Source organism: Haliotis rubra, unplaced genomic scaffold (assembly GCF_003918875.1).
Source record: "Haliotis rubra isolate DU_JTF1 unplaced genomic scaffold, ASM391887v1 Scf144, whole genome shotgun sequence".
Lineage (NCBI taxonomy): Eukaryota > Metazoa > Mollusca > Gastropoda > Lepetellida > Haliotidae > Haliotis > Haliotis rubra.
Window position 1 is genome coordinate 245,235 of NW_025765381.1, and position 72,089 is coordinate 317,323.

The window sequence follows — 72,089 nt, forward strand, 5'->3', positions numbered from 1 at the left end:
TTTTAGGCAGCGATCTTAACTCTATGACATCGAAAGTAATATCTAAATCAAGGACCTTGATGGTCCTTTCTATTACTGGATAACGAAATATGTTGCTTGAAAGAAATGGCTTTGGAAAAACATTCGATTCGACACATTCCATTCCCTCCAAGCATTTACTGAAATCACTTTTATTATCTTCTACAAAGCTTTTATTTTAGCACGACTGATTTAGGTTAGGGGGATCAAGAAGACATTGAAGACACAGATTCGTGAAGAACCTTTAGCAGATGACCAAGTCCATCGAAGTTTGTTCAGACAACAAAAGTGTTGAAGCTGTTCAATCACTACATACTGTTTACAACTCTCCCAACCACATTGCTATCGATCTTGACTGATTCGATTGTATCGGCGATAGACATGAACCATTATCTTACCTCACACATAAATGTCGTGTTCTTATTGGCTGGGCGCTCTTCTATTATTTTCAATGTACCCCGCTTAAAAGCGAGTAACATTTTGTATGTTACCCGCTGGGAGCGTCGAACTGTCACAGTGGGAATTAATTTAAGATTTCGTGTTAGTAATTCTTTATCTTGAATGAATGTACGGAAATTCCGATGTTTTGCGAATGCAAATCGATGGAAGTGAGATAACTGTAAATTTGGTTTTCTTGTCACCTCTGAGTTTGCCTAACTCTGATACTCCTTATTATGATCCGATACCCATGCTTCAAACAGTTCAAAATTAACAAAGAGGTGTTCGGTAATATAAATACGTTGTTCACTTGTCCCTCGGGGCCCATGGGTTGTTTATGTTCCCCTCGTCCTGTGGGGAATCAACCCATGGGCCCCGACCAGTGAACAACGTATTTATATTGCGGAACACCTCTTTGTTAATTTTGATGAGAGATGGTAGCTTTTCATGTACCAGCGGCAGCTCTGTGTAATGTCGAAAAGGGATCAGAACTAAACCTCTCTCGTCAGAATTCTTTCAGTCCCAAACGGTCATGTAACTGATATCACGCAGCTCTTCAGCTGACAGATGTGAGTCAACCTTGCACGTCTGTGAGACTTTTTTATTGTTGACATTTCCTGTCCTTGAAAGGTATCTATTAGAGTCCTTGGGCACTTGACATCTGCTTGTCGCTCTTTTGTGCAAGGTGTATGATACTGCTTTTCCTCAGCTATTTTCTGAGCTTTGTTCCACTGATAAGAGTCTTCCTGTCGATTATACGGTTCATTCCGTTGTCAATGATGTAAAAAGATAAATGGGTCTGACATTTGGCGTTTGACACCCTTTCTGGTTTCTTTTCGAGAACTGGGAAAGAGGACCTTATCTGCTTTTATGTCGGAGAACCTTGACGAAGAACTCTTGGAATCATGGTACTTTTTCTGTTATTGTAAGCCTCTGTTGACCCCCAAAAGGATGTTATCATAGTTTATTTTACACCATCTGGTATGAATCCACTTCATTTCCCTTGCCAGTGGGAATGCCTATCTCATCAGGTATCCTATCGCTTTAGGGAAGTGAACATCTCAGTCGTCTTGTGCATAACTTGTGCACTTGACAATGCTGTTGCGGTGTGTTCTGTTGAAACATTCTGTTAATCCTTTAGTCTGTGGATATAATGAATATGGTGTGATTCTTGAAAGTTGTCAAAGTCATCATTCAGTCCCTAGTCACTTATCAGTTTCTGTGGAACGTCCAAACGACACAAGAATCTGATTAGGACAACAGTTCCGGTTTCTGTTGGCTTGTCTTCCACTGCGTCCGCTTCTTCCCTTTTTGTCAGTTAGTCGGTGAATTATAATGGCAATGTATTGTTTTCCTGGAAGCCAAATGATACACTGTTAAGTAATGTTGGAATCTTTCACTCATTGCAATTAAAGTGACACTGTCTCCTAACGAGAAAGTCATGTTTATACAGACGTAAATGTCTTTTTGAATATATATACTATTCACATTTTGCTAAGGATCAAATCATTGATTCAACAGAAAACTATGATGTGGGGTCAAATTTAATTTAAATATCTAAGCCTATTGTAAGCCTGGATCCAAGTTTTCAGTATGTGACTGCATCTTGTGGATCCCCTACTTGCTATTGACAGGTGGTGTGTACTTGTCCATGACCTGTGTCATGATTTGCAAAATGGTTGGTTGGTGCCATGAAAACCATGTTTATGGTTACTCATGTTTCAATTGCATACGGTTAGCTTAAAGTGGCTGTTTTCCTAAAGATGTGTTATTATTTATCCAGTTTTAAATGGATACCGTTTCAAATTATAAATCTACGTTTAAGTAAAGTTGCGAATTTTTGTGATCCTTAGCAAAGTGTGAGTAGTATATATCAATAAAAACGAAGTAATACAACCATATTAAAAGGCACCGGTTACACTTTGTCGTACATTAAACTCATATTATACCAAGTACAATTTGCTGTCATGAAAAGGGCGACAACGTTTAATTTCTATGTCAGAAAGTAAGATAACAGTTTCATATTTCGGAACGGTTTCATGGAGGTAATTACAGTAGTTAATGATTAATACTTCTGAACCAAATTCCACACAGTTATGGTGCAGCTATAACAGGAATTAATTTCCAACTTTATGTTCTTCGCAAAGTTTAATGAAACTTTCTTCTATCAAGTTTGGATTTCATATTGCAAAAGCACATCTACATTTTAACCTAATTTGAACTTGAAATAACTTTACTCATGATAACATGACTTCGCCGTCGCAGTTTGAAATCTGTGTTTAAATGTAGATCATTGGATACGAGTTCCTACTCGTACGAGCATCCACGCACGCACGCACGCACGCACGCACATCTAATACTGGCCCTGTTCGATTTACGGAATTCCACCTCTTGAAGGAAGCACGTTGACACCATCCAATTTTGGACTCGAAATCATCATATGCACCTAAACAGATGAATCGTTGTGCCAGCTTCTCTAACCTAAATGGCAAAATACTGTAATGATTGATTTGGGTAGCAATATTCCAGTTATATCACGATGCCACTGTAATGTGTTGCAAACACACAATAGCAATGGACCTTTAAAGTTGTTTATCCTAGAAGGAAAGCACACAGCTCAAAGTGATCAGATGGTAAAAGTTTCAGATTACTACTTGTAATTCACACCCGCTTAGCCACTAGCAGTCATAAGAATTTCGCAGCCATGTAACACAACAAATACTTTGGATTTTACCAGGCAAGAGATCTATGGTAAACTGGATATTCAGAAATAATGTATTTTCACTGCGTTAATTAAGTTTATTGTTTTTTCAGTTTCGCGCTGACAGAAAGTATGCATTTTAAATTAGTTGGTGTTAATATAGAAGGCTTGTGATTGTTTGCCACTTGTTAAAGTCAGACATTAACATGAATAACAATCCATTTTCGTTGACGCTTATTGGCATGTCTAATAAATTTACCTAAATTAAAGTAATTCGTTGTCCGTAAGTAATGTTCGGTTTGTTCCTTTGCAAAACAAGCTAGGCACTTTAACAACATTATACTCTTGCTTGTTTAGTGCATGATGTTTTATCACTTCGTGCTTGGTGTAAGATACATCCGTTGTTATGAGGCAGGGTAAGACCTTGCGTAACCGTTTTCCAACTGTTTTACATTGTACCTGTAGAATCAGTAAGGGGCTGTGGTGTGCTATATTTAGACTCGCGTTATATTTGGACAGTACTAGAGGCTTAAACAGCGTTGTGACCCACAGAATATTATAGAATGATTTGGAAATGGATTCAGGGACCTAATTCAGGAATCATCTGTGTGAGAGAGGTATATAACGGGCGCTGGCTGTTGCCTCTCATCTCACATTACATCAAGTAACAATTGAGTGTAAGTGAGTTGAGTGAGTTGAGTTTTACGTCGCTTTTAGCAATATTCCAGCAATATCACGGCGGGGGACACCAGAAATGGGCTTCACACATTGTACCCATGTGGGGAATCGAACCCGGGTCTTGGGCGTGACGAGCGAACGCTTTAACCACTAGTCTACCCCACCATCCCCATTAAGTAACAATAAGACCATCATTTTGTGTGATTAATTTAGACATGGATACTCTCTGCGTCGCAATTTTTCCACGTTGGATTGCTGTTTCTGAGAGGTCAATAAAACCACGATTGTCTTTATTAATGTAGTCATTGTTATTGTATTGCACTGTCTTTGAATTTGTACTGTACAATACCTTGTACTGTCTTTGTGATACTTGTATTGTATTGATTTTATAAACTTCATTTTGGATTTTTTTATTACAGCACATTTCTTTGACATTTCACACTTTGTTCTCTTACGGACTGATTCCAGGTAACGCAATCAGTTCCTACTTTGGAATCGACACGTAACACCATATATTTGCTGAAGGTAAACTGAACATTCGTATCTGGTAACGGATAACAAACCAACGATAATGATTCCTCCGCCCGGAGAAGCTAGTTTATCTTAAAGATGGTGTGCGTAAGTATCAAATTGTTACCTTGATCATTTTGTCTTGAAACAGAACATCAATGTGCGTTTATTGGATTCAAAGTGCCTCTAGTCTTAAATTAGTTTTACCTTTTAAGGAAACAAGTTAATAATTCGGCTAAGAAATAGACTGAAATATATAAACTGTACTAATTATTTTCTTTCCAAAACGTTTGAATTATTTGCATATGCTTCAGGGACGCGCTCAGTGTATATACAGAGATTATATTTGCAGCTACCTTCATAAATGCCACATTTACACTGCCTATACAGTGAATAACGGAATCCTTAACAGATAACAAACAAGATGGTCTCTCCCAGAATTGTTCTTTTCTAAAAGTTTGATTTCAGTTCAAAACCAAGAATTTGAAACAATTTCATGTTTGAGTGTAAGAAGTAAACTATAGCAGATAGGTTTGTACTAGGCGAAGCGTTGCAGTCCGTTTCGCATGTGTTTTGTACAGAACGATAAAAATAATAAAAAATCTGGTTAATGAAGAGTTAAGTAACGGAAAGGACGGACGTATACAGAACAATTGTCTTTCCATTTACACAGTGAATATTTGGCAGCTTTTCATAAAGTGAACAAAACGTGGCGCCCCCCAAAAACTTCATTTTAAAAAATGACAGATATTTACGCATACAAACTTGTTTACTTACGTTTTCGTTCACCCAAATGACCTCTGTTGGATAAACATGGAGCGACTTCACGACTTCTTTCTTCTCGTTCTTTTTTTTTATCTGTCAACTATGTCCATGTGTTTGTAACAAACATTGCAAGAAATTTGAGACAAGGTTTTGCTCACCTTTCTAGTTTAGGACTGACTGACTGACTGAGTTTTGGTTTTACGCCGCTTTTAGCAATATTCCAGCAACATCACGGCGGGGGACACCAGAAATGGGCTTCACTCTAGTTTAGGATGAAAACGTTCCTCTAAGGAACAATTCGGAAAGATTCAATGATACCCCACCTTTTTCATTTTATAACAATGAAGGGAATAACACTGTGGTATTTATGTGTACCATGTAGGCCGCGTGAGGTCAGTTTCTGTTAAATGAACATCAAAAGGGCCATATATCCTTTGATGTACATAAATGTACAAGGATATTCCGTCCGTTGCTATTTATATCGCTTTTGAAATGCCTGCTCTTTCAGATGTGTCAATATCGTAAAGAAATTTCAAAGCATTCCCAAAAATATTGTATGACATGAATATACATGTGCAAAACGTGCTTTTCCATGCTGAACTTCAAATACAGGAAACAGGATCAAAACGTTCAAGCCACCAGGTTATGGCACCAAATACAGGAAACAGGATCAAAACGTTCAAGCCACCAGGTTATTGCACCAATCGTTCATATTCATTTATGTAACATGACCACGTCATTGAAGAGATTATTAGATTATTTAATCACAACGATAATTTGAAAAGCACCAATGCTTTAATTCCCCTTGAATGTTCTGGCATGGACTGGGTGATTTGGGTTAAACACTGCTTTATACAGTATTCCAGTTAAACCATGGTTTGTCAGCTTCACGGGGGAGGAAAGTCCGATATGATGCAGGCCTCGGAGGTTACCACTTCGGTGACTTAGTCTACTGTTGGTTTTTAATGAAACGTTTCCAATGTGTGCAGAGGAATACAGTACACACAGATATGCGAGGGGGTCTATTTGTTATAGAGAAGGGTGTGTAATATTTCACTGTTGTGTAATATCGATTCTATCGATATGGAATAAAGACTTGTACATGAACAAGACAGAAAATTTTCGTATTTTCATGTCCATTCTTCATATTTACTGTTTTGTTTACGTTAAAATTTGACAATTCAAGAAAAGGGAACGCGCCCTACCATACATCGTCTTTCACGTTCTGCGACCCGTGAAGGTCCGGGTTAGAATTGGTCTTCAGTAACCCATATTTGTAAGAGGCGACTAACGGGATCGGGTGGTCAGGTTCGTTGACTTGGTTGACACATGTCATTGTATCCCAATCGTGTTAATCGATGCTCATGATGTTGATCTGTGGATTGTCTGGTCCAGACACGATTATTTAAGGAACGCTGCGATATAGCTGAAATATTGCCGAGTTCGGCGTAAAACAACAAACCAACCCACCAAACCAACCGTTCTGCAAAACTGAAAAACTAATTGTTTCATTTAATCCCTTTGGAACATATCTGAAATCTCGCAGTGGTGTTATGGAGCTACGGATTAATTTTAAAAAGAACCCCAAACTTTCCACTCCACTGCCAATAAAAGGAATGAATAAATCTTAGTGACAAATAAAATAACTGTAAAATGTTTTAAAATCTGTATTGTTTCTGTTGAAATATTACTCGTCGACGCCATAATTAGCTGTCGAAACTGATTCCATTCTGCATAAAAGGCAAATTTGCGGTGAACATTACGTGAAGGGCTCACTGAAAAGGTGAATACTTTTCAAAGGTATAATTCTTCAGCATCAATACAATTGGGTTACTTTCATGATGATGTCAATTGAGGAAGCGCAGCATACGTGATTGTTCTTTTCCGTGTGTTTCTGATATTGATCTAAAACAGAGCTAAAAAATAATATCCCAATGACTATAATGTTAAGACATGTTTGACAGAAATGCTTTTTCTGAGAAATCTAAAGTCAACCGTTTCGTCGCCTGTTGGAAAATTTAAAGCTTTAGCGTCACATTTTCTTCTCTACTTTTTGCAATCCTGACACAAATTTGTAAAATGGCACACATAATTGTTTTTACATACCCATATGGATTTTCCCTGAATATCTGACACAGAACTTGGCGTCTGCATTTCTGCCAACACATTCCTGAGGTTCCACATCGCCCGTCTCACAGCCTGCGGTTTTGAGGGACATACACTGTACACACTTCATACTCGAAACTGAAAAACAAAAGTAAGCCAAATTATTGATTGTATCTTTACTTGATGTAGATTATAATGATTTTAGAAATATATGCAGTTCCCTCATAAATATCTAAACTGAGGGGATATACATATAATTTATGATAACCAAATATTGTGCAACAAAGTAGATATTTTGTTTGGAGGTGAAACCAATATCTGGCAATGAGAGTGATTTGTATGGCAAGAATACTTCCATAGAAATCAAGCTCGCAAATACACCATTGTGCCAATCATGCAGCACCTGACCTCAGGCAGCACGCGCTTGGGGTGGTAAGACAGATTTACCATTGTCCCTCAGATACGGTTGCGAGCAGACGCATAGAGCTGTCTTGGAACCAAACGCTCAAAGACACTTTGTTAAACACATTTGATCATCACTAAGGAAGTAACAGTATTGATGATGCGACGCTTGTAACGCGATGAAAATGTATGTGCCATAGGCATGTTGAAGGTTGGCAAACATCTGATACGTTTTTGCTTAAACGCAGCGTGTTTCTAGATATCTCTTCAGCAGCTTTTAGGCCCGGTACCACAGGCAAAAACACCAGACCAGTACAGATTAATCGGAACGATGACAATATTAAGAAGCAGTTGCAAACTGCCTCTGACAACTGTTGTAAGAGTACATGCTCAGATGTCGCGACATCGTCTACACAGATGTCATCTGCGTGCACGATGTCCACCTGTCATCCCACAACTGACTGCACGTCTTTTGAATCAAACGTCTTAGTGTTTGGCGCGTAAGCGTTGACGTTGGGTAACGTGTTTTCTAACGAACTGAAGTTCACTCTCGACTTCCATGACCGAAGGGATCAAGCAAGGAGACTTTCTTTATGAACGTCTTACGGACGTTGCAGGACACAAAGGTCTAACATCAGGGTCATTTTGGGGGTTTGTGCATAATTATATAAACTGGTTTCACAATGACTGGCCGAACTGGCCATATTTCCCATGGCAGTCACAAGTCAAACCTGTGAGGACAATATTATTGCGTCACTGGTTATGTCATTGGCATAACGTGCTGTGCAACGTTTGATCTTTCAAGATGACAATGCACGTGACTTCATCAACCTTTCCCCACAAAATGTACGTGCTGAACACTGGGACATTGTTAGCAGACGTGTACTTCAAAGTCAAAATGCACCAACCACTCTCACTGAACTCCCAGCTACCCTTACTCATGAACCAAGATTTAATTGGTCGACTCATCAGAAACATGCCTCGGCGTATTCGTTCATGCCTGGACACAAGAGGTTGTACCCAATACTACTGACTCAAATTGCAAGTTTAGAAATTGTCCCTGGCATCTTTAACGACATAGTGCGCCACCAACCATTAGAAATCATTAGATCTGATCGCCTACCCCCCAGCGGATGTGGTCGAACCATTTCCATTTCCATTTACCAATACCATATGGATCAGAGGATATGTCTTGGTGATTTACAAGATCTGTATGATTTCCTACTTTTTCTAGTCACCATTTCGCATAGTTTTTGCATGAAACTACTCTCAGACATCTAAGGGATACAGTAGATGATGGTTACCATGATGATGGAAATCGTAAATGTTTTCGGGAAATATTGCAGAAACGAGGTTAAAACTATTCCAAGGTCACAGACATACACATAGTGATTGTCTACTTGTATAACATGAACCCAAGTATCTGGACTATGCTCTGATAACACTGTACATGTACATGTGTACTGTTACATACGAATAACGTGGCGATGTTATATACTGAGTACTTATTAATTATTGCTGCTACAAACGTACTTATGATTTCATGTATTCTGCGACATTCAGATATCTGATTACCTGTTGCTATTATATGCATATGTCTCATTACATGCATACTGTTTCAAACATATCGCTGATACCGTTCGCTGTTCCATAAAGAGCTAGTAACTAAGAGCCAATAACCAGTTGCTACTAGATACAGAGCTCTGATGACAAGTATACTGTTATATAGACATTTCTGACGAGGTTTCGATTCTTAAAAGGTCGTCACGATGATACTTAGATATTGCTGACTGTGCCATGACACAACGCATTACTAAATGCTATGAACAGAGATATCAGTTATCAATAATGCTCCGTATAATTGTCAAGATATTGTGTGTCAATAAGTGTTTCCATCAACGAGGCGTCTTGTTCGCTTTTTACGCTTTTGGGAGTATGTATTAAGACCTATGCGTCTATAGGTTTTGCAACCTATCTCGATGGAGGAAAATAATTTAGGCAATACGTTCCATGTAGCAGATGAACAAAAGCACAACTTTCGGTGGTGTCATTCGTCGCTTAGTCACTGTTAATAGAATCAGTGTCATAATAACGATCGGCTAGTTTACTTGCAGTGTGTTGAGGAGAAGAGAAACCTTTCTGAGTCCATCGCTTAGATGATGTTGGCAGATCCGAAAAGTGAAATAGAAGGTTTTCCATTTACTGCTCAGGACCAGTCAATTCCCTCTCGTAACCGCTTGTGACACCTTGTGTCACTGACACAGTATCTTAAGCGGCATGATGACGTTGCTCGGTCCATCAATTACCATCTTCGCCATGATTGCGGCTTTGACTCCGAGGTCCATTCATGAATCATCATTGAAATTTCTGTCTCTTTTGACAGTAATGTGATTGATAAGATTCAGGAAAAACATGGCAAATATGCGGATCCCTTCTTTAAAATGTCTCGTTTGCATGCAAAGTACACTGTTGTCAGGCTCCCCAGTGTTCTCGGCATAACAGCATGTCATAAAGGACACGATGGCATTTTGTTCTTATTTCCGTCTTCGCCACAATGACGCGTTTAAACTTCTTTAGAATAGGCCCATAAACAGTCTAAGACAACTTCCTGTCAACAAACCTGATGTTGTCCTTTTTTTATCTAAAATAAGTTTATTTATGTTATTGAATTTCTGTCCCTCTTTGCAGTACTATAATTGGCAAGATTCAAGACAGGCATGACAAATATGTGTGTAGAGGGAGCAAGGATACCTGAGCTGCTGATGAGGCAGAATCAGCCTAGGCTATGCTAGGTTCACCCGCCTCCTCTTTGTCGCATTTATACAATTATGTCTGTATACAAAAATATATGAGGAAAGATCAAGTTACTCTGATAAATGTTCTTCATCATAATATGATAATTTGGAAGCACGATTCTCAGCACATTTCAATTTATTTGGCGATAGAAAAATGTATTTATACTGACACAGTTTTGTGTTCATGGCATTATTCTCCATTAGAGATGTACTCCATAAAACAAAGCGGTACACCTCCTGCTCTGTAAGGATTTTATATGCAATTATAAGAAGAATACATTTGTAAAGTAATATATTTATATGTGAATTCTGATATATCTGATATATCAGAACGTTACCTGACCAATCTCGAAATTATTATACGTTGTACCGCTGCTAAGACCGCTTCACAAATAGTCAAATCTGTGTATTGACTGAGACGAACTAACCAGTCAGCCTGACCCCCGACTCTCCCTTCACCCCTACCCAACCATCAACACAAAATTTAACACACACCCTCCTCCGAATACAACCCAAATCTACACCAAAACGAAAAAAAGATACGAAAAAGAAAAAAACCAAACAAACAAATCAAACCAAACAAAACTCAACAACATAAAAAAACAACCCCCGAAAAACAACATAAAAACACCAAACAAACAAAAAACACTACCCCCCAAAAAAACAACAATAAAAACAAACAAAAACAATAATGAGACCTAACTAAAAAACAAACAAACCAAAGACTAAAAATAATGTCGATTGTTATAATTGAAATTAGACCCGTGAAGGTCCGGGTTAGAATGAACCTTCAGTAACCCATACTTGTCGTAAGAGGCGACTAACGGGATCGGGTGGTCAGGCTCGCTGACTTGGTTGACACATGTCATTGGTTCCCAATTGCGCAGATCGATGCTCATGCTGTTGATCACTGGATTGTCTGGCCCAGACTCGATTATTTACAGACCGCCGCCATATAGCTGGAATATTGCTGAGTGCGGCGTAAAGCTATACTCACTCACTATAATTGAAATGATTCAATACAGATTCAATCAAGCGACAGTCGGGAACGTTAGATAACTCTTCGGATCAAGACCGTACCCACAATTATTCGTGTTAAGGCCAGAATACCTTGTTATTTCCATGAAGTATATACGGCGGAGTCTGACGTAACGAGGTTTCACTACTCCATTGCTGACAGGGTTTTCTGTTGGGGAGGATAACGCCGACTTGGCCCAGGGGAACACCACTGAAGGACGTCGGTTAGCTTTAGAGCCATGACATTATCACACCACTTTCAGCCAAATTTGCAACCTATTCAGAAAAAGACTGTGTAACAAATGTTGAATGTCATTGCTAAACAGCTAATACTCTTGATGTTTCTAAAATATGAATACAGAAACCAACTATACGTTGAAGTGGTGCTAATATCAATTTGACAGGAAGGGTTAGATCCATTGGTATCTTCTGCTGTATTCTAGTTGTAATATTGGACCTTGTTGTACTTCATTATGGTGGCAATATAAGCATTACTGATGCATGTGGACTGGCTGTGAATTAATCCAATGCATATTCAGAAGCTAGTAAAGAAGTATTCCAGTCATGACTTAAACCAGGAGACGTTGTTTGTGGATATACAGCGATAACATCATCCAAAAATCGTATTTTCTGAGGAAATGTCACGTTTCCTACATTATATTCGATTAATACTTGGTTGGCGCAATGCCCACATATGACGTTCACGAAAATCGGAGTATCGGTATATGATCACAATGAAGCGATGGGTATTTGCAGCGTCAGCAATTTCAAATTCAGTATGTACACCCATTTGAGTGAAAGTGCAAATACCTCAAACACTAGTCCTTCCATATTTCATGAATATTCCAGGAACATCTCAACAATATCGGGCAAGGGAATCTCTGCAAGAAGTCCAAGAGCATCATCTGAAGTAACCTTTCTAATTTAATGACGAGGAAGCCGTACCCACCGTTGTGCCGTTCGATGTTAAAGTAGTACAAATATAACATGAGTTGGTCAGAGGGACAGTGTGACCCTTTTCTTAGATCCATAAATAATGGATGGCTAAAAAGTGCCATTTTAGCACCATACACAAGACATTGACGACAACCTTAATGTAATAAAAGGCTAACTGTCAGGAAGATATATACTTAGCAGTGAACATTTCTACTCTGCCCAACTTAGCTCGCTTGTAAGGAATCCTGTATTGAAATAAAATCCGAGTTTTTGAAAACATAAAAGTACGAATATGTTTAATGCTACTCTGTAGAATGCAACAACACAGGCAAGGATTGCATACAGATGTAGCTTCAGGGCATATGAGGTCATTATAGTGCACATTTCGCATTTCAGTCCGGAACAGATAAATGTGGACTCGACAGAATAGACACGGTTAGGTATAGGTCATGAGGAAATGGTCTGGAATAGGCCTATTGAAGACCATACTTGAAGTATGATCACTATAAACATATGCTTGGGGGCACTATGGCCACTAGGGACACATGCTTGAAGGCAGTATGGCTACTAATGACACATGATTGGAGGCAGTATGACCCCTATAGACACATGCTTGAAGGCAGTATGACCACTAGGTACACATGCTTGGAGACAGCATGACCACTAGGGACACATGCTTGAAGACAATATGACCACTGTGGACACGTGCTTGAGGATAGCATGGTCACTAGGGACACATGCTTGAAGGCAGTATGGCCACTAGGGACACATGCGTGAAGCCAGTATTGCCACTAGGGACACATACTTGAAGGCAGTATGGCCACTAGGGACAAGTGCTTGAAGACAGTATGACCACTATAGACACATGCTTGAAGTCAGTATGGCCACTAGGGTCATGTGCGTGAAGGCAGTATGGCCATTATGGATACATGCTTGAAGGCAGTATGGCCACTAGGGACACATGCTTGAAGGCAGTATGGCCACTACAGATTCATGCATGAAAATAGTATGGCCACTAGGGACACATGCTTGAAGGTAGTATGGCAACTAGGGACACATGCTTGAGGCAGTATGGCCACTAGGGACACATGGTTGGAGACAGTATGGCCACAAGGGACACATGCTTGAAGGCAGTATGGCCACTAGGGACACATGCTTGAAGGCAGTATGGCCACTAGGGACACGTGCTTGAAGACAGCATGGTCATTAGGGTCATATGTTTGAAGGCCGTATAGCCACTAGGGACACATGCTTGAAGGCAGTATGGCCACTAGGGACACATGCTTGAAGGTAGTATGGCCACTAGGGACACATGCTTGAAGGCAGTATGGCCACTAGGGACACATGCTTGAAGGTAGTATGGCCACTAGGGACACATGCTTGAAGACAGCATGGCCACTAGGGGCACATGCTTGAAGACAGTATAACCAGTATAGACACATGCTTGAAGTCAGTATGGCCACTAGGGTCATGTGCGTGAAGGCAGTATGGCCATTATGGATACATGCTTGAAGGCAGTATGGCCACTAGGGACACATGCTTGAAGGCAGTATGGCCACTAGGGACAAGTGCTTGAAGGTAGTATGGCCACTAGGGACACATGCTTGAAGGCAGTATGGTCACAAGGGACACATGCTTGAAGACAGCATGGCCACAATGGACACATGCTTGAAGACAGCATGGCCACTAGGGGCACATGCTTGAAGACAGTATAACCAGTATAGACACATGCTTGAAGTCAGTATGGCCACTAGGGTCATGTGCGTGAAGGCAGTATGGCCATTATGGATACATGCTTGAAGGCAGTATGGCCACTAGGGACACATGCTTGAAGGCAGTATGGCCACTACAGACACATGCTTGAAAATAGTATGGCCACTAGGGACACATGCGTGAGGCAGTATGGCCACTACAGACACATGCTTGGAGACAGTATGGCCACAAGAGACACATGCTTGAACACAGTATGGTCACTATGGACACATGCTTGAAGGCAGTATGGCCACTAGGGACACATGCTTGAAGGCAGTATGGCCACTACAGACACATGCTTGAAGGCAGTATGGTCACTAGGGATACGTGCTTGAAGTCAGTATGGCCACTAGGGACACATGCTTGAAGACAGCATGGCCACAATGGCCACATGCTTGAAGCTTGGGCACAGTGTTGAATCAGTCAGTATTTACATCAGTCAGGTATAATGAATCTGAAGTTTAGTCTGGAATAGCTCGCAGAACAGATACCTGCTGATTGGTATGCCGGGCATTTTAACTAATTATATTTGCTTTTTTGGCACATTTCGATCTTGGTAGGGGTCGTGTGGCTGCAACTTTCTCACCACGTCATCAATGAAAGAACTGCCCAGTCACAGATTTCTTTTACAAACTGTTTGAGGAGTTAAAGACACATGACCAAATTTAGCGACAGTTTCCAAGTTTCAGTCCGGAAAACAGGTAAACTTTCTTTTCCCCCGCGGTTAAGCAATACCACTTCAAAGACGACAGTCTAGGATCACCTAGTCTAGGCAGCGACACCAATCAGGATGTCAATAATTAATTAACCGTTCTTGTCCCCAGCATTGGCAAGCCTTCCTACCCATGCATAACTGAGATACAAAATTGAAATCAGACATATGGTGTCAATCTTTATCGCATGTGACATTCATACCAATCAGTGACAGTTTTCCTCTATCGAGACTCGCCTCCACAATAGGTCTTTGAGTGACACCGAAATCAATAACAGTCCGTTAACACACACCAAGATAACGCCCTCTATATTTCAATTGTGACAAGCTCAAGATAAAGTTGTCATGCAAGTGTCAAAACTGTTGGAAAATGTATCAAAGCCAGTACTATAAAGAAATAAAATCACAAAATAACTCCTCGAGATTCTCTAAATATTTACTGCAAAGGATACGATCTTAAAATATGCGTTGTAGATGAAAACGGCGAACCCGTAGGGATTATTAGAAATGGATAGTTGAAATGTTTTTCAAGGCATGTATTTGTTTGAGTGTTTAAATAAGAAGGGGAAAAAAAGATCCAAGTACGACACAAAGCCTTAGGCGTTCCTTAAAAGCGGAGTAATGTTTCTGTCTTTGCTTTAAGACACAACTTTTCTCTGGATGTGATAAAAACTACAACTGGGACGCTGAGGCTAAACATGCGGTCATCATAAAAGAGAGTTTGCTTGTACAAGTCTGTGACAGTATCCCCCCTCAGGTGTAGGTAATTCTGCGGATAGATGTCAGTATGGATACTGAACAGCGGGTGCCAACCAAAATCAGTTACAAATGTTCAGTTTAACATTTAATCTTAAAACATTTCTGTTTGCCATGTAACACCGAAGCCATCTAATCTTTCAGCAGCCAAACATGTGTTTTCTGATTTGTCTATTTTAGAAAGGCGCCCATGATAAGCTTACATATGATAATGTAGACGTATTTAACTGTAGAGACTTTGGAGGCTCGGTCTGCAACATGTCGAGGAAACGATCTTTGAATGAAACACCTTTAAGCCTGTCCCAGTGCGGTGACCGAGTTATCAAAACACGTATCTCCTTTCATCCCCGACACAAGATTTGGATTGAGACGGATTCTGGTTTGGAGAATTCAGAAAAAGACGGATGAGATACATTTTGCAATCGCGTTCAGTTGACCTGATTCTTCAATACGTCAGAAAATGTCTTTTTAAAAGTACTTCTCACCCGATATAGGTCGATGACTAAATAATTAATTCCGATGATGAAAGAATATCATGAGTGTGGAACTGTTATCAAATTCTTTCTCGTTGATATGATTAATCATAGAGTTTCTTGTCGCAAGTTTCAGAAAAATGTTATAAATACAGTGTTTTATTGTGAACAACATTATCCTTATATTGATGTAACAATTAAAATCGGTCACTAAATAGTAAAATAGGGGTAACAAAAGAGGAAGATATAAAATATTCATGTGCAAGTATATCTTTATGACAAACTTGATTTCCCCTTTTTCGTTTCCCTTTGGTGATAGACACAGATGGTTAAAACGGTGTAAGTGAGTGAATGAGTTCACTTTTACACCGCATTCAGCAATATTCCAACTATATTGCGGCGGTCTGTAGATAATAGAGTCTGGACAAGGCAATCCAGTGATCAACAGCATGAGCACCGATCTATGCAGTTGGGATACAATGGCATGTGTCACCCAAGTCAACGAACCTGATCACTCGATCCCGTTAGTCGCATTTTACGACAAGCATAAGTTTCTGAAGATCAATTCTAACCCGGATCTTCACTGGTATTAAAACGGATTAAATGTTGATAGTACAGATACCTTGATCGATACCTGATAAGGAAAGACCGAGCTTCTTCAGCTGCCGTGGTATCAATAAACAAGAGATTGTTGTGTGTTTCGGCTGTGATGCGTCTGTATTCTTGTTATGTGTCGGAATCATATGCCTTAGCTGTTTTCAATAAGAAGACATATGAAAATAGATGGACGAATCGTGTTTAAAACACTTGAAGGCTGAACATGATCTACAATGTGCACAAGATCTAATAGCTTCGTATTCCTCAACTTTCAGTGTACAAAACACTCACAATCCGAGCAGACGGAAAACAAATTAAAAAGGAACCACGGGTTTATACCAATTCCGTATACATTTCCCACAATACTGCACATATCTAATCAGGTTTCTCTATTCAATAAACTTTCGACTTATTGCCATAAAATGTTTTATCAAAGGATAGTATCCACCATTGTTAATCAATGTATATCTTTGGAACTGGACATTTACATTACAAAATGCTTCAAAATTTACATAAAGGCCACAATACGAAAAACTTGGCTCTACTTTCACAAATCAATATCTAAGATCGTACGATGGAAATAAGGCGCATTTCTTACATGTCCACAACAATGTATCAACATCCTACATTAGCCGTAGCATTAAGACTCATACATCATCCTTGGGTACAGCACTATCTGTTTTATTTGACACATGTAGTAGATAAAATGTCCAAGTCCACAGACGTTCTGACGCAAAAAGGGCAATGTTTCGGATATACAACAAAATCCTTTTTTTGTGTGTCAGATTAGCGTATTCCGTGTTTGAAGCAAAGTGCCAGTTCCAAAGGGATGAGTAAAATGAATGTTACAAACATGAAATAAACTGTCCTTTGACAAAAGCCAAGGGAACTATTAGACACAGTATGCTTAAAGGTCACATGCAACGTAAAACACAACTTTGCAGATTCTTTGCGACAGCAATATTCAACATAGGTGACGGCACTCAGACACTGGACCAGACAATCCAGTGATTAGCAGTATGACCACCCATAAACGACAGGGATACATTGACATGATCCAAACAAGTCAACGAACCTGACCATTCGTTTCCTACGATAAAAATGAAATCCTGAAAACAAATTTTAATCTGGATCTTCAAATGCGTTGAATGCATTAAGAGTAACCAATGGCAACTGATCACTGTTTATGTGCTTGTCTTCGCTTCGGTTTTGAAGCATGCATTATGTAATGAAAAGAAATCTCCATGGCGCCTCAGAGCTGTATAGATAATACCCTTAATAAAACAAAGGACGGATCTGCATAGAGATTGGTCCATAACTATCTCGCTGAGTGACGAATACCGTTTGTTTAATGCTTTAGGGGAGAGATGTGATAAGGGATATATTCAGTTATGCATTAGAGTTTCATAATTTCCCTTTATTTTCCTACCAAGCATTAGAGTCATTTGACGTTTATTATAATGAATCTCCACCATTACCTCGAGTGATATTTATTCATCATAAAATTATCCTTATCGTTTGACCCGCCCACATCGCAGTTGGTCATTATGTGCCACTTTACAGGCATGAGTATTAGGAACATTTAGATCCATCTCAATATCCCAAATTAGTAAAACAAAACAGTGATGAGCCTATTATAAGTCGTGCCTGACCACACAATATATGGAGCATCATGGCTTTCTGAGATCAATGGGAAGAAACCATGACACAGTGTCAACGTAACGCCGTCAGTCACAATATCTCTCTCTACAGACGGTCAATGAAATACAGTGCACCCTCGCAATTTCCGCCCTGGTTTAAGGGCGGGATCCCAGAGGAAGACAATCAGGCCATCCCTCCTTATCCCTTGTTTATAGAAATAGCTGTAGTTGGCCTTCATTTACCTAAAGTACCGTTTGTTTATTGTGAAAAGTCTACACACCGATGTGAATGGACTTTCGTTGTGTTCAGTTAATACCAAGACCAATTCTGTTTCAAGGGTTTTATTTGTGATCAATATGAAGCATTTGAGGTCTTGGCTTACTGATGATGCGAATAGGCTGGCAACATGCAGGCCTGCATATTATTAGGCTAGTTAGGGATCCACAATGTTCGGGTAGCGTGGCCGAAGGGGCCGGGTGGGTAGGTGGTTGCTAGGAGTTTGTGAGAGATATGATATTTTTTAGGCCCTTGCTAATCAAGATTGCATGAGAAATAGAGTAACTGAATGTATTTTCTTTAGCAACACATTATATTTCAGTTTGTTTCTGGAATTGATTATTTTACCAACCTACAGTCCACCTTCCAGTTATCACAATGAGAAACATGTATGCCAAAGTCCGTTCCGGCTATTCAGAAAGACCTTCAATGAATCATATGAGAATTTAAAGGAATAATCAAATAAATGTCCATATTTAGATCAATACAAGAAAAAACAGGAACTTAACCGACAGCTTAATTGATGAATAGCTGTGTAGCCTAATGGCCATAACCAAAGTAAGATTTTTACTCAATTGATTGTTGTGTCGCCATATTTATAATTGGAACCTCTTGAAGACATTCAGTTGAGAAAACTGTGGACGCATGCATTTGGTCATTGTACAAAGGTCAAATGAGGCCAGCATTCAAACACTTGTGTTCAGCACTACTAAGTATACTGACCACATTCATTTTCATAAAAGTTTGAAACAAAATGGTAAGTAATGATAATTAGTACTTTTAGCTGTTCAATATGGTCAGCTTCGAAAAATGTCATGACAGTGTAAAACCTTTGAACATTGCAAAGGTCGGAACATATATATATTAATCAAACCTCCTTTGCTACGTATTAAGTTTTACCTTTTGAATAAAAAATCACAGAGTAATTTAATGTATACTGAACCACAAAAGAAACGTCGACTTTCAATATCAAATGCAAAATTTTGTTCTTACAAGCTGGTGTTTGTCAGTATGTTTTCTGATGAAAAAGCATATCGGCCAAATGCACCGAAAAAGGCAGATATGGTAAAAGGTTTCGTATGACATTCGTGAAAATGAAAATGCACGTGCATGTCGTGACAACCCTACCAATGAAAGCTAGTCCCAAACTCGCCTGAAATCATTTTTGTTTTGACACAATAACCATGCCACGACCCAATCAGTGCTGATACAGTGCGTCGTCGATTACGCGGAAGAAACAACTGCTGCCGCAGATCATATCGTAGTCCTGTCCTCACTGCTCATCACCGCCCAAACCGACTGCAATGGGCAACTCAGCATCGAAATTGGCGTTATCGAAAACGGAGAACAGTGCTTTTATCTCATGAAAGCCGAAATTGTGTTTCGACAGTCGATGGCAGAGTGAAAGTATGGTGAAGGCGTGGGGAACGGTTTCCAATGAGTGTATTGTTGAAAGAGACTCGTGGGGTGGTCCAAGCATCATTGTGTGGGGTGCAATCGGTCTGAACCAGTTTGTTGACACCGTGGTGTTCCAGAATCTTGGTCAAGGATGAGGAAATGACGTGACAGCTGCTCGCTATATTGAACAAGTCATAAGACCCCACGTTGTACCACATTTTGGACGTTACAGATATTACATCTTCCAGCAAGACAACGCTCGTGCCCACACTGCCAGAGCAACATTGGACTTCCCAAGACAACATGGCATCCAAACCCTGGATTTAAGTCCAATAGAACACCTTTTGGACGAAATTCAAAGAAAACTGAATGACCTCCAACCAAGGCCGACAGCTCCGGCTGGACTCTCAGGCATTTCGCAGAGTATGGACCCAAGTGCCTATGGCCTTCATCAACCGGCTTATCCATTCCATGTACCGACGATGCAACGCTTTCACCTATGTCCACACACAATACTGACTTTGGGGTATCTTTATGGTACCATATTTGGTGATTTTGTTTGTGTGAACTCTAAATGTGATTCCCGAAAATGTGTTAACCATAATTGTCAAGTTTTAACTCAATCTTCCGTTTTGATTATTAATTAGAGTGAATTAAAGTGTGTGCTTTAAGAAACCGCTATCGGTGCGACATTTGTTTTGTGGTTCAGTATAGATCTTTTTCAATATGGCTGCGGTCATGACTTGATGACACAGGTCGTGTCATTCTTAAAGTCTTGGATCGTATTGGGTATTAAGTTGAGGAGGCACCAGAATAGGAATATTGTTTAAGGAGACTTTGAAGAGAATGTTGACAGGAAACAAGTCTCTTGTCGGCTGATGCGCAGATCGCCTAAGCTGATTGCCGTAAAGCAAATAGGGCTGGATATTGCCCTGATTCTCATATTGCGATATATTGCAATAACTTAGGAGATATTGCAATACATATTGTGATATATGGACTGGAAGGTTTCTGCCCAAGTGCGTATATAATATATTCATTATAGCTCTCTGTGTGTGCGACATTACCTTCACAGTTGCTGTTACACCATACTTTCAGGTTCCCAGTCCCCACTGTGTATGGCTGTATGACAATGGTTTACAGATAAATAAAATGATATAGAACTTTAATGTGGAATATTTAATTGAAATATTGCAACAAAGTTTTGCGAACATAATGATAAAGGTAATAGTATAACATGATGGGGTCTCCTCATAGTGCAGGCACCTTTTTTTCATAACTACTGAAGCAATCAGGCATGTCAAACAACAAAACAAAAGGATTACATGACACATGTATCAGTATAAACATGTGACACAAAGTTATAACTTTTATTTTTCAATACAATAAGATACTCAATAGTACTTATTTCATAAAATATACAATTTATATTAACTATATATACACACACACTCATACAAAAATATCAAAACTTTACAAGAAAAAATAAGCATTGGTCTTCATAGCACTGCATGATCTACATTTTATGTTAGCACTGAAAAACATTACTAAAACATCCAACTAAATGTGACATAGAATCAGCAAATTCCATCGAAGTTTTCACACCGTTTGCAAGTAGAGTCTTCTGACGCAGGATTTCATCATCGATGTGTCGATACTTCTTTTTGGGGGGGCCTGCTTAGCACTATGTAGAATCTGAACCATTGTTATCTCAGTGTGGCTCTGCTCTTTCCGGCTAAGATCAATGAATCTATATATATTGGGATGGTTCTGGCCAATTTGGTCTTGCATGCCAGCCTTCGACATGATTTGTGGTCGTGGTACCCGGTTGATGGTTGCATTACAGCCTGCCTTGCAACATCTCCAATGTACACTGGTGTTGCGTCTCTTCCGTATTCTGAACTTCTAACCTTGATAGACAAGATTACGACCACCTTGCGTATTAGGAATGAACCCTAGAACTCATGAACTCATTTTCCTGTGTAATATATAGCTGCTAACAACATGAGTTTTATTCAGTGACATTAATTGAACATGGATAATTGGTTAGTTGATATCAGTCTGACAATCTATCCGTTTGGAATCTGTCCCTGGGCCATGAGTTTAGTTCATGAGACGATTTCTTTCCGTATAACATCACTAATCCTCTACAGGCTGCCTGTACAGTGAGGATAAACCAACATGATTTTCATGGTCAGTGTTGTTTGCTTCAACAGAGTGCTCTTCAATACAGGATGTAATTATTGTTACTGTATGTCAGTGATTTTTTCAGATTTAACTCCAATATAACTGACTGACTGACTGACTGAGTTTGGTTTTACGCCGCTTTTAGCAATATTCCAGCGGGGGACACCAGAAATGGGCTTCACACATTATACCCATGTGGGGATTCGAACCCGGGTCTTCGGCGTGACGAGCCAACGCTTTAACCATTAGGCTACCCCACCGCCCCAACTCCAATATAAAACATGTGTTAACATGAATTAGGTGAAGTACTTGAGCTTACAAACTCATGTGACCTCCAAAGACTAAGATCCTTGACTAGAATATCATTATACAGTCCTACAAAATTTATAAGACTTAGAACTTTATGCTAAATTGATAACATATGTCCCATTATGAAACAAACAAAAATTAATAAAATAATTTGAATTGTGAAATGGTCACTACTAATAAATCCAAATAAGACATTGACCCATTTGAGGACACTGAATGCCTCCAAAATGTCACATATGAAGCTTTTAAACACACAAAACGTGGTAGAATATTTGGCTCTTTTGGAGCTACTTACAAAGACACTTCTGCTTGTAAAATGTTACATGAAACCAGTGTGCGTAATAGCCACTGGCCCGCTAGCACGTGGCTAGTAAAAATCCAGTCGGGCCAGGAAATCTCCACAGTCACTGGCACTTTCATTGGCACGTTTAGAAGACATATTGTTGCCATGGAAGTCAAGGGCATATAATTCAAAGGGGGCTTGGATGACCCAATATATTGCAGAATCTGAACCATATCGCGATAATCGTATCGCGAGATACTGTACCGGTATATACCGGTTTACCGGTAATATTGCACAGCCCTAAAAGCAAAGCATTATGTTTTCTCATTTGTATGTCAACAGGCTTGCATATGAGCAGATCATATTTCATTCCTTGTGTATTACGTGTGGCTCCTTCCGTGAACTGCAGGATTTGATTCTGTTCGTCAAAGTGAGCTCAAGTGCTGTGTCTACATGCGGCGTGCGTGGACATTACGCCAGGTATTCATGGCGTGGTATTTGCGTACGACGGTGTAAGAAGATCACATCCGTTTCTTGTGTGAGTATAGATGTCGAGGATGTGGTTTGTCAGCTTTGTTTTCGTGTGTGATGGCAAGAGCGTTTGCCATATTTATGCAGTAATCTGAAGACGACAGGCGATCTTGTACCAGAACCTGGAATTGAACAGGCGCGAAGAACATTTCAGGAATATCTCGTTAGGTAAATGTGGGACGAGCTATCATTGCGCTCGTAGATAACCTATGGTGTACTATTGGGATCACCACTGGAGACAGGCCATGAGGGATCAACAAGAATTTAGAAAACACATGGGGCATCGGGCTCAGGAAGACCACATGGGGCATCGGGGTCAGGGAGAACACATGGGACATCGGGGTCAGGGAGAACAGAAGGGACATCGGGGACAGGGAGAGCAGAAGGGACATCGGGGTCAGGGAAAACAGATGGGACATCGGGGACAGGGAGAACAGATGGGACATCAGGGTCAGGAAGAACACATGGGACATCGGGGTCAGGGAGAACAGAAGGGACATCGGGGACAGGGAGATCAGAAGGGACATCGGGGACAGGAGAGGGACATCGGGGTCAGGGACATCGACAGGGAGAACAGATGGGACATCAGGGTCAGGAAGAACACATGGGACATCGGGGACAGGGAGAACATATGGGACATCAGGGGAAGGGAGAACAGAGACAGGAGAACAGATGGGACATCGGGGACAGGGAGAACAGATGGGACATCGGGGACAGGGGTCAGGGGACAGAAACAGATGGGACATCACAGGGAGAGAACATGGGACATGGGACATCGGGGACAGGGGTCAGGAAAACAGATGGGACATCATCAGGGAGAACAGATGGGACATCGGGGTCAGGAAAGAACAGGGGACATCGTGGACAGGGAGAACAGATGGGACATCGGGGACAGGGAGAACACATCGGGGACAGGGAGAACAGATGGGACATCGGGGACAGGGAGAACAGGGGGGACAGGGAAACAGATGGGACATCGGGGAGATGGGTCAGGGGAACACATGGGACATCACATGGGACATCAGGGGTCAGGAAGAAACACATGGGACATGGGGACAGGGAGAACATGGGACATCGGGGACAGGGAGAACACATGGGACATGGGGTCAGGGGAGAACACACAGGGCACATCTGGGACAGGAGAAACACCTAGGACATCAGGGTCAGGAGGAACAGGTGCATCAGGGGACAGGAGAACATGGTGACATCGGGGACAGGGAGAACAGATGGGACATCAGGGTCAGGAAAAACAGATGGGACATCGGGGACAGGGAGAACAGATGGGACATCGGGGTCAGGGAGAACAGATGGGACATCGGGGACAGGGAGAACAGATGGGACATCGGGGACAGGGAGAACAGATGGGACATCGGGGACAGGGAGAACAGATGGGACATCGGGGACAGGGAGAACAGATGGGACATCAGGGAGAACAGATCAGGGGAAAACAGATGGGACATCGGGGACAGGAATAGATGGGTCATCGGGGAGAACAGATGGGACATCGGGGACAGGGGGAGAGAGAACACATGGGACATCGGGGACAGGAGAACAGATGGGACATCGGGGACAGGAAGAATGGGACATCGGGGACAGGGAGAACAGACGGGACATCGGGGACAGGGAGAACAGATGGGACATCGGGGACAGGGAGAACAGATGGGACATCGGGGACAGGGAGAACAGATGGGACATCGGGGACAGGGGAGAACACATGGGACATCGGGGTCAGGGAGAACATATGGGACATCGGGGTCAGGAAGAACACATGGGACATAGGGGACAGGGAGAACAGATGGGACATCGGGGACAGGGAGAACACATGGGGAATTGGGGTCAGGGAGAACACACAGGGCACATCTGGGTCAGGAAGAACACCTAGGACATCAGGCTAAGGAAGAACACATGGTGCATCGGGGTCAGGGAAAACACATAGGGCACATCTGGGTCAGGAAAAAACACATGGGATATCAGGCTCAGAAGAACACATGGGACGTCAGGCTCAGGAAGTACACATGGGACATCAGGCTTAATAAGAACACATGCGCCGTCAGGCTCAGGAAGAGCACATGGGACATCAGGCTCAGGGAGAACACATAGGGCACACCAGGGTCAGTGAAAACAGATGGGACATCGGGGTCAGTGTGAGCACATAGGACATCGGGGTCAGGGAGTACACATGGGACATTGGGGGTGGGGGGTAGGTCAGGGTGAGCACAAAAGACATCGGGGTCAGGGAGAACACACGGGACGTGGGGGTGTCAGGGAAAAAGCATTGGGCATCGGGAGTCAGGGAGAACACATAGGACATCTGGGTGAGGGAGAACACATAGGACATCGGGGTCAGGGAGAACACAGGGGACACCGGGATCAGGGAGAATACATGGCGCACATCGGGGGTCAGAGACAACAAGAAGCACACCGCTGATCAACAAGAAAAGCATGGCGTACCAGCGATATGCAACAGCAAATGTCAGTGAGAACACGAAACACCGGCAGTCAGTCGGAACACATTGGACATTGGTATAACATTGAGCTCACAAGTGGTGAACTGGAGCAGAATAACCTCGGAGGTCAACGAGAACACATTGACCCCAGTGGTCAAAACAGAGCAAAGGACACACCAGTAGAGAACACCGGTGAGCAACAGGACAACGAGGAACATCGGTGGTCAACAAGAGCACATGGGGAAACAAGAAAGGGGTCGTCAAAAATGTTGTATCACTAATGAGTCACATGATGTCTTGGTCTTGCCCTATTTCATAGCAGTCTATATACACACAGCGCTTTCAAGTTGTACAGTACAACCAGAAATTATTTAGAATTTAAAGATTGTAATTTTTTTTTCACTCATTACTCACGTATTAAATGTGAATATTAGCAGAACATAACTCCAGATTCAAAGACAGGTGAACAGTTAGTATTTTGTCAAGTCACCATGGGCAGCAATGCAGGCTTCAATGCGGCGGGGCATACTACTGATCAAAGAAGTTAGAAAGTCGTGGTCCATACTGTCCCAATATCGGACCACCTCTTCTTTCATTTCAGAAATATTTGTCAGCAATATTTGTCCCCAAACATTTTCTATTGGATTTAGGTCAGGGCTATAGCTTGGCAAATCTAATAATGTCATATTTTGGGTCCGAAACCAGGCCTGTGAATGCTTTGAACGATGTTTTGGGTCGTTGTCCTGCTGGAAAATCCTAAAAGTTCCATAGAACACATGAGCAGATGGAATTAAATGTCCCACGAGAATATCTGTGTACCGCTCACTGTTCATATTCCCTTCAAATACACAGAGGGACGTTGCCCCTAACACAGATATGCCACCCCACACGTTAACTTTCGGACTGTACTTTGGGTGCTGATACAAAGGTGTTTCAGTTTGTTTGGTCCAGAATTTCAGTGTATTAGGAAATAGCCACACAGAACTTTCATCTGAGAAAATCTCATTGTCCCAGTTACAATTTCTATGCTGTAAGCACCAGTTCAACCTTCGCTCCTTTTGTTCAGGCTTCATGATCGGTATTGGAATTCCTCGACTTTTCTGCCAACCCATTGCATGCAGCTCAGTCTCCTTACAGACAGCCACAGTTCCTCTATCAATCATATACAGCCTTAAGTTTTCTAAACTCCTTTGTTTATTTTTAGAAACAAGAATACCAAGCCGCCTCCTGTCACCGACAGTCAATTTTTTGGGCCTTCCTGCGCCTCCCTGGTGCTCAATGCCATATCCCTTTGCAATATTTTTCAAAACACGATAAACAGTGGACAAAGGGATGCCTGTTCTACTTGAAATCACTTTAGCTGATCTGATGTCCTTGTTATAATACTCTAAAATCAACTTCCTCTTCTCTAAATCAGCCATACTGAGGATCACTGAAAATGTCGCCTGCTAGCAAGTAAACAAAGGGGGATAACTCTTCACAAACTAATGAAAAAGGATTAACGGAGCTGTCTCTCTTGAATGAAACCAAGCACTTGATAGCTGGTCAAGGTTGCTTATACTACAAATCCAATTAAACATATTCCTAAAATTCTCAATAATTTCTGGTCATACTATATATTGTTCAAATACGTGAAGCCAAACATATTTGTCAAAACTGCTGCATTTACAATCACAAATATAACTTTTGAACGTTGCATGGAGTTCAATTTGAATAGGAAAACCCTTTCGACATTTAGAAGAAATCTCTGCTTAAAGCAGAGTCGAATTTACAATTGTGACAATATCATGAGTATTTACTTATCGTCTTATAAAGTAAGAAATTGGATAAAGCATAGAGCATATACGTCTTTCCGTGCCTACCTGATACACCTTCGCCAAGATAAATGAAATGTATACAGCTGGGCAATTGTGTAGTATAGAGTTATGAAGCAATAAGGCATGATCTATCTTGTTACCCTCCCTCCTGTAAAGTAAACCTCTATGTACCATATCCTTTGGAGTCATGATGACTGGTAGTCGTTTTTCTACTCAGTAACCAAAATATGGTTCGCGTTGGGGATCAAAGTGCTGGCACAGAAAGCAGGAAGCCAGAAAAAACTACACAGTTTCAATTACGTAAGTGGCAGTTTGCCGATTACAGACGCATTAACCTCAATTCAGGTTAAAACTTCTGGTGAGAAACAAGCTAGCGGGTGTATTTGATTGCTTTGATCTACTACTACCACTACTACTACTACTACTACTACCACTACTACCACTACTACCCATATCACCACCACTACTACTAGTCTACTACTCCTACTCTGCTACAACTGAAACTACCACCACCACCACAACCACAACCACCACTACTACTACCACTACTACCACCACCACAACCACAACCACTACTACTACTACCACCACCTCCTCCACCCGCCACAACCACCACTACTACTACTACAACCACCACCACCACCACTACTACTACTACTACCACTACCTCCTCCACCGCCACCACAACCACAACCACTACTACTACTACGACCACCACCACCACCACCACCACCACCACAACCACCACTACTACTACTACCACCATCACCATTGTACGTATTATGGCCTACTTTACGTCGCATATGAATTAGCCTCTGACATTTAATGGTAATATCGTCGGATGCGCAAATATGTCAATAAAGATGAGACACGAAATGCCGACAAATGTACGAAAGAACCAATGTAAAACTTGTAAAAGGTAATCTCTAATTTTAATGTATCATTACACATTGGTCATATCTCAGATTCAATGGCCATGCCCTGTCATGCCAGAATTAAATCGATTGCTATAGAACCCCCGTTTAACGGTTAATACTGACACAAGCTTGTGATTGGTAAAGAGAGCAAAATTTTAATGGATGATCAGGACGAATTTATAATCTTGTTTGTTCAACACTGACACCGGAAGCATCCATACAGGCAATCCGATGACCGACGTCCTCATCGCTGGCGCCAATTCGACTGATCAGGTTTAACAGCTTAGTCAACATTGATCAATGTTGATCCTCGTTGCATCAGTTGGGAAAACTGTAAAACACCATATTTTCTGTCAGGTATATCCTCACCAGTTTAAGTATAAAACCAAAACAGCGGTCGATCATGATCTGAGTGAGTATGGTTTTACGCGGCTTTTCGAAATATTCCGGCAAAATATCGGCGGGGACACCAGAAATGTGCCTCACACATGGAACCCATTTAAGGAATCGTACCGGGTACGACGAGCAAATCCTTCAGCCACAAGGCTACAGAACCACCCTAATTATCGTTTAACAGACAATTAAATGGGAGTTCAAGTCGGACTAATTAAAGGTCGAGGCAAGTCAGACAAACCTTTCTATGTCCATACACATACACTTTACATCATGAGCCCTATCACCTGGTAAATGATTCAAAGGTTTCTGGAAAAGGTTAAGCGTAACAATCCTGAGTGAGTGAGTGAGTGAGTGAGTGAGTGTGAGTGAGTTAGTGAGATGGGTTTTACGCCGCTTTTAGCAATATTCCAGCAATATCAGTCAGACACCAGAAAAGGGCTTCACACAATGTGTCCATGTGGGGAATCGAACCCGGGCCTTCAGCGTAACCATTGGGCTACCCCACCGCCTAGTAACCATCCAGCGTCACCAGAGGTATTCATCGCAAGTACAACAAAGGGTACAATTCAAAATAGGGAATTGCATCGGAAATGTCCTCCGGAAGTCAACCATAAATAGTTCTGAAAGCGTTGTTGGGGCCTTGAATCTTGTGACCTTGATCAAACATCAAAGTCCCTTAATATCGTCACTAGGGTTTTCTGATTGCACAAATTTTATGATGTTTATCAATTTGAAAGGTTTATACCTGCCGTAATTACACAGATGGATTCTCTCAGTTACTCACGATTATAGTACTAAATACAATCTATCACCTATTTGGTACGCTGTACATATGTTAAATACTCAGCAACATTTTCAGTCTGTCTCTCCTTTACACAATGTTAACATCCGTAATGATAACAGAAACTATCGTAAAGTTTCACCTGCAAAATATTCGTGGAAAGGTCGAAAGCTAAATTAATAACAGACGTCAGGTGGACGGATAGCGCGTTTTTCATTAGCGTACCTTCTTTATTAATGGGCTGAAATAAAATTCCATCTTCATACAAAATGTCCTGTTATGTTATACAATTACTCAGTTTATTTTGTGAAAACAAATTAGCTGATAAAGTGTTAAGGTAAATATGGAAGAAAAACACCAGACCTTAAGGCAGATCGGGCCAGAAGACGTTATAAATATTATGTAAATCGATGACTGCACATACAACATGATATGACGTTTATTGCTCGCAGAATGATATCAAAATTACATAGTCACACACATATGTCTTTAATGACCCACTATACCAGGAGACTATTCATAGTGGTTTCTGTTACCTTAGAATCGGAAGTTTTCATTCGATTCTAAGTACCGAGTCCAAGACTTTCTTTATTTGTACTGCTTCTCTTGGGTACTTAGGAACAAGCAAGATCGTTCTACTAATCCATTTCGACATATTTATGTATAAATGCCAAACGTTTAATAGAAATGGAAGTGATTGTTTTGTACGGAAACTCTCTCGTTGATCCATCCTAATGAACTATTCCACATGTGACCGGGGCGCCATTAATAATAATAATAATAATGGCATGGCTCGTTGCTTTTAATACCGTCTCCGCCATGCCTGTGGCTTTGACTCCGAGGTCCATCCATGGTACGACCCTGAACATGTCCAGGGCGTCATGGAAAATGATACTTTCAAACTTCTCTGGAATAGGCCCATATACAGCCTGAGGAGAATTCCTGCCAACAAACCTGATCTTTTCTTTTTTGATAAAGCCAATGAATTTATTTATATCATTGAATTTTCTGTCCCTTTTGACACCAATGTGATTGGCAAGATTCAGGAAAAGCATGATAAATATGCGGACCTCGCCTTTGAAATGTCTCGCTTGCATCCCAAGTACACTGTCGTCAGGCTCCCCATTGTTCTCGGTGCCCTTGGTTTTGTACCTCCTGATCTCTTGGCGCAGATCAGGAGAGTGCCCGGGTTCTCCACCGGGAGTACAGCTCTTCTGACACTCTGGGTAATGCAGAAGGCTGCAATGTTGGAGAGCCTTCATATTCTCCGGAATGTTCTTGGTGGGTTCGACTACGCAGCGTTTCCTGGGAGAAGTCCCATTCGCTGTCTGGGCTGCGTGTAGAGGGGGCAAGGGCCCTGAGCTGATGATGAGCCTTACCAGCCTGACTGTGCCAGGATCACCCGAACCCTCGAGCTCTCTGCTGCATACTATCTTTAATCTGTAAAACATAATAATATAGATCATTTGTAATGCGCTTGACTCCACAACACTTGGCCATGCTCTAAGCGCAAACACAAGACAGTCAATAGCGAAGAAAAATAAATGTCTTTAGACGAGATTTATAACTTGAGAGAGTTGGAGCAGATTTAATGTCTGTAGGGAGAGACTTCCACAAGAAAGCAGCTGAATGTTTGAAGGATCTATGTCCGAAAGTTTTGAGTTTATATGCAGGCACAACAAGAAGTGATTGATCGGCAGATCTGAGATTCCTCGGTGGGACGTAGGGTGAGCCAAGGGCTTGGAGATAAAGTGGAACAGTTCCATTTAGTGCTTGATAAGTTAGAGTTAAAATCTTAAACTCTATTCTTTCTCTGATTCTCGACCAGTGGAGGGACTTCAATGCACGCTGGACATGACTTGATAGTTTTGTGCGCGTGATAATCCTGGCGGCGGTGTTCTGCAGCTTCTGCAGTCTGTGAAGTTGGTCATTGGTAATACCAATCAAGTTGGTCAAGGTAATCACCTATTGCCATTAACGAACCATTTACGTCTGCTGGAAGAAACAGGCTTCAAGTTCTATATCATAGGACCGATTCTTGCTTCGCGCCGTGTATCAACTGTCTGCCCTTATTGCATGTTATAGATGTAATTAGATCATTCTTCTTACGCGTAACAGAATTATGGCAAAATAACTTCCCGGTATTGTTGAGGGATAAGATTCAAATCTGGTTACATACATTGATGTGATTTATTGGCCGCTGTAGATTTGATTTGATTTCTGCTCCATGAAATGCGAAAAACGACTGGTCACAAGAACTCTTGTCTAAAAGCAAAACCTGCTGGGCATTCCGATTATATCATAAATATGTGTTTATGAGTCTCCAGCGAAAATACACTCTAACTGGAGTTACTTCATGAAGAAAATATGGATCTTCCAAACTACCGTCGTAACGTTACACCTTGCAGCAACACAACCCATGCACTGATGTCTTGTTTGAAAATAGCCTTAAGCTGTTTCAGCGCAAGTGAAATATGTGAAAGCTTGCAAATTGGTTTTCATTTTTACGTCATACCCACAATATTGCAGGCGTATAACTGTACTTTCAACATTACTCCACGAGGCAGTGAAACTTTAACTGTCCTAGTTGAGAGGTACGCTATTGATTACGCATTGCTAAAACAACTTCTGATAAAACTGTGCGAAACGTCGCCAAGAGCAGATGACAAGATAATTATTCGCAGAAATGCGTTGAAATGAAGGTACGACGATATGGACCACCCCATAACCAATGCATATCAATTGAATAGCTAGATGAGGTCCAATAGCACAAAAGAAATTCATCAAATACTAACACCTACATCCGCCATCAATCTCAAAATGCTTCTCTTGATCCGAACATTACCGCGAGATGAACCAAAGGGCAAGAATCACACACGTACTTCAATATCTGGAAGAGTACTCTAACAAACAGTCTCGGTTATAAAACCAGATCATGCATTTGATAAAACAACCATCCCAATTCCATTCCTTCCCTCATCTCTTTCTCAACTATATATTCTAATCCCATCTCATCTAGCTCATTGTTATGTAGAACATAAGCTTCAAATGCATTTAATAGAGGAATGTTGTGGAATAGGCCGAAAAATGTAAACCGATGCCAAAGATAAGAACTCATCAAACTGAAAGACTCGTTAGGATCAAATACGCTACGGAAACCTTATTTTCGATACTGAAATTCGTTTTACTACCCTCCTTATTCAAATACATGTTCTTTGTTCAGGAAGACCTAGAATTATACACCAAGATATTTACGAAACCACACTAAATCATCAACTTTGAAATATTAGCCAAGCACAAAGTGCACGTTAAGTACATTGGCTACATATTTTCAGCTGATGCCAATAACTGCAGCCCACACTGTCTCCTTGGGAAACGCAGGGCAATGTTTCATGCTGTATCGGTTCGGTATGATCACCAAGAACTTCCTAGTGGACTTGACGCCTCTGTTGGAGATTACCCCAGAGACGGAACACGTGGAAGTAATTCTTTGCAGGAGACTTCAAGATCCTGGCGAATACGAGTAAAGGATCACCTTGTGTGTCTTACATCTCCAATCAGCAAGCAGCGCTTGATGCTGACATGACTCCTGGTCCACGTGAACGTGTTAATTTGAAGGTTTATTATCTCTCATGCAGAGACGTATCGAATGTTTATCTAGGAGGATCACAATGCCACCTAATTCATCCATAATGGACGCGGTAATGAAACTGTTTGAACAGGAACAGCATAGAGAGGGTTCAATCTGTTTGTGATAATGGCTTGAAGGGTGTTTGTGAGTACTCTGAGCCATTATGGAACAAACGTTATGGCCATAATCTCGGAGAACCGTACATAAAGGGTTCTCGGATGGATTGAGTGTACACGAACTAAGGTGAAATAAAACATCAGTATTTGATGAAAAAAAGAAAATAAGTTCATGTGTGATTGTAACTAAAAGTTAACAAACAAGAAACGGTTATTCGATGGTGATGCATGGGTATCACATGGCTTCATACAAACGTCAGGAGTTTGCTCCACGCAGTTTTCGTTTTTCTGACATTGACGACGGGGTTTCTTGATGCTCATCTTTCACGTCATATGTGACATGGATGGGTGTCGTCACGTTTTTCCACCCCCAGAACCGCCCTGAGGCAAGTCCCAAACAAGTGGTGGACACCAATGGAACACAGATTTGATAACAAACAGGTTTTATCAATGCATACCGTTTGCCCCAGTTGTCTCGGCACGGGAAATGCGTCGCATACACGCGTATCACATATTAAAATGTGGCATGCACTACTTGGTGATTGCCACAGGGTGAACGTAGGACACGTTTTTGAACGTCCACGCCCAAGTGCTATAGACATTTCTACAAATTTCTTTCACCAATGATAGAGACAGTTATTGTGAACATTGTTTCCATACCTTCTCTGTCAGACAAAACAATGTCAAAACCTTACACATTCAGGCGCTGTCATAGGGGATATTACATGTATCATATCACTTTCATCCTTCAACACGACGCCCCAAGGTACACGTTGGTTGCTATTATACTACAGTATTGAATAGAGGTGGGAAATATTAATTGTAGCCTCATTTGCCCAATGGTTCTATTTGCTCATACCAATGGACCCACTTGTAATCATTGTAATAAGTTACATTCACGCAGATCTTACAGACCATCATTTACACTTCTGCCAGCTAATTGCAGAGATTGTTTGAGGTTCAGTACATGTGAAAACCACATCGATAGATAATGGATTTGCTTTACGCCGCGTCAACATTTGTGCAGACGTTCACAAGGAACGAAATTTCTGAAGTGAGAGAAACTGACAAAATGACCAATCATATTGATGGAAGTAATACGAAATGAACTGCATTCGAAAAACACTGTCGAATCATTGGATGTCATTTAAACACATGTTCAGCTCTGGGTATAACGAACAATCGCCTATACCGAATAGTTGGCCACTCTGACATATAGAGAAGTCGAATACACGGAAGCGTAATTTACGACGGATTAATCGAATACATCAAACAATCGTGAATAGCCGAGCATACCTATGTCGGATATACCTAATAATCGGATAATCGAAATATATGACATAACCAACACTTGCATACACCAAACATGAGGATATACTGAACATTCTCAGAGTGCTATTAAATGTTTCTGATCACCTGAACCAACAAAAAACAAAACGGAACAAAACCCAAAGGAAACAAAACAAAACCCCGATGGATACATCGAACTGATGTTGTAGTCAAGAGGTGTCCGTTATGTCCAAGTTTGTATTTTATGGTCAGTGCAATCACTGATAAGTGCTTTTTCTGCCTCTGTCAGCTTACTACGAATTCACTGTAATGAGTCCAAGTCTGTCAGCTACAATTGTGGGTTCACAAATTTGCGTTCAGTGAGGTGGATGTGGCCAGTTGTAACGAGTAACCCAACAAGTTGGTGATAAGCTACTGAAGTTTACACGTTTGACTGAGTGTGCAAATTGATCTGATCAGTCGGAGGCTGTTGCAAACTTCTGGACACTATCGATTGTCGGGGTTCAAAAGAAATCGCCTTAGAAGTTTCGGAAATCGTATTTGATGGAGTTGATAGAGTAATCTTGGTGCCCGTAAATATGTTCGGCCAGCGAATGATATGAAAGTTGTCCAAGCCTTGATGTTGATCATCACGTCAACTTACCATTTCACGTTTGCAAGACAAACAACAGAAGTCCGTCTATTTACGAAGAGATATGAATGATTTCATTGGCGAATAGTGACGGAATGAGTGAAGTTCAGCTCCTGATTTGCTCCAATTTTATTTTCAGTTCAATGGACAGGGAATACAACACAGATCATGGGTCACATGATACACACTGGCTTGAAAACGTTTTTGCACACCGCACTCAGTTCACGCGAAAGAAAAACAATGTCATATTTTTCAGCCACAAGCAAAACATTGAAAGACAAACGAGGTAGAGTTAGCATTAAATGATTCAAGTGACAGAGCACGACTGAGATAAAGATATAACACCCCCTCAGAAAAGAAGGTTGAATCACTTCAATCGGACATTATTCAGCTGTGTTCATTATAGAGTTCCCGTGTGTCCTTGACACAGACATACAGCACCAGGTTCAGGACTTCCTAAGTCGAACCTATTTCGTGATTTAGAGAACGAGATAAAGAGACACCATCTCGTCAATGTTAACCTATTGGACATTATAAAAAGTGAAGAAACCCTGTAAGAAACACGTTCATGTTATTTAATACTAAATACCATAATGCATGGTGCGTGGGGTATGGGGATACATTTACGGATGGGGATAAAAAAAGAACACAATACGCTTGGGTCCGAATGGATTGACTGACTGAGTTTGGTTTTACGCCGCTTTTAGCAATATTCCAGCAACATCACGGCGGGGGACACCAGAAATGGGCTTCACACATTGTACCCATGTGTGGATTCGAACCAGGGTCTTCGGCGTGCCGAGCCAACGCTTTAACCATTAGGCTACCCCACCGCCCCTGGGTCCGAATGGAACACATATTTGTTGTAAATGTGTACATGTATATTATTGAAACAAGTCTTCACTCCGTATTACTCTGACTTTCCGATTTCATTGTCAAATTGACTCGCCTTGGTATAAATAATACAAAACCAGCTTACACCGAACTCATTTGCTGTCTCATTCTTTCCATTTGATGGTTGACAGAGGCCATGCTACATAAAACTTATTTGCATCCCACCTATCATTTTTTTCTAAATATGTTCCAGAGGGCAGGTGTCCCTAATTCATCGGGGTCAGAACATGTATCTCTGATTAACCCACCAGTATTTCATACGTCATTCATTGTCTGAGACCCCTGGACATGCAGGTGTCAGTTCCCGTTGTGTGTCACTCCAAGGAAGCAATGCCTTTTACCCACAGATATTACAGTCGGCACGATGGGATATATCGCTCAGATTGCTGATTATATACGCGAGGTCACCACCCATGCTATTAGCAGCCAGCTTGACTCGACACATGGTTATTTACAGTCCGCAGTGGTATAACTAACAAGGCTGACTGGAAACGAACTTTCATTACTCATCACAGTGTCTACTGGTGTGGCTTATATCACAGTCGCTATCATTGTCCACATATTAACAGCTTTTCCATTATCAGCCTATGCAACGGTCTTCCACTCCTCATCTTCCAATCACCGCTATATCTAATCAGCAGCAGGTGTCTTGTACAAGGGTGTCCACATATTACCGCTGCATGTGTGTATCTATGATTGTTCAGCAAATACTGTTAATGTTTCTGGGTGTTCAACATGCATTAGCAATGTCGTTAGAGCTTAGGGGATGATAGTATTCATTTGAGGTATTGTAGTTTGCTGAAGTTCTTTACAATTTTTATGGCACATTCTGTAGCTGACGCTATTGACTGAGAGACAAAAGGGCGTATTTGTTTGAGGTATGGAACAAGAACACATCATTTGTGACATCTACAACAAAGGAATATACTTCCTGAAGTATGGACATATAATTCTATCTTTGTGCAAAGCTGTTTACAAGTACATATACAGAGAGAGAGAGTGAGAGAGATAAAGAGAGAGAGAGAGAGAGAGAGAGAGAGAGAGAGAGAGAGAGAGAGAGAGAGAGAGAGAGAGAGAGAGGAGGAGAGAGAGAGAGAGGGAGGCAGGGCACGCGCGCAGAGAGGAGACAGAGAGAGAGAGAGAGAGAGAGAGAGAGAGAGAGAGAGAGAGAGAGAGAGAGAGAGAGAGAGAGACGCACGCACGCACGCGCGCAGTGGTTGTGTATATGCATATATGTACAGTGTAACCCTAATAATCCGTACGATTGCTTCTCAGTGAAGTCTTCCGGATTGACACATTAAAGGATTACGGTTGGTTGGTTTCTTTGTTTAACGCCGCAGCAGTCAGCAATATTCCAGCTATATGGCGGCGCCCGGTGAGCGGAAGGTTGCAGGTTCGTTCCCCGGCCGCGTCCTACCCAAAACACGTTAAAATATGGTACTGGTTGGTCCCTGCCTGGCGCTCGGCATAACTGGGTGCAACAAGGACTGGTTGGCTCGGAGTCAGTATGGTGTGTCTGAGTGGGGTATTCATGCTTCACTGCGGCATGGTATCTCAGTGAGCAAGCACTATAAAACCAGCTTAAGTCTGGGCAAGTACAATCAGCCACACATACACACGCATACACGTCGTCATACGAGCGAAATATTCTTAAGTACGACGTTAAATCCCATTTCACCTCACCTATATGGCGGCGGTATGTAGATACTTGAGTCTGGACCAGACAATCCACTGATCAACAGCATGAGCATCAATCTAGGCAATTGGGATCGATGACATGTGTCAACCAAGTCAGTGAGCCTGTCCATAACATCCCATTAGTCACCTCTTATGACAATCATGGGTTACTGAAGACCAGTTCTAACCCGGAACTTTCCAGGTCTAACGGATTACGGAGAGATGATTCACTTTGCATGTTAGCAGACCATGGTTGTCTAGAACACCGAGGACTGGACTAAAGCAGGCTCAGTATTAAACTACCATGCACACCTACATATCCCTGGCAAATGTTGGCCTATTTTCAGCTAAACAGTATTTGATTTTTTGTTGGAAGAATAAAATATGAAGTGAAACCTGACAAACACGATGGCTTGGCACCGTCGAATTTGTCGAGTTTAAGACAAGGGAATATCATTGTCATCACAATTTGCGTTAATCTTGATGGATGACATCATATCGTCTTTTAATAGAAATATATCGAGTCGCTCTGCCACCGTAACTAGTTCAGTAAACAATCTTCTTCACTTTCATTTTACTTCCCCAAAAGTATTTGATTTAAACACTCCAACCAAATATAATTTGTCACAAAAGGCACATTCAAATCTGTTTACAGGATTATGTTATATTATGAACTCAATTTCAGAATAACCAGTGTCAAACATCAGCAACACAAGACGTATATATGATGAATCGACGAGATCTGGAAGACTTCAGTAGCTGAACTTGCCTTTAACCCTTTCAACACCGCAGGCCGCTTAAGCGGCCACAACGTTATGAGTCCCCAGACACCGGAGGCCGATTAAGCGGCCAGGCAGTAGTCACGTCAAAATGAGACATAATTTTAGGAACCTACCTGACTTATGATTCATATATTAAATCTATCACATTTCACAATGTCTGAAAACACTTATTAAATTTCAATTTATCATATATTATCAGCAGAATTAAAATTATAAACTATTTTTCGCAATGTTATTGAAAACAACGATTCTCGGACACATGCTTCGGCAGCGGGTCTACAATAACATTGTGAAAGAGCAAAGTAACGATGTTTCGAGGAATTCATTAAATAAATTGAATAAACTAATGAATAAAATCAACAACAACATTCATAAAAGTTGTCAAACGTACATATAAAATTACTATTTCCATCTTTTTGTGCGATCATGTAATGCAAGTCAAGTCACTGACGAGTGACATCTCGGCTCTCGCCGCCTCAATCTTCACGCTCGGACACGATGTTTAATGCGAAAATATATACATGAAGCATTTTTGTCACAGGTCATAACCTAGCACGATACGTCCAATAAGTTTCATAATTTACGTACAGGTAGCGATTTCTTGCTTAATATGTTCAGAATAGCATTATTTGTCTAAATCTGAAGGTTTTCGTTTACGAGGACGGTATCCATTGCCGTAATATGATTGGCTGCCTTAGGTCACGTGTCTGATTTTGACTAATCACGACCCTTATAGCAGACTGTGGCGAAAAAGCGTCATTAGAAACCAATCTTTATCCAATAAAATCGCTTCTTACAACTGTGAAAATACTCTTGGCAAGGGTACAGTGATATTGTTGATGTTCAGAGCTTTCGAACGATGCCCGGCATCAAACGATTCGCCTCGCATGTTATGCATACGAAGCTTCGAAAACGGAGGTATTTTCCGTTGTTATGTCATGTTACCGAGCCACAGATATCGGGAAATAGGCGACCATACATATTATTTAAGAAATCTTTTTATAATAATTTTCTGATGACGTAAAAATGAAAATATAAAAGAAAAAAGGCACGGGCATGTTATCACATGTCACAAATGGAAAAAAATCGCCATAGTTTTTGCTTCTTTCGTGGTTTATCTGGACGTTATAAATGTAAGCTTGCATTTTCATTCAAAAATACATTTATTTAAGTTGTAGTTGTATTATTTGAATAATATTATAAAAATAAACTTCATATTTATCAACAGTAGGATTAGATCTTTTAAATTGTGTATGGGATGTAGTAGCAATAACGTTTTACAAGCTGATAATTTCCTTCACAAACATAGGCTTCATCTATGACCTCAGGGTCTCTGGGAACTCGGTGTCACGGCAGTAAATGCCTCTGGTTGACTGGTTTTGAAAGAGTTAAACACATTCCTCCAGTGTCATAACCATTACTCCAATAACACGTGTTACGTAATTCAAAGTTCAATTGGGCAGTTACACACAGAAAAAAACCCAGCGCTAGCTCGAAACTATTCTGTTGACATTTAAGCAAGCATTAAAAATGAATATGTATAATGGTTCTCCCTATCCTGCCTAACAAACGTATAAATCATAAACATGAAAATGACATACAAATGATGGAACATCAGAAAAAACGCATACCGGTAAAGTAAGCAGACCCCAGTTTATTGTTACGTTGTGTTGATATCAGGTCCATAAATAATTCAGACTTCCATTGGAATGATTGATTCGCCGACCATGCAGATACGTTACATAAAACCTGTATTATTAATAAAGCCCTGATGGTTTGTATGATGGAGTCGTGTAAGCACAACTGTACGACAGGTGAGACTCGTTTGCACCTTGGGTACAGATGGCTCAATGGTCTAGGGAGGCGCAGTGTGTAGAGTGCTAAACCTGTGACCGTGGGTTTGAATCCTGGATCGTATAGGCTATTATACTATTACCCGTGGTCATGTGTTTCGCGAAACCTGTAAACGTTTAAGAGCCACATTATATCCTGTCTTCCCTCTATCATCCAAACTACTACGTCGTGACAACTGAAATACTGTTCAAAGCGACATTAAACATAAACCCCACGCGCTCCTAAATGAATTAAAAGCGAACTCTTATGAGCGATGATGAATATATGGCACACATGACATTGCATTCATTCATTTGATTTTGGAAATTAATTACATAGTTGTCTAGAACATATATTGTGTTTGTTGTCAAGTCTGGATTAAATTTTTGACTAAAATCAAACCAAACCAGTGATTGATATTATGAAGAACGGTCCAGTCGATAAGAGAGGATTCTGAGGGAGATGTTTCCAGAGAGCCTTCATGAATGCAAGATATGTGTTCCTCCAAGCATTGTTGAAACCGGTAACCTTGAAGAAATCATCTGTTAGTGAACATTACAAACACCCTTATAAAGCACCTCTATTACTTGTCGAGTAATGTTCAACACTTATATCACGGTCATTATGTTTTTGATAGTCATCATCACCATCATCCTTCTGCTTCTTCTTCTTGAACTTGGCAAAGCGTTGGCCAATGGCATTTTGTTAGTAGGTCTGGAGCATCTGACCTCACAAGGTCTTGTCTGGAAATCGTGGTTCCGGACAACCACGATCAGGGCTGAAGGGGTTTCTAAAGTCTAGTAATTAGTAGTAAACTAATTATCTTCCTGTTTCTTTGAAAATATGTGATGAAACAGACAATGTCCAGTCCTTATTTATACAATGTTCCGTTTTAAACACAGGAAACATCTGTGATATAGATCTCCAGGAACAATAGGTCAAGGGTCATTTTGGCTATAACGGTTGCCAATTATTCTGCTCGAATGGAATGAACAATGGGACATACAGACTACGAACCCCTTGTATATTGCAGGTTTCCACATATTCATAAGCTGTGCTGCTCTCTACACAATAACGTTATTGACTGCTGTCTCCTGGAGTATGTTCAGTGCGATGTATTAGGGACAACAGTTCTTGGCTTCTGTCCGCGATCATAGATTAATCGTGACCATCGGAAGAATTGAAGATGGTACCGTTCAACCATGCTTTCTGAGATGGATAATGCTGCGTCTATATTTACTTTCATTCACAATACAGAACGCCCATACTAGTTGGCGTATAAAGGAAAACGATGACATATTGAACCCTAAAACGTAAACTGTTTCTACTTAATGCAGACTGATGCCGAGAATAGAAATAATTACCCTCAGGGGAAGCTGAATACTGACCGTCTGGTGTAAAACAAAGCAGCCAAAGACCAACCAGTCTCAATCACCCACCAAGAAAGATTCCTTTGGGTGGAGAGTGAGTGACTCTAGTTTTACGCCGCTTTTAGCAATATTCCAGCAATATCACGGCGGGGGACACCAGAAATGGGCACACATTGTACCCATGTAGGGAATCGAACCCGGGTCTTCGGCGTGACGAGCGAACGCTTTAACCACTAGGCTACCCCACCGCCCCTTTGGGTGGAGAAGGCAAGAAAGCAGATTTACAAAAGGATCACTGAAAGTCAGTGACTACATCAAACATTTGGAGAGGGTTAAACTGCACGTTAATGTGAATCTTTATTGCCTTAGGTAACAGTAATATACATATACATGTACATATTTACTAAAATTAGCTATTTAGATTGTGTCCCAAGCTGTCTTGACTGACAAACATAAACTTTCCAAATTTGAAGAATAGTGGTGCAAACTTTATAATTTTTTATGTGAGAAAAATTATACTTACACCTTTGATTTTTGTGCAAAACCAAGAAATGAGTATTTAAATACGAAAGTTTGTCAGCATAAGGGAACCAAACTGTATGAATCTGATTCTATTTCATTGACAGCATATATTTAGACAAATTCCAGAACAAGTACGTACGTGTCCTGATTATTTAAATAAATAAGTCGACTGACATAAACGCGTATAGGTCTGACTGACCATGAAACCTGACCTTGGCGAGTCTTGGATTCAAACCCACGATTACATTGCTGAAACGAAAACTTGACAACATTAAAATGACATAATCCAACTGAAAAAATAATTTGACTATCAATAAATTGCAATTTAGTTGTATGATGCTCAGGGAAATGCGAAGGCGAAAACAGCAATTATACGTGGAGATCGTCAGTTAACTTCGGTGACTCTAGATGCCCTTGACAACACGAAACCATATACATAAAGGTGCCGGGAAAACAAAGCATACACTTGTTAATAGGATGTCGTAAGAAATAGGAACGTTATGAAAACGTCATTAATCCGAAACTGCAAGCTTTAGGTTTTACTATAATAACTGCATCAAATACATCACCACGGAATACCATTTCTTGTTTCAGTTTCTTTTAGCCACAATCATTAGCTGTAATTCAGATCAACTCAACGCTCGCCTATACAGGTAATACAATCTGTCCTTGAGACTGGATATATAAAAACATATACTGTGTATATCTCCAGTGGATAATGATTGGTGATAAATATTGTATACTGGAACAGAAATCCTTTGTCGCTAAATCCGATGATAGATTTTCGAGATAAAACAGAATAGTTTATGTATACCACAAACAAATACGTTTCAGTTGACAGAGACAAATATCTACACAAGTTCAGGACACTCCGGTACTTGTCAATGTATATACGTTTGCAAAGAATTATGTTTGATCCCTTGAGATGTTTGATCCTCCGAGAACAAATGCGACTTGATGCAGAGCCTATAGCTCTGAATCATCTGTGTCTACATCCCTCCTCGGAATTCATGCATCATGAACGTTAGCGTTCTGTGACATGAAAGAACAACAAAGATCTTTGCTCTAAGATGAAAAAACCCATAAAAACGTCTGACTTCATATTCAGAGAATTATTTTCAGCTCAGATTTCGGAAAGATTGAATTTGAGGTAGCGCAAGAGTAATGCCCTTGACGTCTATTTGCGATGATCTGTTATTATTTTTGCTTTGTGTATCCACTTACTGAACTAACGGGTTTTAAACAATTAAACTTCTGTTACATCAAAGGCAGTATGATCGAGCTGTATTTCCTTTGTTGATTTTCGATTTCAAAACTAATTTGCATCGATATTACTACCAAGTAAAGTATTATTTGCCTGTTGACTACAGTTACAGGTCCTAAATTTTACTGACTTCCCACCTACTCCTACGTGTCCGAGGGTTGAAGATGGGGGAGGTTTGATCCTTGGTTTTATAAGTGTAGATGCCCAGACCCCGTTTCAGAAAGCGATGCCCATACTTTAACAGAGACTTACAACAGTCGTAGCGGTACGATCGCTTTGTGAAACGGGCCCCTGTTACAGCTTAAATACCGTTACTTCATTAAAGAAAACGTTTTTATATCTTAACCATGTACAATACTGTTAAACAAACGAGGGAGTATCAAAGCTGGTATTACAATTACGTCCACCAACAAACGTTATATGCTCGCTTACGTTGTGAAAACCTGAAGCGTTTCTTTTAAGGATAATGTACGAACACTACAAGAAAAGAGGTTTTCTGTAACACAAGAGTCCATAAAGATTATGCCAGTATGTAAAAAAATTGACAATTTTACTAAAGGCCCCAGACATGAAAGGTGGTAATTTGAAAACAGTTACGCCAGCCATCTTTACAGAGGTAGGTGACTACATATATCCTGTATTTGTGTGACAGATCCGTGAAGGTTATATGACTTTCTTTGAACTCATCTAGACACGAGTTGTCTTAGATAGAGAAGTAACGGTTGAATTGCCAGGTGACGTTACCGTGTTTCTTTCTGTGAGGAGATATCATCAGAAATGTTCACGGGGCGGTGGGGTAGCCTAGTTGTTAAAACGTCCGCTCGGGTTCAATTCCCCACATGGGTACAATGTGTGCAGCCCATTTCTGGTGTCCCCCGCCGCGATATTGCTGGAATATTGCTAAAAGCGGCGTAAAACCCAACTCGCTCGCTCGCTCAATATTGTTCACCTCTCAAGTCATGAGCCGCTTCAATTGGTGTTCAGACAACTGAGGATCAAAGCATGATTCTGTTTTCATTATTTACACAGAAACATTACACGTACACATGATCATTACGTGTACACTGTGCTAAAGTGAGCATCGGGATGAAACAAACTGCCACGCGCATTTAGCAGGCCTAAGATATTTGACAAAATTAATGAAATTTTGATTTTTTTAAATTGTGATTATTTCAAATTTCAGTATCTGATTTACTTAAAGAAAATGAAATATTAGCGATAATTAGATCATCTCTCCGGTTAAAGGCCAGCAGGGAGTCTTAAATTTATGATGAAGACCTTTAAGAGACAAGTTAATCATAGTAGTCTGTGCTAAATTAGAAGGGAGGAGCATGTTAAAAATAACTCTTTAACTGTTATAGTGAACCTATATGTATCCTATTACCAGTCATCTGAAAATTCGGTAGAAATATGAATATAAAAAAACCCTACATAGACACAAAGTAAAGTTATATAAAACCCCCCAAAAATTTCGATCGTCCGGCGGAACAGAATCCTTTTGGCGGATTAGGTAAAAGACTTGGAATTTCGAATTAGCAGATCACTAAATATCAGTGATGACACCAGGTGTTTGCGAAAGGGCAAGCAGATAATATCTCTGTTATTTAAATTGCTATTGGGTATAACGAAGATTGTAAAAGAACAAGAATCTTCTTTCTTCCAGGGATATTGTCAGAGACGGCGGAGAAATGCGACAACACACTGAAAAGCTCTATCATCTGTTGAATACATACCACGCAGCAAAAAAAACCATCCTAAAATCGTGGTATGGGCGACCGGGGATGTTTTAGAGGCAGACAATTTCAATATATATTCTTTCTATTCTGAAAGGAGGCCAACATTATTGTTTTCAAAAGATCTGCAGCACATCAAGGTAGAAACTCATCAGGAAATCACAAGAACCGACAGCATTCGTTGAATTCACCTTGTCTTTTCTTTGAAAATGTAATGATCACTCCAGCTAGAATAACACAAGGGAGTCATTGATAACATGTTAACTGTTTTATAGTATTGCATGGCACGACGTTCTGTGGAAATAAAGGACAAACGTCCTTATAGTCTGTGTCAAGTATACTGGACATGATATTCCTTGTACAAACGTATGCCTCCTGAATATTTAATACACCATTTTGTTGAGTCAGCAGAACCGCATAGGGTGTCTTTAAGAACATGTTTTATATTTAAGAACACCGATAAATGGTTTGAAAGAAACTAAGTCGCTTCATATATTGAACACTTTTCAGGTTAATACATTGTTTGTTCATATTAGAGTGTGCTGCACAGCTACCTCGTAAGCAAACATGAGGACATCCTGAAAGTGTGTGGGTGAGTTAAGATTTATAGTCACATTGGTACCGCCTCCGCGGTGTAGTGGTTAGAGCGTCCGCCTGGAGTGCGGAAGGTCGCGGGTTCGATCCCCGACCGCGTCATACCAAAGACGTTAAAATATGGTACTTGTTGGTCCCATCGTGGCGCTCGGTATTAATGGGTACAACAAGGACTGGTCGGCTCGGAGTCAGTATAATGTGTCTGAGTTGGGTATTCATGTTTCACTGCGGCATGGTATCTCAGTGAGCTAGCACTATAAAACCAGCTTAAGTCTGGGCTAGTACAAGCAGCCGCACATACACACACACGCGCATGTACGTCGTCATATGAGCGAAATATTCTCAAGCATGACGTTAAATCCAATTTCACCTCACCTCACATAGTCACATGGCAATATGTCAGCCATATCGTGACATTAAAAAGTTATGATCACATAATAAACGAAACAAATTTATAAAAACCTGTCAACGAAGGGCAGTAAAATAACTAGATTGTCACAGATAGAGAATTAAAACTAGCATGTAACTGTAAAATTAAACAAATTTTCATGGACAATATAATATAAACGGACTGGAGGTCACCAGCAACTGAAGGTAGTTCACCATGCTAGGGACCATGGGGACTTATAGTACCTTTGCTACCTGCATGGACCCTAGATGCATTTACACCATCACTTCACCCACTGGTGATTGGAGACAAATAAAGCCATAAATTAAAAGCACACTTATTCTACGATTAAAAAAGTTGTAAGTTTAAATTTACTTTGAATGTATTGGGACTTACGTCCCCTTTCAGGAGGACAATAATTTTACATCCTGAAAGAATATGAAATGGAGCTTTCAGGATGACGTCACTTTGACCACACTATATTCGTTATCATATTTCGTCATCTGCCAAAAATGTATTTGCGGGCTGCCAACCCAAATGTGTATATCATGACTTCAAAATGACTACATAAAATGATTGAGAATGTCTACGAGGTGATGCGGTTTCAAATAAACAATTTCAGTGTGGGATTGTTACTGTGATTTGAAACCGCTGATTGACCAATTATATATTTTCCAAAGTATTTCTTATTTGTCTTAACGGCATTTCCATGTGTTTGATTAACCATCGATTATAAACCTAATTTCATTATACACCTTGTTTTCCTATATCCACATATTCATCAATATGCACGGATGTTTGGCAAAACCTTTAACTCCTTACAGCAATGCAAATCGATTGGTTGTGGAATGTCTATTTTAAAAACGGCAATTGAAAGGATTTTAGAGCTAACACGCCGGTCGATTTCTATTAGGCAGGTAATGTGATAAGAGACACGCATCTCAAACATACTCAAACCGCACGCCATTATCTGTCTTTGTTTAGTTGCATTAATTTTGGCCATCCCTTGTATTCCCTAATGGATATGACACACATATTTTAAACAAAGCATTTCTTCTTTTGTAAAACATGGCCTTTAATCTTCTTCTGAGGGATTATTATCAGCATTCTTCCCAGCACACTCGTCTTCATTCATGATAGACGACACCATAATGAGAAAGTGCTTTTTGATCTGTGCGAAACATGCACTGCTCCAGATTTCAGGGGTGTGAGTGTGTGAGTGTGTGTAATTATTTAATTGTAACGTAGAAATGATGTAACGTATCTTTACAGCAACTACTACTACTACCACCGATACCACCACTACTACTACTACTACTACTACTACTACTAGTACTACTGCCTCTGCTGTTGCTGTTGCTGTTGCTGTTGCTACTGCAATGTGCCTCGATCCGATGTCCATTTTGAGTCTTGGTCTAAGATTTCAAGTTTGGGGCAATTCTGAGGCTGTATCTCAAAATGTCATCGCGTTTGCTGAGACTTTACAATGACACGCCTAATTTGAGCCTAAGAGTTCCATTCGGGTGCAGTATCTAAACTTGACATCGCTCCAGACTTTTAGATTAGCAAAGTAAAACACTGGGATTTGGTCAGGAAATGTAACTTTACCAGCCTAACTGAGACTAGTGTATCCGCCCAATCTGTTATCATATCGTTATATATAAATAAGTTTTATATGCACATTATTTGGCCTTAATGACGTATGTTCCAATGAATGTGGACACTTGACTTGCCTTTGCGTGTGTTTGTCAGCCTTCAGGTAACACGTTATATCATTACTTTTAAAAAATGATTCATGAAAACATGATTCTGACAGACACCGAATCATACCGTGCAGTCTAGGGGAGTGATTATTATAGAAATGATTTTATGGCTTTAGTTTCTTAGAGTTGGCAAGCCAACTTAGAACCATACACTTTCAGATGCAGATTCTCCAATTAAGACAGCCGTTTGTATCCTTCACTAACAAACTATACCATGTCTGTATACCAAAGACAGTGTTTGTAAACCATTTGTACCTTCTTTGATAATATCTGGTTATAACAATCTAACAATGATTTAATTTTCTTGTTGTCCATTGCAATTCTTGTATTCTGATTGGCTGGACTGATCGCGTGTTATTGATCACGTTAATTAAAGCGGACTACTTTCTACACTACGGATTGTTGGAGATCACCTGATACACATCACGCCACAGTATGTATTCCTTCGCCTGGAACGTGTATTAATCTCGTATTGTCTGCCTGCTTTAATTTACATAATTGTGTTTGATGAGACCATTGTAGATGTCATATTGTTTTCGTTGTCCAAGTTAAATAAAAGGATTGACTGTGTATGTTTTTTGGTTCAGTGAGTTATGAATCGTGAAATCGACGTGTAAACTGTCCGAATCCGCGTAGCGGATTCTTACAAAAGTTGGCTTATCGGTTTTTCGATTCAGGTCCCAGTGAACCGAAAAAAATACGCAGTCTATTCTTGATAACGGTGTTAGAACCTACACTGAAACGTCGCTCTCACTGTAGCAATGAAGTTGTCCATCCATATATTGTTACCTTTCCTTACCGCTCCAACTTCTAAATAAATGCCTTTCACAGAAGTTAGAAGGACTGTGGTCGTTCACCATTTCCAATATTATACACAATGATTAATTTTCACTGTGATATTTTAGAATCCACGACGGGCATCCAACTACAAATGCATTATGAAAACATAAAACTTGACAAAGATTCCAAGCTTACATGGAATTACCAATCATATCATGTTTAGAAATAAGACCAGGGTAATAATGAAAGCTTGAAAACTCTTGTCAGATTATGTTTACCATGAGATGCTTTTGTGAAGCTTGATCAAAGTATTTGCCCTCAATATATAACAATAGGTGTTAATCTACATAACACAATACAGATGGATCGAAGTCCATGTCGTCATGTTTGATCTGATTGGAAGGCCAGGGTTTCCAGAACACATTGATAAGATGAGATTGATTTCGTGTTTGTTGAGGAAGAACACATGATCGCTGTATGCAAATAACTGTATAATAAAAGTCACATGCAACACAATCCAAACGGCCTTGACATAAACGACAGAACAAGTACTGACAATGAATATCCCTGAGAACGGTAACGCCTTCAGCTGAACGAGTAAATGCGTCCACGTTCATATTGGATGTAAGACAGTTTTTCTTTTTGTGTCCGTTAGGACGACCTTTAGCACTAGGTGTGCTAAAGGTGCTGTAAGGCCTCGATTTGGGGAATTAGCTATAGGGAGCGAGCCTTGAAACAAGAAAGGTGGCAGAGCTGTGAGTTCCTTGGGTTTATTCAAGCAGGTGTCTTGCATGACATTCAAATTGCATCAATTCATACATAATAATGACATACAATCATAGAAATAATAATCAGTGATATCCTAATACAGTTTATATCTAAGTCAGGTAATATAAGCAATGTGTGGTACAACAGGGTATGTACGGTGCTTACAGAAACATAATACAAATAACACAACCTATCCTTGAGTAACTACGGTACTGATAAATAACATAACCTGACGGATAAATTAATCATCAACGATAATTGCAAAGAACAAGTACTGAGTGGAACGCCCAACAGTTTAATTACAGCATGTAGTGCCTATAGTTCATTAACTGCTGTGCGGAACGGAACGTTTAATACAAAATTATTCAAATACTTATGTTGGTGAAATATCAAAATACAATGTTGGCTGTTGTAACCTATTCTGTGAGCGCGTATATTATTTGATCGGCGGACTATTGTAAAATACAGAGTAACTGACCTACATATAAATTCATCTTTGCTGGAAATGATTGTATAAACTCGCGGAACTGTTTTTGTGACTAAGCTACTAGAATCTAGGCTACTGAACGGGAATCTAACCTGCATATACAGATCTAACACGCAAACATGAATGAAACTAGACAAGGACTGGGAATACACACGTGTGTGTCGAAACATAGAAAAGAAATATTCGTTTGTACATGATAAACATAAAACTTGAGGAGCCCACGACGCAATGTGCATAAATAAATATCCCTGGATAGTGCCTAAGAATTATCGGTTATCTAGAACTAGCATTTACAATGATAGGTATTTAAAAAGTGCTACAATATCGTAGGAATATTTCAAACTTAACTCTAAAGGAGGCAGAGCTGTGAGTTCCTGAGTTTATTCAAGCAAGTGTGCCTGAGATGGAAGAACCCAGGATTTTATACCCCACAGCTCTACTTGTTTGTCATTATCAAGTTTCTATAAAGTTGAAGTTTCCATATGCGTTATCTACCCTATGCTGACAAAGTATAGTACACGAGGTAGGTGGTAAGAAGATGATTACCTAACAAGGTTTGATTTTCTTTATGGTGTAGCCACAGTCAGTTTGCGCCAGCTGCTTAACAAAATATCTGACCATGGCATTTACGACAGGACAAAGAGGATGGCAAGAAATATATGCACTGTAATAGATGGAACACACACACAATTCGATATGATTCGCCCATAAGAATGCTAAAAATGTTTTCATGAAGTCAGGCGTTTTTAGGTGTTAAAATGGCGACAGTACAACACACTTACATTAGTATAGATACCAGGAAAAGATAATGGTTTGAGTTCCAAGTTCTAAGACTGTTCCTCTTCATAAAAGTAAAGGAGAAATGTTTTATTTGAAAATATATATTATTTCGTGCTTAACTGTAAATTGAACGTGTTTTCACTCTCTTTAGAAGATTTCGATTTCAAACTGAAATACTATAGCAATCTACCACGATATAATGTAGGTTTCCAGTATCTTAATGCCATTATCTCGACAGACACGTAATCTCAGGGTTCGGATGTCAAATAAAGTGTCTGTTTCATCGTGCGTCATAACATTTCTCACATACTGATGAATTACCACAGTTCTCATTGTCGGTATTTACTGCAATACACGTTAGTTCTATTCGGCGGTTAGTTGTTACATTTTGTACGTGTATTGACAGGGATTTGTCGCTGTCATCTAATACACAGCTTTAATAACTATCGTCTCATTAACAAGTCAGTTCTCAAACACTCAACGCCTCATGCTCTAGTATGTGAACCAAGTGATTAGTCGGAAGAATAGCACCCGATGAAGTTTGGAGGAAGATAAACTGCTGATATATTCCATTTGATTCTGACTTCTATTATATGACAATTGATCGTAAATACGTATGAGTGCCTCGGGAAAGTTAACCTGCTTTTATCCAATCATTTATCTCGACTGGAATAATGCCATTTGTGGCATAGATGTACAACAATGTATTGCAACCTGCAGCCGTATGACATACACGCTACTCAGAAAGAAGTCTGACGTTCTTGAAATAGGATTGAGAGATCTGATATCCAGAGTGGGTGGATACGATAATAATAGAACTTGCTTTCTTGAAAAGAACACTAGAATCAGACTCAGAAAATCAACACAAAAAGTCACATCCCCAGAGTTACTCTCAACTCAGCAACATAAACACGTCCTTGTGACAATTAAAACATCAGAGATCTCGGCGACACCCCTCCAAAGCCATGAACGTAACTGTGGTAACGGTAGACTATTTTGATCGAAGTATGTGAATTATATAAACTGTTGTGGTCGGTTGCTATAGGTTTATACGCCTCTCTTACATCATGGCGTGCAGGCTTAATAACACACTTACTGTAACGTCTTTAAGGTTTACCACTTTGATGAAACCCACGAACACATGCGTGGTGCGTATGAGCCTAGAAACATCAAGATGAATCTGGATTCAAACCCAACACCTGTTTTTTAACTCCTAAGGGAGGAATTTGGGTGCATTAGACGACAGGGTCACCTGTGCTGCAACCAGAATAAGTGCATGGCATCGTGGGTGTCATGAGACGGGCTTGCACGTTACAACTGGAAAGGTCAGACTTTCTATCAATGCAGAACAGAAAGGAGACTAATATACAGCAGTAGACAACCATAAATGAACTAAATTGATTAGTATGCAACTACCCATACGTTGACCACGTGGGTAATAAATGACTCTCTTTACACGTGTATAGCTCTGTCTACAGGGATATGACTCTCTTTACATGTGTAAAGCTCTGTCTATAGAGACATGACTCTGTTTACATGTGTATAACTCTGTCTACAGGGATATGACTCTGTTTACATGTGTATAACCCTGCCTACAGGGATATGACTCTCTTTACATGTGTATAACTCTGTCTAAAGGGACATGACTGTTTACATGTGTATATCTCTGTCTATAGAGATATGACTGTTTACATGTATATAGCTCTGTCTACAGGGATATGACTGTTTACATGTGTATATCTCTGTCCATAGAGATATGACTGTTTACATGTGTATATCTCTGTCTACAGATATATGACTGTTTACATGTGTATATCTCTGTCTACAGGGATATGACTGTTTACATGTGTATATCTCTGTCTACAGATATATGACTGTTTACATGTGTATATCTCTGTCTACAGGGATATGACTGTTTACATGTGTATATCTCTGTCTACAGGGATATGACTGTTTACATGTCTATATCTCTGTCTATAGAGATATGACTGTTTACATGTGTATATCTCTGTCCATAGAGATATGACTGTTTACATGTGTATAACTCTGTCTACAGGGATATGACTGTTACATGTGTATAGATCTGTCTATAGAGATATGACTGTTTACATGTGTATAACTCTGTCTACAGGGATATGACTGTTACATGTGTATAGATCTGTCTATAGAGATATGACTGTTACATGTGTATATCTCTGTCCATAGAGATATGACTGTTTACATGTGTATAACTCTGTATACAGGGATATGACTGTTTACATGGGTATATCTCTGTCCATAGAGATATGTTTACATGTGTATAGCTCTGTATGCAGGGATATGACTGTTTACATGTGTATAACTCTGTATACAGGGATATGACTGTTTACATGTGTATATCTCTGTCCATAGAGATATGACTGTTTACATGTGTATAGCTCTGTATACAGGGATATGACTGTTTACATGTGTATAGCTCTGTCTATAGAGATATGACTGTTTACATGTGTATAGCTCTGTCTACAGAGATATGACTGTTTATGTGTATATACAAGACATTGGTTACATAATTTACATTACAATGTCAACAGAGAAACAATGTTGTCTACATCGATTTAGCACCGTCTGGAGAGTTATAACACTGTCTTCAGAACGATATATTGGGCGGAGATATATCCCTGTCTCAAAGGATACATAACTGTTGAAAAAGGTAATATACTGTCTACGTAATAATAGCACCGACTGACGGCATATATCTTGCTCTGCTGGTCTGGAACTGTCTTTTAAAGACCTGCCTATGCCAATATAGATATGCATCCAAAGTATGGAATGGACGTACCATCACACCATTAACTGTCTTCCGAATTAAACCAACCAACCACTTACAGGTTAACTTAAATAAGGCATAAAAAGATATAAAGATGTGGGCTTAAATAACTGGGATGCTGACTTCATCCTCTGAGACGATATCTAGACGAAAGGAAAAATGTCCATTAGGATAGGAAGGGTTATCTTTTTGACAAACACGGATGCAAGGAAATAATATCTCTTGGAAACATAATTCGTTGATAAACTCGCGATTCTGGGTTTTGTCATTATGGTATGATAACAGCTCATGTCGGGGCTCTGCTGTGTTCTAGGGCCTCTGCTCTGATGAGGAATTATGTCTTAATTGTGGATTGTGTTTTTCTGGTTGTTCATTCATTCCAGTATTAAATGCAAAAAAAATGGAATTTTCTATGAAATTGTAAAGAAACATGCAAATGATATTTCGGTTTTGACATATCAATAAATTGAAAATGTTTGTTAATTAAGTCCTTCATATAATGTGCAAAACGTTGATAGCCTCCAAAACATGATTTGTAGTGTGAGATCTCAAAATACATTTTCGCATGTTTGTAATAGGCATAGGGCGTCCCTTGCTGCTTTAATCGTGTACAGCCATTCTGTCAATTTGTTATCACCCAATTCCACCAGAGATGATGTTCATGCATGAAAATGATCAAAAAATATATTTCAAAAGAGACACTGGGAAATATAATTGATATTAAGTTTGAAAATGTAAAGCACTACCAAGAGAACTGCAGCGGGCTGTTTAAAGTAACCCAATTGAGAAAAGCTCTAGGCTTCTTTCAAAGAACCTTTTTATGGAGTCTCAATCTGTCTCTAAAGAGAAGATTTCAGGTCACTGCATGTGACAATCCAGGGTTAACCCATTAACCTACTTCGTACAAGAATCATAGTCTACAGGGGCCTATACGTTTGCCCAGAATACCCAGGGGAACTGCTGCTGCTGCTACTACCACAGCTACAACTACTACTGCTGCTACTACTACTACTACTACTACTTCTTCTGTTCGCGTGACATAGACTTATGTATATTCTGTACACTGGACAACATTTCAGTGTGAATACTATTTACATTATCAACTCCTTGGGGAGAATATAATAACACTAACCAGTTTAGATTCTCATCACATCCTACTGATCTAAATTTCGTATTTGAGATGGAGGCAAGAAAGTATGCCCTTGTATGTGGACATGCATATTGTTGTATGGAATGACTGAATGTATGGATGAAATGAGTTATAAATAATAAAGTCATACTATTCGGTTAGTGGAATGTGTCCCGTTTCAAAGTTGTCAATTGTAATAGAACGTAGTTTTACACTTCAATATAAGCTGATAATACACAGTTGGTGTAAAACACATTGGGTAATTAAGTTTGTTTTTCGAACGTCTTTGATATGAACGTCGGGATTTCCAGTTATATATATGTGGTGGCTATTAGACATAGATATATAGAGTAACAATAAGCGCGGTTAGCAAATTTCACGGATAATAAAAGAAAGGAAACATTGTGTCCAATAGATGCTTTTTATATGAACATCAAACACAATATGTACAAGTTGCCACAACTATGACAAGACGAAAATAAATAGTTGCACCTTACCTGAGCCCGATGATGCGATGAGAATAAGGCCAATGTAAAAAGCATCAACAAATGTCTTTGAGCATACCCAATGATACATTGTGATCACGACACTCTAAATCACTGCCACTGTGTTTACATCGGCTCAGTCGCTGCCGTGGACGTCGGAGCCGTCATGCCATCGTCCGGTCAACGTTCACACTACACGTGATAGTGAGAAGGGAATGAGCACGTCGTGAAAATCGACTTGACAAGAGAGTGGCCAATCAGAGCAACGTGATTAGAACCGCGGGGACAACTATCGCGGCGATATCTCGCGAGGGCTTCATTGGACATAGGAACGCACATTCTAGTGATATCGCTTGGCTCTCCCTTCCGCTCTAACGAAGTTAAGAGTAAGATTCTAATGCCGTATTTAATAAGGTACATCAATTGTGCAATGCCCACCCTTGTCCTCTTCCTGTCAGCATTTCATCTGTATGATAACAAGCCCGGTAAGCATTGCAAGGCGTCATTCCTATGTATTGGGAATTACCTTGTTCTAAATTACTTTGATCGATCTGGGTTCATTTGTTGACAGTTATTGGAACAGACAGAAAAAAAATGCCAGGGAAGTTTGTGAAAGCAGACATTTGGATGCAGAAATACATGGGCTACTTCATGCTCGAGTGTAGTTTTAAATCGCATCCTTGAACATCGGAAATTTCTCTCAATACGAAACTGTCGAATGTTTCTTAGGGCGAAAACAGTCTTGTTACCGGAATAGACGATGTCATTGATTCTTATTGGCGCTAATAGCAGGGACAATACAATTCTGCTCCTTCTTTGAAGACCACTTGAAGGCAGATTGGAAAATACTGCGTTTTCTATATTGAGATGCCAGCGTGGTATACGATAAAAACTAACCCTGAGGCAGTGTAGGTTTTCATTGTGTAGTGGTATAGGAGTCTCGCCATAGCAGGCCAGTATAGTTGCTTTCAAATATAAAGTGACAGTTATCGATGGCATTATTATTTTACTATATTGGAGGCTCATCCAGCATTCCATGTGTGCAATTTGAGGACGTATCCAATCATGAGAGTTGAGTGGTATTCGTATAATACATTGTTGTGTGTGTAAACGGTCATTCTGTTGGTGCTTACTAAATTTCAGTTAATGGACACTGACGTGTATTAATGTCTTTGTGTAACATGCATATAGTTAGCATATGTTGTTAGGCCGCAGTAGTTTTACAGCCGTATTACAAGGACAACGATCCACCAATTCAGATCTGTACAGTGAAAGGTGCTTTTGAGTTCACTGATTGGACGCAGTGGGTCGTCCGTAGTTGCATTGGTCCCCAGTATCCCATATTTATTGGAAGCGATCCAGTGGTCAGATGCTATGACCTGACTGACCTGGCTGATTCCGCACCGTTGTGTCCAGATGACATAGACCGTTGCTCATGTTTTAAGTCACTTGATTGTTGAGCTAAGCAGAAATTATTTACTGTCAGCCGTGATGTAACTGGGACAGTGTTGACTGCGACGTTAATCAACAGCCCATACTCCATGGGCAGACAATTATACTAATGTTCTCTTTCATGGTTCCTCAAAGGGTAGATAGGGGTAGGGATACCTGGGAATTTCTGAACATTTTCACACAGCCATACTACGTTATCGTCCACGAGTGCTAAGGATAAATCTTCTTATACTTCAAACAACACTAAAGGAAAATATATCTTGAAGCTTGTCATAAACTCAGCTATTTTAGGTTAAGCATACTCACAAATGTATTTACTCATTACAGTCAAAAAGCCATTGCTTTTTGAAACAATGTCTATGTCTATGAAACGAGATATTTTTCTAATTGCTAGAAATGATGTGCTCTCATCGCATCAACTGGAACCATCAATCGATATGTGTAATGCCGAGAGATGGTGTGTTATGGGCTAGGCTGACAGATCCCTGATGACTTGGAGTTTTATTAACACCCATATTAACATACCTTGGTTATTGTGTAGAGGCTAAATATAAATGACATAGATATGTCCAACTGTCGCCCCGTAGACACATAACTAATATGTACGCAACATGCACAAGAACTCACAAAGGAGTAGCTGAAACGTTCTGAGTCAAAACTACGATGGCTGTACCGTAAGCTCCTAATAGGTTCCATGTATGAATACAATGGTTTACATGCTGCATTGGAACTAAATTTCCTTCTGGCATCAAAGTAACCATGATTTCTCTCATGATGGAAATGGTCAAAATTGGTAAGCTAATATTGTTTATTTGTTTCAGCAATATTCCCACTATATGACGGCGGTCTGTAAATAATCGAGTCTGGGTCAGATAACCCAGTGGTTGACACCATGATCATCTATCTGTACAATTAGCATACAGTGACATGCATTAACCAAGTCAGGGAGTCTGACAAACAGATTCCGTTAGTTGGTTGGGTTGTTGAAGATCAAGCCTAACCCGGATATTCATGTACCAAATTAGCAGCCGAACTGCCATTGCGTATTATTAACGGAAAGGGCTCAGTCCAACAACCATCCAGGAGACAATGGTGTCAACTTTATTGGATGGTTCTCCTTCCTTGTCCACCCTCAAGGTGTGCTCAGCGGAGGTCAAGAGAGAACGAGAGAGCCTCGAATATGATCCAAGCTCAAGAAGACCTTCACCTGCCAACGCTAAGGATATGCTAATCAAATACATGATATGATTATAGATAATCGGCAACTTACAATGCACCGAATTCACAAAGCCACAGCAGGAAACATCTCCCAAGAATAATGAACTCAGCCTGATAATGGTTTCAGCTTGCTGTGCTCCTAGGATTCTTATTCCTGATCAAATTTGTTTATTAACGCCTCATTCCAGCTACACCAGCAACGAAGTCTGTAACTAAAATTAGTCTAGACCAGACAATCCAGTTGTTGTCATCCTGAGCATCGATCTATGCAATTTGGATACGATGACATGCATCAACCAAGTCAGCGAACCTGACCACCCGATCCACTTAGTAGCCTAATTTGATCTGCATGAGTTGCTGAAGATCGATTCTGAACAGAATCATCCTGATGAAAAACGCTCACGAGAATTAGCGTTGTTTTGAAGAATAACCCAGCTAACTTTGTTGAACATTTTGTAACCATCAACCACAGACAAGACAACAGTGAAAGCAGCGAAAACATCTAATAGCTCATCTGAAAAAGGCAGTTCTGTGCACCATTAGCTGGATAGGTGACGCCTTCAGTTATGTTTGATTTCAGAGGAATCCTACTCCTCCACATCATCTCGAAAGGTCAAGCCGATATCCTACTTAAGCAATCTGCGTAGGCAAGTGCTTGAGAATATTTATATCTATATGTACTTTCCATATCGCATAAATTTTGACATTAGCCGTATATCCTTGTCTTAGATACATATATACTGACCCACAAAAGAAACGTCTCCTTTCAAAACCAAATGCAAAATTTTGTTCTTACAAGATGGTGTTTTTTATGATTGTACCGTTTTGTTGACACGTTTTTCAATCCAAATTGACAGTTAATGCCAACATCAGAGTGTTTTCTGATGAAAAAGCATATAGACCAAACGCACCGAAAAAGGCAGATGGATTGAATATGTTCATGCATCAGTGTGATCATTTTTCGCTCGTATCGCATAATTAAATAACGAGCCACTCCCTTTTTACTTTTATTTGGATTGAACTTCCGGTAACGGAATGCTCCCAAGTTTCGACCGCATGGTGGAACGAAAAGTTATCGACTGTGGTGTTATTGAGTATATTGCCAAACATATCTGCCGTGAGATGAAACCTTCAGGTATATATCATGTTTACATGTTTCTGACTAATGCTGTAATGATCACGAACTTACCTGTCACTCCTGTTTGTGAAGTAGAATCGCCTTCCAAGAATTGGCGGACAAGCTAGGGTTGTCCACATGTGATGGCAGTGACTTTAACAGTTGTTTTATCATGTTTGAGATTACTTTAAAGCAGGACAATACTGTTAATGTCCAGAGTAAAGCGTATAAATATTTGTAGAGTTGAAGAGTATAAATCTAGGTCATTGTGTAAAAAGTTTAAATATAGGGATTATTGTAATGGCAGCGATTAATTTATATTTACGTACGGTTCAGTTAGTGTTGAGAGTTGCATTGTTGGATGATGTGCAGGGGTTCAAAAATCCCATCGCCCGACGCCCGGGACAAGTCAGTTTTCATTTCGGGCAATCAAATAATGGTATCTTACTTGTCCGTGGGCTACTAGAAAATTCCACTTATGGATTCAAACTGCAAATAAACTTGGATTTAATTTCATATCTGCTCAAAATGTAGCTATTAAATTTCGCAATGATAATAAAGTAGAGTTATCTTTCTTTGCTATTTATCACTTTTCAATAAATAGTCCAGTAAACATTAACATCAAATACCATGTTGATTTCTTCTTTCATAATTACATCATCAGTATTATGTCATAAAATCAGGGCAAGTGGAAAATTAGTCGGGACAAGTTACTTTCTTAAAGTCACTTGCCCTGTGGCAAGTGGCTTTTAAAAGCAATTTTGAACCCCTGAATGTGACTCAAAATATCTTTCTTTCTGTTTCAGAATATGTATTGCATTTCTGTATTGTAACATCAAACACCCTATACAACGTAAAACAATACAGGACATATTAGAGGAGTTCATGGCTCGGTTGTCTGTTGTATTGAAACCAGCAGACATGCTGAAAGGTTCCGTTAAGACATTCGTGAAAATGAAAATGCACGTGCATGTCGTGACATCCCTACCAATGAAAGCGAGTCCCAAACTCATTTGAAATCTTTTTGTTTTGACACAATCACCATGCCACGACTTACGAGAGATAAGAGGAACCAAGTCTTTGGACGATTGCAAGTTGTCCAGGCTGCACGGAGGGTAGCCAATCATTTTATTGTTCATGTTAGGACAATCTACGAACTGTTACAGATCATATCGTAGTCCTGTCCTTACCGCCCATCACCGTCCAAACCGACTGCAATGGGCAACTCGGTGTCGAAATTGGCGTTATCGACAGTGGAGAACTGTGCTTTTATCTCATGAAAGCCGATATTGTGTTTCGACAGTCGATGGCAGAGTGAGAGTATGGTGAAGGCGTGGGGAACTGTTTTCCAATGAGAGTATTCTTGAAACAGACTCGTGGGGTGGTCCAAGCATCGTGGTCGGTGTGAACCAGTTAGTTGTCACCGTGGTGTTCCAAAATCTTTGTCTAGGATAGTGAAATCATGTGACAGCTGCTCGCTATATTGGCCAAGTCATAAGACCCCCATGTTGTACCACATTTTGGACTTACAGAAACCACATCTTCCAGCAAGACAACGCTCGTGCCTACACTGTCACAGCAACATTGGACTTCCTAAGACAACATCGCATCCAAACCCTATAATAGCCTGTACTCAGTCTGGATTTAAGTCCAATAGAACACGGTTGGGACGAAATTCAAGGAAGAAGGCTCGATTAGGCATTTCACAGAGTATGGACCCAAGTGCCTACGCCCTGCATCAACCGGCTAATTCATTCCATGTACAGACGATGCAACGCTTTCATCGATGCCCATTGAGGCCACAGACAATACTGACTTTGGGGTATCTTAATGGTACTATTTTTGGTGATTTTGTTTGTGTGAACTCTAAATGTGATTACCGAAAATGTGTTAACCATAATTGTCAAGTTTGAACTCAATGCTCCGTTTTGATAATTAATTAGAGTGAATTAAGGTGTGTGCTTTAAGAAACCGCTATCGGTGCGACATTTCGTTAGTGGTTCAGTATATTACAGTAGCCATATAGCTTAGGATTCGATACACACGTACATTAGCCGTATTACCTTGGCTTGGATACATATGTTATATTAGCCATATCACCAAGGCATAAGCACAGCTATTAAATCAGCCATATCCCCGAGGCAAAGATCCATATCTTACATTAGCCATATAACCTTGGCGTGGAAACACGTCTTACATTAGCCGTATCACCTAGGCATAAATACATAACGTACAGTAACCATGTCAGCTACGATACATATCTTACTTTAGCCGTATCACCTAGGATTGGATACACATCTTGCACTAGCCATGTGAGCTACGATATATATCTTACTTTAGGAGTATCACCTAGGAATGGATACAAATCTTGCACTAGCCATGTGAGCTACGATGTATATCATACTTTAGCCGTATCACCTAGGCATAAATACATAACGTACAGTAGCCATGTGAGCTACGATATATATCTTACTTTAGCCGTATCACCTAGGCATACATGCATAACGTACATTAGCCATGTGAGCTACGATATATATCTTACTTTAGGCGTATCACCTAGGAATGGATACTAATCTTGCACTAGCCATGTGAGCTACGATGTATATCATACTTTAGCCGTATCACCTAGACATAAATACATAACGTACATTAGCCATGTGGGCTACGATATATATCTTACTTTAGCCGTATCACCTAGGCAAAAATACATAACGTACATTAGCCATGTCAGCTACGATATATATCTTACTTTAGCCGTATCACCTAGGCATACATACATAACGTACATTAGCCATGTCAGCTACGATATATATCTTACTTTAGCCGTATCACCTAGGCATACATGCATAACGTACATTAGCCATGTCAGCTACGATATATACCTTAGTTTAGCCGTATCACCTAGGCATACATGCATAACGTACATTAGCCATGTCAGCTACGATATATATCTTACTTTAGCCGTATTACCAATGTATAAATACATAACGTACATTAGCCATGTCAGCTACGATATATATCTTACTTTAACCGTATCACCTAGGCATACATGCATAACGTACATTAGCCATGTGAGCTACGATATATATCTTACTTTAGCCGTATTACCAATGTATAAATACATAACGTACATTACGAGACACGTTTTTTTAAGGATAATGACTTCTTTTCATTCTTTATACGGCGTTTCAGAGCTAATTCGTGCTCCTTCCTCAGGTGAGTGCCTTTAAAGAACATGTCAACTATCGATATATGATTTACTCACTGCAGAAAAAAGAAAAAAACATAAATCGAACTTTCGTAGACCTCTCATCCGATGCATGCATTAGATTCACACAATCTACTTGCCCAATACACTTCAAAAGAGTATCCAATTCACATCGTCCATGTTGAGATAAACCAGTCTCAAGGGAGAGTTAGGCTGCGCCTGTAGTCAGTGTGCTTGGTTTAATGTCGCTTTGAAAAGTGTATCAGTGCTGGCACGGCGTATCAAGTTAACGTGAGAGGAAAGCCCGAAGTGTGTGGATATGGGGTAGTGGGGTGGCGTATAGGTGAAAGCCACAGGTTCGGGTTCCCCACATATGTACAGTCTGTGAAGCCAATTTCTGGTGTCCAGGACGTGATATTGCTGGAATAATGCAGACAGCATCGACCAAACTCCAATACTCACTCGTTTGCTGTATGTATACAACCCAAAGTGATTTTGACATCAATAGCGAGGTGATAAACGATCACAATGAGGGGCATATGAAGTTCATCAGTTTCTCCTGTTATGAAAGTTACTGTATATGAGGAAGATTATTGCTTCATTCATATTATAGCATGCTTTGTATTCCTAACATGAAATGTATGACACATACACCTGTAAACACATCAGGGTATTAATCTTCTTATCATATAATGTCGTACTTGAATAAAACGAATCTGAGACCTTTTTACATTAACTAAAGATAAAACGTCAACGATAGAAGAAAATCTGTCTCGAGTACCCGCTGATTCATATCAACGTAAACCAAAAGAGTAGTGAACATGTATATGAACGGATCCCTGAAAATCATTGATGACTCCAGGTGTTCGCGGAAATGCTAAGCACATTGCCCTAGTGGCACCATGCTCAACTCATACATTTTGTATAAAAAGTTTATTGTGTTTGTTGCCCGAGCCACAAAGGAACTTTCAAATACCTGTAGGAATACATTTCCTGGGTGAATTCTCCTTTGTTTTAAAACATGCCAAATAAGTTCCAACTATGTCTGCACAAGCACTCACATATGTAGAAACCTCAATTAACGTTCCTCTAAGTGCATTTAATGCCGACCAAGTGCATTTATAATTTCTCAAGTTTTTGTGGCTATACCTCTGTGACATCAACTCAAAACAATATTGCACTATTCCATATTCTTCTGTTTGAGGCGCACAACTTATCAGCCAACCCATGTTCGTATTCAAATTGTCATAATCAAACGCAGCAAACAAATTTGTCTAAGTTAACAATCGTTCTTCAGTATCAGGAAATGGAACAATTTAGTTTCCCGTACATGTACATGTGTTGATATACGCAGTTCGTTGGATTAGGAGACAAAGTATAAGTCGAATAATGGCTTCTCCAGTAATTGCTATGGTGGTTAAAAGATAAGCCTTGACGAAGACCCATGCATCTCCAGCTGGAACTGGAATCAAGGGTTTAAGAATCAAAGTTATCGAAGGCTGGATTCAGAACTCTATAATCTGAGTCGCATAATTCAAGTGGTCAGAGGAGGCAGCTGGGAGATGATCAAAAGTGCTTGTTCGTGACAAAAAAATCTTCTTGTTGCAGTTTTCAGTCTGATTAGATACATAAGTGTCTTCCGGGTCCACTTCTAATCTGTGTCAAGATCCTCTTCCTAATCTTGATTGAAATGGTCAAGACCTACAAATACAACATTTCAAAGCATCTCTTTGAGGAAAATGTAAATAATAAAGCTCAATCTTCCATTTTTGTGTATAGATAGAGACATGGCATGTTACATTGTAAGTCATGCTCTTGTTTCAGATACCTGGATCGGTACTGTAACACAAAGGCTTAGGAAATAAGATGAAAATAGTTGCAGTCATTATTTCCATGCCAGTGCTCTGAACAGCTTGTCAGTCATATCATGACACATCAGGCTCATGTTTGGGGAAGCCTAATCTCACATTTTAGTTTTAAAATTGGTCTTCATCACTCCATGCTTGTTGTAAGAGGTGACCTACGAGCTTGTTGAAGCTCGGGGACTGTGTTAACACATATCCAAAGAACCAAAATCAAAGAAAAAGTTTCTGGGTAAATTAAGGTGAATTAGTGAACGAGAGCCATTTTGGAATGATGTAACGTTGCAGGACATTTGTTGGTGATAGTGAAACGCCTGACTACGTCGCATCACCTTTCATGTCATGTAACAGCGAGAGAGTCGGCTGGTTTTACGCTGCATTGAACAGTTAATCAGTTACATTACGGCGTGGCAGTTTATTGTGTAAGGGCACCATTGTTTTTATTGTGTTTCACGTAGCCACTGTGATCTCAAATTGGGTCGGTCGGTTTATAATAAACAAAAAAGAGATAATAAAATCTTGATTTGTTCATATCTGCATCAGATGACAAAAAACATCAGTAACTTTGATTCTGCGTTAATGTGTCTGTCCAGGAACGGCTATGGGAAATCTTGAAATAACTTATTTATTAATAATAATAATGGATAGCATTTATATAGCGCTAATCTCCGAAAGGACTCTTTGCGCATTTCTTTCACAAAAATGGGACGGAAAGGACACATTAAAGGAAAGCTTGTTTAAATAAGAATGTTTTTAAACCGGTCTTGAATGAACTTAGAGAAGGGGAATTGCGGAGTTCATTTGGGAGAGCATTCCAACCTGAGGGCGCACTGTATTTGAAAGAGCGCTGTCCTGCTGACTTTAAGTTGTACTTTGGGATTCTGTTTTCTTTGGTATTCAGGAAATATGGAATATAAACGCAAGATCATTTGTTGTCAAATTTTCAGATTTTGAATCCATAACACAGATTGCACTGCAATCAATAGCAGCAGAGAACAAGAAAGAAAAGCGACAGAAACAAGACAGAAAAGCAGCAGAGAAAATCGAAATATACAGAATTAGATGTTACTGTCACAAAGTTAGAGACCTCGGTCATTAAAAAGATTTTATTCTTTAATACATGATACATTGGCGCAATTTTGCAAAACACTTTCTGTTTTGTGCCGAAGGGCGACACGTTATAGTCGGGAAACTGTGATTCTAACCTACAACAGTGGTTGTCGTTGCTCCAGTTATCGTTGCTAAGGGACGCAGCTCTGCCTTAAGATCTGCGTTGTTTTAACTAGACTTCATCTTGGTCACTGTCTACAGATTGCCCACAAACAAGGATAAGGAAGGATCGCTTGTAAATCCTTAAACATTTTTAATTATCATATTTTTGTTTTGTTTTCAAGAACACAATTGTGTTTGGTTAATGTGCAGTAAATCTACTTGTTACTGTTTACTTATGATGAACGTAACACTATTTCATATACTCTATTTCCTTAATTTCTTAAGCTATACCATAACCCTACCACCCCACCCCTCCCCCCACCACCACCAATGTGCCTCTGGTCCTTTCGCGTTATACATTTAGGTCTTCTACATCGGTTTCAGCCCTGTCACGGCTAACGTAGCTTGTGACGCCTACCTTTCTCCAGATTGTTTCTCATTTGCAATACATCTTGCATTTCATAATCTGAGGCAAATTCTGAAAAAAATGCTTTGAGTAACACATGTAATTTTATGTGAACGCTGTTGATGTACTGGTGTTCAGTGAAGACACAATGATAATATCTGACGCTCCTAATGCTGATGCCTTACTGCACGACACATCAAATATGACATATGGCTGATTGGAAATGGTGGACTAAACCATTTCTATAACCATCAGAGATCTCTGGTAAAAGTCCAGAACATGATTACGACCAGTGTTTGTTCATCACCATCAGTGCGGGCGAGCTGTCTAAGGCGCCAGGCTAGTGATCCAGCGAGTTTGGAGGTGCAAGGATCGAGCCCAGCTGTGACCGGCTGTAAAAACCTTGGAGTCAACTCTTTCAGTGTTGTCACAACCTCTAGTGTACAGTACACAACCCTGTGCACTTAAAAGAACCCACGAATCCGTAGATGGTGGCCACATGAATACGTGCAAACACTTAGCTGCGGATACAGCAATGTGCAGTAAACTTGGACAAAGTCATGTGAGTATGTGTCCTAGTCCACCCAGCTGTGAATGGGTACCTCGTAAGGATGTAAAAGACACATTAACTTGGTGCGCCTAGTGGCTGCATGAGTTGTATGATCCCCAGGGAGTTGAGATTGAAAGTACGATGTGCCGTTGAGATTGACATCCAATGATCGAGGGGAAAGGACAAAGCGCTTTGAGCATGGATGTAGATGGGACTATAGCGCTATATAAATATCCATCCATATGTAAATAGTAATGATACCAGGTATTCGTCAAAGGTGTGCGTCTCCTGCTCCTCTGGTGGAACCATCACAAACACATGCAAAGACAAGGTAATTTTTTCTGAACAAACAATATGATTCAAAATAAGGAAATACCGTTTTTGTCACTGAACCATGCTTTAAATTTGGGACAGTCATTCATAAATCTACAAACATAAGGGTTGGATATAGAAATAGCTGGCTTGGAGAAATTACACGCAATCAATAACTGAATTGTTGAATGTTATACCAACTATTTAAAATACAAAACAACCATAATGTCTCTGCGTGGTTTCAGGCTGGCGGTTTTGTTGGCACTGGCCGTGTAATATTCATGCTACATCTTGTCAAAGGGAAATTTAATGCAATCTCGAGGGGACAGTTACTAAAATATTAAGTAATTGAAATAATAACCTTTCTGTTTTCCAGCATTACTTTCTTCAAGCGACAAGTTTTGAACTGCCCACACGTAAACTATGCCACTAACCGAAATATGGTATTTCATATTCAGCCACAATAACAATTGTTTTCCCAAACTGACGTCATTCTCTGCCATGATTAGCTGCGCCAAGTATTCATATTGTTTCATTATGTTTCAAAAATATAACAATAATTCAATAGCGTAGTAATTTAGTATTTCGACCAGACGTAAGAAAAGCCATGTGCTACATCATAGTTCATTCCTGACACCAAATCTATGTCTGTGATCTTTTGACAATTATCGCCATGTCGAAATATCAGCCTTCACTTGATTCTAACATGATCTTTGTCCTTGTCTGCTGATTGATGCCAACGTCTCCTCCTTGGATCATTTTACGACCTCGTGTAAAACTTAGCTTTAGTTTTACAGGCAGCTTCCTATACAAAGCATCCAGCAAACGACTAAAGATGTCCCTTAACCACTTCTAGACTCTCGAATGCAGACACATGACAATACTGATACGTACAAAAATCTATTCTCATATAGTATTTAATCAATCAATATTCCTGCAAATGGACGTGTTTTCCTGGCCTCTAATGGATAAAGTGTGATCAGCGTTAGAGATACCTCTCGTGTGATGTCGCTCTTAAAATGAAAACAAAGACCCAAACCATATTGATGGGAGGCTGATGTATATGGCACAGTGTTGGAACACAGCCGTGGATAATGCGCTTCCCATGGATCATATAACAACGCCACAAAAAGGGGAAAACAGTTTTGTTCTCAGTGAAATGAATTTTCCACGTTCAACATAATGACAAATTGGCCAATTTTTAAGGTGTTGGGAACTTGGGAAAAGCTGTAAAGGTCCTTGGCCTTGCTTCATATCACTGTCATGTGACCTTTCATCTGTGTTATGAGACAATCTGTGTTAAAGGACATGAATTTTCACGTGGGGAGTACATTACCATGCAAGCCAGACAAATATCGGCGACTTTTGATGCTTCGTATCCAGCAATTGGAAAAATAAGATCCCTTAGCAACAAAAAGCATGCAATCCTGCTTGAATTCAAGGAACTTAAATGTAATGTGAATCAAGCTCAGCTTCTGTTAGCAGTGTTGTAAACAAATAAAAACAAATTAATTAACTTAATTTAAGAAAAATGTATTGGTGTACATTTCTATTTCCATTTCAATAGTTCGCATAAATCTGAAGTACATACAAGTTACAAAGTGCATTTCTGGATAATCACAAACAAAACTTCATTTGAAATATAATAGTTAAAAAATAAAACAATATCCGAAGGATTATATGAGTCCACCATATCTTTATCACCTACATCTTTAAAGCTTACATGCAACGCAAAACACAACTTTACAGAGTCTGATACCTTTCGGTATGGACTTACAGTAATAAATTATCAAAAATGCAAATTCAACTTATAAAGTTGAAAAATAACGCGAGGAAAAAAATCCCTCGAAATCGGAGTTCAAACGATTCACTAGAATAACCCAAGCTAGGGTGAAAAGTGGTTTCAACAGCTATGCTGCGCTGCGCACATAGCGCATGCGCAGTGAATAGGTTCGCGCGGCTTGAACCGGGATGCCTATACACACACAAAGAGCTCTGAGCGTATCGGCAAATGAACCAGCCAATGAAAGACTTCGTTGCACTTAAGTGCACGCCCACCCGCTCTGACTGGGTTCGGTATCCCGGGTGCTTCTTTTCGAGGGTAGTAAAACCAAGTACAAAATATTTCACTTTGATTTGCGATTGTACGCTTATAATTTTGATTTTTGGTTTTTTAATAATCAGCAAATAATGTATATTATGTGTAATGAATAAATTATGATTGTGTTTTGAATATGGTTATTTTGTTGGTTGCATCTAAGCTTTAAGATACAATGCAAAACTACTGTTTTTTGTTATTTACGTGTGAGGAAATGGTTCCTATTTAGGCATAAGTAGCACTTGGGACCCCCATCAAACCCCACGCTCATTAGAGAAACCACGGACAGGGTGCAACATGGCTATAGTTTACAAACATGACTGAGTATCAATATGATTACTGAGTTCTGGTTTGACACATTGGCAGAATCATAGGTGTTAATTTATAAGACAACAGTTCAGACTAAGCTTCATATATTATTTGAAAAGACTTGCCGTAAAATATGTTCACATGACAATGATCTTTGTAGAAGCAAACCTGCGACTTGTACTCATGACGAGTAGAATCGGTCTTTAATATCATGAAAACGTTGATATGAGACCATGCCCTTGTCTTTCAAACATCAACAATGCTTTCGCCTACAATCAGGGGAAATGAGGTGCTTCTCTGCCCTGCCAATCTCTGATGCTTGGAGCATAGATTAGTGATTGGTGGAACCGTTATACCGGGATGATATATTCGATTGGTTTAACCTAACATTGATACCTGTCAAACCACTTGACAGCACTATTAAAATATTAAACTATCATAGTGGATGTTCGTTTTGCATGATATATGTATATAATCCAAAGCAGGGAATCATTATGTTGATAAACATGTCGGTGTTTCGTACGTGAACCAACATTTTGTTTAAAACGAGGATTACAGAATATAACAAAGTAAAACATGAAATAATCACTTATCTGTTGATGCAGAAAAAATATTCGCATAGTGCTATGGCAGTGCGATCTCAGTTACGGGCGATGAACACACTGTGTTGATCCGCTTGAAAGATATAGTTGGACTTGCATTAGGGAATCAGCTTTTATAGCATGTGTTTTTATGATTTTTACGTTTTGTTGCTTTTATTTGATTGGATTCATTGATCTCCAGGAAAGGTTCCATTACTAAACGAATGCACGAGTCCATGCATCCCACTTGCTTTCATTTTGATTCGACCACCAGAGCGCTACCACGTGACTAAAAAGGCCTAATCCTAAGGGATAAAGCATGGTTATTCCAATGGCCACCTCATTCTATAAATGGTGCTTCTTTGTACATGTCCATTACCAATTCTTGCACAACCAGGTTTGACATTGAGGTACTTTGGAATGAACCTAAATGTATCATAGAATAGAATTGGCGATTGTATTTCGGTCAGCTGGTCAACCTAAATGTAACATACGGTAGATCTGTTTGTCTTTCAAATTAAAGAAAGTACACGTATCGGAACAGGACAGAAGAATAGTGCGAACATGAAATCTCTGGAAAAATCGAATCCTTTAAAAATGTGTTTCCAACACGTTTGAATTGAGATTGTTTCACACAGATTCGTACCCGTGATGCCTTCAAGGTAATTCAATATAACGAGCAAGCGCAACAGTCTTAGTATCTTAATGCTCACAGTGATAAAAAGAGTTTATCCTTCGTTAATCTTCAAGGAAACATGCATATAGAAAATGGATGCTATTTTGACCATTACACCTTTGATGTCCCTGTCAACACGCCTAATCTCTACTTATATCCATTAGACACAGTATCATTTAAGCAAGGCTGGTACTAAAATAGACATGACCTCATGGTACTTATACAAAGCCATGGCAATTACGTTAAGAAGAGATCTTTGGAATGTTCACTTCATCAGTTTGGCTAAAAACTTCCAAAAACGAAGACAACTGCATTCATCAAAAGAGCGAACGCCGGTTATTTATGACATAAATCCACGGAGTGATGGGCAACCTTAATCACTGCATCCCATCTTGTAGGTCAAATGCCTACACACCCTTCCCCCATCAATCAACGTCATGCAATAGTTGAGTGCTTATGCTTTTACCTCGACGTTTTTGGTAGCAATATCGAATCTTATCCCAATGGGAACATTAAAAACTGAACTTATAAACCGTATTCATTGTGTCCAACCTTTATCTTGACGAAATGACGTGGACCTGGTATCACTGCACAGTGGTTGAATGCTTAGGAGTTAATGGTGATGATACTATTATGAACTACAGCCCAGGGAGATGTAGATACCCCCGACAGTTGATCGATGAGGACATGGGAAGTTTTCCCCACGGATTTGAATGACTTGTATGTTTCCCTTCGACTAAAGATAAAAAATGGTTTAAATGTAGCTGCTGTTAGGGTGTACATTTACGATACCGTTGCGTTGAATCTGAACGACACATTTTATCACAATTAAATGTTACCTCAAGCACAGGCAAGAGGTCATCCGGGTTCACACTGAAGCAAAAGTGTGTGCGCCAAAAGAGAAACTCTCGACCGCTATTGATTTTGTTTATTGTTTTGTGTCGGGCTGGGTTGGGCTGGGGTGGAAAGGGTAACGAGGACGTCAGTATTTCAAGATTACCAAAGGTTTCTCAGCTTTAATAGTGTAGTTTCTCTCCTGTAGTGAGTGAGTTTAGCTTTACGCCGCTTTTAGCAATATTCCAGCAATATCAGCGGGGAACACCAGAAATGGGCTTCACATATTGTATCCATGTGGTGCCAGAATAATCAGACAAGCAAGTGTGGAAAGAGAATTCCCCATTACCACAGATAATCTGGAGATATCGTTATAAAATCAAACACGTGCTAGTCCTTTTGGGAAAAGGCTTTATCACCGCTTTGCATATTTAATGTGAAATGGTTTTTGGTTTTGGCTTGGTTGTCTGAAAGGCATTTTTCAAACCAAGCAGTTAGCGTTTTTCGAGGGAGTCGATTTTCGCTAAAACTACACCATTGTGGTATACAAAAAAGTCTTGTATTCTCTACTCGCATTACATTAAAGAAATAGACACAGGATGATGTGTGGTATGAAATTATCTATCCTAAGAATTCTATATGCTAAGAATGTAGCTCTGATACCAAATTCTTCTCAAGCCGCGTTGTGGTATAAAACTGTGCTCCAGCAGTTGTGTTGATGAAAACATCTATGGTCAGACTGCGTTGACGAATACTTGTAAATCTGTAATCAAATATGCTTTGTGGTATAAAAATATTATCTGTATAACGCATTGTAGGGGTGGGTATTGCAGAGAATTTTCATATTGTGATACATCGCGATGCGAAAGCATATCTTGCGATATGTATTGGA

General features: G+C 40.0%; 1 protein-coding gene and 1 long non-coding RNA gene across 2 annotated transcripts; both read left to right on the plus strand.

Annotated features, from left to right (window-relative positions):
- The first annotated feature begins 23,298 nt into the window (after positions 1-23,298).
- On the plus strand, positions 23,299-25,060 carry LOC124269310 (spore wall protein 2-like). The gene is made up of 2 exons (XM_046704322.1): positions 23,299-23,312; positions 23,575-25,060. The coding sequence occupies exons 1-2, from the start codon at positions 23,299-23,301 to the stop codon at positions 25,058-25,060; spliced, it is 1,500 nt and encodes a 499-aa protein (XP_046560278.1).
- Positions 25,061-28,887: 3,827 nt separating this feature from the next.
- LOC124269322 lies at positions 28,888-36,105 on the plus strand. The gene is made up of 3 exons (XR_006896491.1): positions 28,888-28,971; positions 35,854-35,860; positions 36,093-36,105. It is a non-coding gene; the product is annotated as an uncharacterized LOC124269322 (long non-coding RNA).
- The last annotated feature ends 35,984 nt before the right edge of the window (positions 36,106-72,089 follow it).